Raw genomic sequence first — 72,089 nt, 5'->3', positions numbered from 1 at the left:
TCAAGTTATCCCTCTCGGGTCAAATATGGCCCTGCCTCAGAGGTCAAATGGTTCATATAGACTTATATAGGGAAAAACTTAGAATCTTCATGTCCATAACTTACATCATTCAGGTACAGGCTTCAAATTTGGACCACTTGCATATTTTTGTGTTCCGAAATAAAATTTGACCTTGATTTTGACCTAGTGACCTACTTTCACATTTCTCAAGCTACAGCCTTCAAATTTGAACCACATGCATAGTTTTGTGTACTGAAATGAACTTTGATCTTAAGATTGACCTAGTGACCTACTTTCACATTTTTGAAGGTACAGGCTTCAAATTTGGACTGCATGCATATTTTTGTGTTCTGAATTGAAATTTTACATTGATTTTTATCTATTACCTGCTTTCACATTTCTCAAGCTACAGCCTCCAAATTTGAAGCACATGCATAGTTCTGTTTACCGAAATGAACTTTACCTTGAAATTGATCTAGTGACCTGCTTTCACATTTCTCAAGCCACCGCTTTCAAATTTGGACCACATACACATTGTTTTGTACCTAAATGAAATTTGACCTTGATTTTGACCTTGAGCTAGTCTTGAAATTTGGAACATTCAAAAATGGCTCAGTGGATGGCGCCAAGATCAATCTGTAATCTCTTGTTAGGTTAATAGGTTAAAGGTCAAGGTCAGATTAAACCAGAATGGTAGTACTTTTGTTTACAGTGAGCATATAATTTCTGTTCCTTGTGCAATTACTAAATGCATCAAGGGGGGCATTTCGTGTTCGACGAGCTCTTGTTTGAATTTGACTTGGAGGTATAATATTAGTTTCTAAACCCTGAAAAAATGAATAATTATTTAACGGAATCTTAGCATTTACCTTATTACCACCCTGGATTAATAACTTTCTAGAAGCAAAAAAACAAAGAAAAATATCAAACAGGGAATGCCACGCACCAAAAGCGCAGCCTCCTCAAAACGAACCCCCAGCACGCAAACGCGTGCACCACACACACACACACACACACACGCACACACACACACACACACACACTCAAAAGCTTACACATCAGGACAAAACGAACAACACACACACACACACACACACTCAAAGCCAACACATAAGGACAAGACGAACAATAAGCATACACACACGCGCGCACACAAAGTCAACATACAAGGACAAAACGAACAAACAAAGGAACACAGTGGGGCACCGCCTTGGAATGGTCAGTGGCAAAAACACCACTGGGAAGCTTAAACCGGTTTATGGTGCGCACCCAACCTCACTCTTACCCCTACCATGTTCCAAAGACATGGGACAGTGTAAATAAAAGTAATCCCCTCCAGGTGAATCTCTAACACACGTAATGGAAACAAAAAGGCATGGCATGTAAAACACAAAAATGCTCGTGTATAAATATATAAAAAGCAAACCTTAAGAACCAAAAATGTATGTACTCAATGCCTTTTCAGAAGACAGAGCAACAAGAGAAACACTCTTAAGGGCCCGACGAAACAGGCCAGAAGACAAATATCAAAACAGTTCAGTCCTGGTAGGATTTAAAAACTGCTCATCATAGAGTCCTCCCCCTCTTCCGTCAGACGCAATCAAAGAGGGAAGCGTAGTGTCCAACTGTAAACGGGTTGAACACTAAACATGCGGTATGTCTCAAAACAGTTGGGTCGTAACCTCTTTTAATGAAACGTTTGATAATCTTTCCAAATACATTTGGAAAATTACCATGACCCAAGATCTTACGAAGTTTGTAAACCACATCCCCATAAAAAACGGGTTTAGAAATACCTTCTCGCAGAAGTGTCTTTAAATTACTATTGAATTTTAAAACTAAATCAGAATTACGATAATAAAATTTAGTAAAATATTTACGCAATTTGTAATAACGGTAGCCTTGCTGAAGAAGTTTACTTGTAATATATTGATTACGTTCATTGAAATGCTTGACATGGCTACACAGCCTTTATTATCAGCAATAACAGTAGTATCAGTAGTATCTAAATAAATAAATTCATTTGTTCCAGTTGTTTCTGCATAATCTTTAGACAATTCAACCAAACTCTTTACATTTATTACTTTGTATAAATTATTACAATCATATACAATTTTTCCATTTTGTTTAACTATTAACTGATCAATTAATGAAGCTGCATTATTAATTAAAGCAATTAGATCTCCATCAGCATAATTATTACCATTAGCAAGTTTATTAACTTTAAAACTTACTTCAAAATAACCATTAAACCAATCAAAATATGAGCTTCTATCATTAATTGTAAAATGAAATCCGTTTTTTGTTGCTTAACATTATTTCCCAAGACAGATATTAAAGCTGTATCTAATTGAATAGGAGTTTATTCATATCTTTCACAATATTGTTTTGTTCTAAACATGTATATTATATATTATTTTATTTTTTATAAATTAGTCTGTTAATACGTTTACGCGTCCCCGATCCTGACAATATTCTATTTATTCTCATATTAATATCCTCCTCCTCCTCATTATTTTTACTGTTATTCTTTTCTTGTAATTCCTTAGCAATTAAATTACCAACTGCCGGAGCAGGTTTCTTTTTAAATTTTTCAACAATTTTATTAGCAGCTAAATTTCCGACTTCAGTTCCAACCCTTTTTGTTCCACTTTCTAGTGCGGCTTTTCTTGCTGTTTCTAATGCTTTTTTCCAGCTGTGCTAATTGAAGATGCAACTCCACTTGAAAACAATTTTGTTAAAGTGTCAAAGATACCTGTACCGTGTATATTTTCTTCTCCCGTGCAAGCATCAACATAAATAAATATTCCTTTATTTTTGTCATAAACTTTCTTGTACATTATATAAAACTAAATTTTAATTAATTTCTTTTAATTTTAATGTAAAACTTGTTTCAACCTCATTAAAATTAATTATTCTACCAAACACATCTGTAATATATATTCTTATTGAATTTATAATATATTTATTAATTTCAGAATATCCAACCCTGTTTGGTTCTTTTGTAAATGGATAAGCTCTTGTTAAATCTGCAGTACTTAAAGCATAGATAATATCACTAAAATTACCATCAACAAGTGAATTATCAATAAGATCACAATGAATGTAAATTGTATCCATAGAGTTAGTTATATTTGGTGTTGTAGTTCCCCATTCAGTATTTCTCAATGTTTTTTTCTCAAATCCAAGCAATGAAAATTTGACATTCTTAAATCCAACATAAAATTATCTTTAATTGAAATCAAAACCTTAAAACTACTTAAATCAAATTCCAAACTTATTGGAGCAATGTCTGATTTATCAAATTCATAATCATCATTACTTATTAATGTTTCCCTTATGTAATTATTAATATCAGTGTAACTGTTAAACCATTTGTAAATATAATATCTTTCCATTCTTTACCATTATTATAACGAATTCTTTTATTGTCATATTCATCACTAATATTATGCCAAGAATAAGTCATAGTGTTAATACTATCCAAACCAACAACATAAGTTTTATTTTTATCTAAAATTAAAGAACGACTAAATCTGATTGTAAAATCACCCGGAGTATTTTTATTATCATCTTTAACTGTTTCAGGACTTAATACTATTTTTTGTTCCATTTATATATTCAAGAAAAATAATTTTTATATAACATTTCATGTTGTTCTAGTAACAATTTATTCATTTTTAATAATTCATCAATTATACTAATACCTTCATTTTTTAGTTCTTCATTATTATTTCCAGCATCAGTTGAACCACACATTAACTCCAAGTCATTAACCAATTCTTCTGGATTACACGGACAAACGTCATAACCCTGTCCCCTAATTACTTTTTTAAATTTCATAGATCTTTTATTGATAGGTAATCCTGACTTTTCTGTTAATTCTTTAAATATTTTTCTTGAATGAATTGAATGTTTTTTATTATTGTTATATCTTTTATTAATCAAATCAATCAAATCATTATCTACTTTAGTGTTAATTACTTCTTTTCCAGTTATTCTATCCTTAGCGATTAATTTGTTTTGACTATAAAGTTTATTTAAGTTAATAATTAAATTACCATATTGTCCATTTGGTGAAACTTTATATGAATAATGATATCTTATTCCTTGTCCATATGTAGAAGACATACCAAGAATATATTTTAACCGGTCTTTGTACTTTATTAATTCGTCTTGGGTATGTTTTAATTCTTTTGCTTCTTCTTTCTATTTTGGATTTTTTTATTTTGATTTGCTAACTATTTTAGCATTTAATTTTTTGATATTTGTAGCAACGTCATCTATTGTACCTTTAAATGTGTTTTTATTTATTTTATCGGGATCAGATTTATCTGCAGTTAAAAAGTCAAACATTTCAGACGGTTTGTAATATTTATATTCTTCTAAAACATTATTATCCAGAAAAGCATCTAAATCTACAGTAGGTATTTTCTTTTCTTTTGGTCTTGCACCCAGTTCTTCAATATATTCTTCAATTTCATCTTCATCATATGGATCCAACAAATTCGACATAGATTCTTTAGAATAGAATTGAGCAGATCCATCTTCCATTTCTTCCGCTAGAATATAGTTTTTTTTTAATTCATCAATCTCTCCTTTTGATAAATTTCTAAGCTCTTTTTTCGTCATTATTATTTCTGGTGGTAGTGGTTTTTGCAGCTATTTCCATCTTTTCTCTTCCATAATCTTCTAATCTCTTAAATTCATCTTCTCTTCTCTTAAGTTCATCTTCAGGAACCTCAACAAGTTTATCTCCCCAGTCTACTGAATGAAAATAAGGAGTCGATTCTAAAACTTGGTTTTTTCTGGATTCTTCTTGCATTCCTTTAGTTAATTTAGTAATACCTTGTGTCAGATCTTCTGATATACTTTTTGGAAGTAACGCTAATTGCTCCTTAATTCCCGGTAATCTTTTAACCGACTTGATAATTGTTCTTTTTGGCTTTCTATTCCTTCAGTAATTGGCTTATAAATCTCATTATACATATCCCGATTTGTAGCTTTTTTATTTTTTTTCTCTCATTATTTCTTTTTTTAAATTTCTCATCTTTTGTCCGAGTAAATTTTTTCTTATTCTTATTTCATTAAGTTTTGAATGCATTTATATAATAATGTAAGATAATGTATAATAATGTAAGATAATGTATAATAATGTAAGATAATGTAATATTATTATATAATGGAAATTCCAAATTATGATACAAAAAGTGATAAATCTAATAACTTTAAGCAAATTAAGCAATATCCTTTTATGCCAGATTCATGTTTTAGAATGTTAATATGTGGATCTTCTGGATCTGGCAAAACAAATACATTAATGCATATGATACGAAAACCTCTTATATATATGATAAATTACACCTATATGCTAAAAACCTAGAACAATCTAAATATCAGGATTTAATAAATGACTTAAGTCAAATTGCAAAAAGAAAAATTAAAGTAGATCCAAATGAAATACTCGAATATTCGGCTGATCCCAACCAAATTGAACCCTGTGATGATCTTGAATCAGAAAAACAAAAAGTAGTAATATTTGATGATTTTGTATGTGAAGACAAAAAGGTTCAAAATGAAATAACAAAATACTTTATTCAAGGACGTCACAAAAACTGTTGTGTTATTTATTTAAGTCAGTCTTACTAGAAAGCACCAAAAGAAATCCGGATTAACTGTTCACATTATATTTTATTTGAAAGTCCAAGTAAACGAGAAAATGATATGATTTGTAATGAACAAAATATTAACCCTAACTCTTTTGCTAATGCAACAAAACAAAAATATGATTTCTTATATATTGACAAACCAAGGAAGTTTTTAAGAAAAAACTTTACTGGTAATATATAGATGGGAGTTTTTAATGATGTAAAACAAATAAGTGAACCTGACAGTATAAGTAAAGTTAAATTTGATATTGATTTAAGCGATTATGCTATTAAAAAACAATTCAAAAAAACTTTTAAAAGAATCGGAATCATATCTTCACAGAAATAAGGAACTTGATAACACAATGAACAGAGCATTAGATATGGGAGGTAATAACCTTATTAACCTAGGAAATCCAGATAAACCCAACGATGCAGTTTCAAGACGGTTTATGTATAAAAAAGTTCAAGGTGTAATAGATGACTATAATCTTGAAGATATCAAAAGTAAAAAACAGACACTAGAAACAGAAGTAAAGAAGATTGAAGAATTAACAAAAGATTTTAAAAAGAATTCATTATTAATAGTTCAATTACAAGATAAAATTGAAAAAGAAATGAAAGCTATGGTTGATTCTATTAAAGAACTTGAAGAGAAATCTGATTTGACAGATGAAAACATAAAAGAAGTATTTCGGGTCAATTTAAACATTTTATTCACACAAAATCATGAATTAAAAGATAGTATGATTAAACATGAAGAACTAAAAGACAAGATTATTGAAGCTGAGAAAAAGTTACAAAATATGTATCAGTTAGAAATCAGAACAGAAGTAAATAAACTAAATACTGTAACTGAAAAAAAAGAATCAAGATTTACTCGATACATTTTCAAATAAATTTGCAGAATATAAATCTGAACTGGAAAAGGCAGCTTCACAAAGAGGTGATGACCATGACACTGCATTAAATAACCTTAAAAAAGAGCTTAATTCTAAAATAGAAAACTTTAAGAAACAACTTCGAATTTTGATTAGTAATGTCGACTCACGTCACAATTTAAAGTACGCAGACTTAAGTAATCTTACAGGTCTGTTACAAAAAGATATAGCGCAGCTTAATGATAAAATTAAAACAATAGAAAATAATCTAGACTTTGCAGTTGAAAAATCAGTTAAACAAGGAGAATCAATTACTGCTAATACTAAAGCAATTTCTACTAATACCGAAAAAATTACCACTAATGCCGAAGAAATTACAGAAGTAAAAAATGTTTTCTTAAAACAAGAAACACAATTAGCTAGAACAAAGGGTGTTGTTGACAATTTATCTGCTTCTGAAGTTGCTACAACAAAACGACTTGCTGGGGGGTTCGTTTTAAGGAGGCTGCGCTTTTGGTGCGTGGCATTCCCTGTTTGATATTTTTCTTTGTTTTGATGATTTAGCTGAAGTATTTCTTGAACTAAATGAAAATTATAAAGCAATAGAAGATGAACTAGAAACAGTAAGACGTGAAGTGTTTCTTTTTGAATATTACAATAGCAGACAACAACATGTAAATCATTATTATAATCCTAGTTATATTCTGGTATATGAACTTGAAGATAAACAATTACAACAAAAAGTTAAAACCACATATTTTTTTACTATGTTTGGGCTTAAAATTAATAAGATTACAGATTATAAAAGTTTTATTAAAACAAATTATAAATATGCAGAAAATAATCGTATAAATAAGGAAAAAGATGTTTTTCAAATCCAACAAGATGGATATTACATAATCGAAATGAATATTATCGTTAGCAACTCTGATAAAAAATTTGTTTCGTTTATTTTTGATTGGTGGGGCGATCACACAAACGGAAGTGAGTATATAAAACCTGAGGTTAAAAATACAACATTGGTTTTCAAGAAAAAAAAATAAAATTGAACTAAACGAAGGAATGATGTTTACAATTCATCCAAATGTTGCTATACCAATACCACCATTTAAAGGTTCTGGTAAATTTATCATAGAACCAGGAAGTTATGTCAGATTCTATTTAGTTAATTAAAGTTTTAATTTAATTACTGTGTTTTTTTATATAATGGGAATATTCAATAATATAAACGAAAAAGTAAGTAAAATAGAAAAACAAATAATAAGAAAACCTCCATTGTTCTTAACATGTTATACCGAAGATACCGATAGTGGATTATTTCAATGGAAAACTGTAAATGCTAGTCCTGGTTTAGTTCAAAATGGTAATAATGTAAGAATTAATTTTAATTGTATTTTAATTATTCTTGTTGATGCAATTAAATTAGATAAAGGAGAAGCTAAATTACAACTAAAAAATAAAGAAAATATAATTCTTCAAAGTTACAATGTAAAAAATAACAGAAAAAAATGAATCTATTTCTATTAATTATGCTAATAAATTTAAAATGAATGATGTAATTTATATTGATTCTTTAAACGTTAAAAATATTAGGTTAACAATTTATGGTTCTATAATTTAAGAATAAGCTAATGTATCAATACCATTATCAAGAATATATCTTTTATCGTCATAACATGATAAAGATGTTTTATTTATAACATAACTGGAAAGATTGTGTTTATCAGAACGAATAACTTTAAAGGTGTGATTACTTCGGGTTGAATTAAACAAAGTATCTTTGTAATTTTTATGAACTATGGTTTTCTTTACAACATGTTTTTTAATTCCTATACATTTTTTAACATTAACTTCGTTTTCTAATAAATATGAATACATTTTACTACGTAATCCAACAAATTCAACGATTGGAATACCGGCAGCTTCATCTTTAAATTTTCCAATTGCTTTTTTATTATTGTCGAAATAAAATTTTGAGTTGTTATCGTAATCAATATTATCAAATAAATCTTTGTCCTTATAAAAATCCTCATATGCATCTTTGGTTTTTATTTCATAACACAATGAATCAGTGTCAGTGAGTAAAAGCTTTGCTAAATCCTCATACTTTTCCTTAATGTAATTATAATGAAAATCATACATTAAATATTTTGATAAATCTAGAATGCACATTCCAGCATAACAAGGTTTGTTTAATAACAAACTTCCTTTTATTCTATGAGTACCAAATAAATTCTTGTTAAACATCGTTGAACTAACAAATGAAGGTTTTGCTATATACTTCAATAAAAGGTTTTCATCATGAGTTAATTTAATATTAACCCTCTTACGTAAATTCTCCATCGTCTTACCGAATACAGAGTTGTTCATTAACTTAAAAAAGTCCTTTTCAAATGAATTTTTTGCTTTAGATTTTTTTTGAGTATTAAAATCAATATATTTTTTTAACCAAGGACTTTCGTCAAAAGTTAATATTTTGTGTATTTTTGTTACTTTTAACCCTAATTGTGTATATAGTTCAAGATTTTTATAATGAACTACATAATTTTGTTTTTTTTTATTAAAGTTGGAACTAATTTTTTTACATTACTTTTTCCTATTTCAAATTCTGTTTTAATATTTTTACTATAATTTGAAAGCCATAAGCCATTTGATTTTTTCAGAAGCCAAAGGATAATCGTTGTGAACAGCATGTAATTCTTTTGGATATTCAAGATCACATTCAACTATAAAGTTAGTTTTACCTTTTGTAATTAATTTCTTGAATTGTTTTTCGGATATGAATTTAAAGTTTCCAGAGGGCAAAGGTCGACACATGGCCCAACCGTAAAGGTTATTGGCGTCAAGGTACATAATGTATTTAGATTCTAATTTAGGATCATAATCTTTCATATATTTATTGTTTGCTTTACTGTATATGTTTGAAATATATCTTATTCCTCCCCTCAGTCCCTTTTCAATAAAAAGTTACATATCAATATCAGTTATTAAATCTAACTGAATTCCAGTCATTTTTAACATTGCATCCCAAGCTAAACCAGGACTACTAAAATAATGGCAAGGCTCTAATTTGTAGTACTCTAAACACAACCTTCTAAAATTTTCGAATACATCAGGTAAAAGTAATACGTCAGTTTTTAAATATAGATCATGATATTCTCCCATTGTTTTAATTTTAAATTTATTCCAAACATTTTTAGCATGCTCATATTCTTCTTTAGATATGTGTGTTTCATTTAAAATTGAATAAAACTCTTCTTTAGGAGGTAATTCTGTTTCTTTGAATTTTTTTAATGAATCCATGTAATCATATGGATAAATACCTTTTGTTTTTAATAAATTAAGTTTACTTTCACAATTAAATTCAGTTGAAGTGTATTTAAATTCTGGAATATTTTTTACTAAGTTATTCAATGATTGAGACATAAATTGGAACGAATCAATAAAGACCAAGTCGGAAATCATAAATGCCATATATCTTTCCATATTGTTAGGAATAACATTAATTTCTTTTTTGAATTTTCCTATTTGTTGCATAATAAAATGACCATCATAACCTCTTAAATTATGAAAAATAACAGAAATTTTGTGTGTTAGTCTAAAATTAATATTACATTCTGAGTGAGCACTTCCTCTGAATTTTCCTGTTATATGACAGTGGTCACGTACTTTGATTGAATCTTCTATATATTCTTTTTCACAGATATGACAAAACTTTTGTTTTTTAAATTCAACTTCGTCTTTTTTAGACATTCTTAGTTCTTTGTTAAAGTTAACTCTAAATATTTCTTTACAATATTCCTCTTCCTCAAGCATTTTTTCAATAAACTTATAAACTGCATTAGGACCTCTGTAAACTTGTGTTGGTTTAGTATAACTGTTATCATAACAACAAACAACTTTATAACCGTAACCACAATCTATATGATTTTGATATGGTTCAGTAAATGAAGATTTAGGTGATGGTAAAGCAGTTAAAACTTTCTTAGTTATTGATTCAAAATCAGCATAAATTACAAAAGGTACTGCTAAACCTTTATGATAATTTTTAAATTGTACTTTACTTCCCTCTTTTGGCATTTTTACAGCTTGAACACCATTAATAGCTAAACAATTTGGAATATGTTCATTTAATATTCTTTCTTGAGAAAAATGCTGCAGGCAGCATTTACAGAAATACTTTTTTTCTTTATGTTTTGTTTTGTTAAGCATTAATCTATTAAAGTCTTTTATCCAAACATAATGGTTTATCTTATCTTTATTGATTAATAACATGTCGCAGTGTTCTTCGTATTGATATTTTGATATGTACAATGGATAAATTCCCGTAGGTTCTTCATAACCAAATATATTAAATGATATTTCATTTAAAACTTCTATTTTAGGTATTTGATTTAATGTAACAGGAAATTTAATTCCAGTATAATCAAGATCGTTTATATGTTCTTCATATTTTGAAATTCTATGAGGGTTTTCTTTAACAGGAAATTTGTAAGCTAAATGACACCATCTAAAACATTCATTATCATCATTCTTTATATTTATCAATCCTTTCATTGGATGTTGTAACGGTTTTGGTAACTCTAAATAACTTGAAGCAACCAACGGACTATACTTATATCTATTTATATAATGAGCGTCAACTGACTCTATTCTCCAACCACTTCCTTCTGAAATCCAGTTGCCAATTCTATTTATTATTTCATCAAAGGCTTGGCGTAAAGTGTTTTTTATTTCGTTTGTGTTAATAATTTCTAAAGCCTTTGATTGAAAATAAGCTGATTTATATATTGTATCAGTTTTATCCATTTTTACAAAAGTTATTTTTAAAACAACGTTTATTTTTATACCTTTTAAAGCTTTAAGTTCAGATTTAAGTATTTCATAAGAGTCGTTTATAGTTAAATATAATTGATTTTTTGGATCTTGTCTATATTCAATTTTAATTTCAAATTTCTTATAATATTGCTTTGTAGATCTCTCAATTTCCATCTATATATTATATTTAGAAAAAAAATCGTTAAGCAAAAAAGGATTAAAAAAATAATAAAATAAATAAAGTTTAAGAAGAAATAAAATATCTAAATTTATATCTTTTTCCATTAGTTTTTGATATTCCACTTTTTACTCTGTTTTTCCCTTCACAGCACATTTTTATTAACCCTGAATTAATATCAAGGTCTTTAAATGCTGCGTAAGTGCTTTTATATATTTTTTCTTCATTAGTGTCACAATCGGTTGCAATAACTCGTTTAGGGTTGTTTCGATGATTATTTGGTCTGGGACAATCACATAACCTTTCGACATTTTCTTCTTCAGTTAATAGACAACCACAGTCCTATTCAAATAAATTCCTTTCTAATAGATAAGGATCTATAACATTTTGTAATTTATCAATGACATGATTTTTATATTCATCGCTAACTATTTGATTAAGTTTTGATTTAATAATATTTCTTCTTTTAAGAACATTTTTATATGAATTATTGTCTGGATTCATTATTTCTCCTAAAATACTAGATAATTTTGGCATAATCATTCTATCTACCTTTCTATTAACCATCTATATATAATATACTTATAGAAAAAAATCTCTAAAAACGCACGTAAAGAAATTATATTGATTTGAGAAATTTGTTTATATTATCTATATCTTTTGAATAAGATTTTAAAGTTATTTTTTCTAAATTGTTATCAACTGTTAAAATTTTAATACCTTCTTGAGACATTCTGTTTAACCATTCTTCATGTAATTTATGTAGTTTTTCTAAATAATCTAAACCAACTCTATTTTCTTCAGTTCTGTTTCTTTTTTGAAGTCTTTGGAAACATATTTTAGGATCGGTTTTAACATAAATGAAAGCATCAATAGGGGTTTTTCCATGTATTTTAATAACATGATCAATTAAGAAAAGATTGTATACTGCCCATTCGGGATCATTTATAACTCCGGTGACGTGATATTATTTTGTAAAAACATTGCTGTTAGTTAAATAACATCGTTCAAGAAAAGAAACACCATCAAAGTTTTTAGCAGAATTTAACATTTTTATGTGACTGTTTAAAGTTGCTTATTGAAAAGGAAATGAATATTTTAGAGGTTCTTGAGCAGCAAGTTCAAAAAGGTTATATGAATTATAATCTGAGTCCATAACATTTTGCCATTCATGAATTGGTTCTGGAATTATATTAAAATTAGGATTATATTCTTTAATAATATCTAAAAACGTACTTTTTCCTGATGCAATATTACCTTCAACTGATATAATTTTTCTCATTTATATAAAATACTTATAGAAAAAATCTTTAATATAACTCTTCTTCTTTTTTACTTTTATATCCGTTAAGTTTAAATTCCTTCATATATGTTTCAAAAGGCATTGAAAAATTTTTTTCTCTCTGCATTTCTAACAGTATTGTAAAAATATCCTGAATAACTTTTGTCTCTTCTTCTTTATTTACTTTTCCGATATGTGCTTTTGTTATTAGTTGTTTTATTTTGTGGTGATGCAATTTTAAAATAGTTTTTTTTTTGTCTTCAACTTTTAGTCTATTAATAAGTATAGTAATTATTGATGGAAAAGCACCAGCAACTGCTATAAATATAGGAATGGTTGGAACAAGTGCTAATGCAGCTGAGCAACCAAAAATACCTGCTGTAATCTGTAATCCTGTATTTACTCTTCCACAAAACTTATAATTTTTTCTGTAAGCGGCAGCTAGTTTAGTTAAGTGAATAATTAATTGATCTATTGTTTCTATTCCATTATTAGAAATTAGATTTTATTACTCATTTATATAATATATTTTCAATTTAAATTTCTTCCAATTTATTAAATGGTACCCAACTATTAAATTTTTCATTGTAACCTTTCCATTTTACTAAAGCTTGTTTTTTCTTATAGTCTCGTCTAATAACTTTTTCTATTCTAAAAACTTCTTGTGTAGTAGGTAAAAGTTTTTGTTCATAAAATGAACCTTGAATTATTTCATTATTTAAATCTTTTATAGTGTATGCTCTGGGATTTGTATTATTAATTCCATGAATTATAAATATTTCTTCAGTCCAGTTTGGTGTATATCCTTTTTCAAAATGTCGTTTAAGTTTGCTTAAGCGGACTTTATCACCAATTTTAAACTTCGGTTTACTCTTTGATATCTTTAAATCACCATATAAATTAAAGTAAACAGTACCTTTATTTAAGTTTTTACTGGCTTCGGTTGGTGTCATTTTTATACTAGAGTGTTTTGTTTTGTTATATTTATCAACCATATCCTGCAAATTATCTAAATAAGTATAAGTATTATTTGCTGTAAAATATTTCCACATTATTCTTTTTAAACTTCTATTAAATCTTTCAATAACTACAGCTTTTCCTTCATTAAATGTATGGTACATGTTAATCTTATATTTATTCAAAAATGATTCAAACTTTTTATTATAAAATTCTTTTCCTTCATCTACCCATAAATTTGTTGGTGTTCTACCTTTTAAAATTATTTTTTCAAATGCTTCAGTAACAGATTCTCCAGTTTTATTCTTTAATGGAATAACCAAAGCATATTTACTGAATATATCAGTAACAGTTAACAAGTACTTTACACCTTTATTATATTTTGAAAAAGCTTGCATGTCAACTAAATCAGCAGACCAAGTATCATCAATGTCATGAACAATCGCTCTTTGCTTAGGAAATTTTCTTTTAATTGGTTTGTGTAATTCTTCTGCTAATTCATCACTCCACGTTATTTCGGGGGTCTTTTTGAGTAAATACTCTACCCCCTTTTCCCGTTTTTTTACTTTCGTTTTTGTCCGAGACCAAGTTTATATTTCGTTTTAATTACAGGTTTTACAACTAAATGTTTTGCAATCTTTTCTCTAAATGTTTTTGATTTAGTGTTATTTAAGTTGGAAAGCATTTGTTTGTCGCATTCGCTTTTATTTGTACTAGTATCATTATAGCAGAAGTCATGTGTTTTGCATACTGCATCCAGTTCATTGACAGGGGGGTCCATTATCTAAGGGATTTCCCGGCCCACAATAGTTATATCCTGGAAGTGTTAAACCTTTTTTAGGTAATAAAGGTAACATTGCTTTATGGATGTCTAAATTACCTGCTGTGATAGTACTTTTAACAAATTTTGATTTCATTCTTCCACAAGATGAACAGGTAGCCATTATCATTCTTTTCCCGTTTTTTGCTGTAGCATAATAGGGATTTATATTATCAGTAAATCTTCTTTCTTTCAAACAATATATTTTATTTTGTAAACTCATCTATATTATATGTATTTAAATTTAAATCATACAATATCAAGACAAAACAAGTACGCTCTGTGGATATTATTGTTTATTTTTCATAAAAATACTACAAAATGGTATAAACATTTATGATTTATTGTATAAAACACTGAGAGTAAACAATGTAAAACATAATGAACAAACAATCACTTCCTATTTCATGTTTCATTAACTAACATTAATATCCTGCAGAAATTGTAAAACAATCCTACGCATGATTAATTCGGTAAAACTTTTTTTTTTTATCAAAGGGACAAAACTCAACACGGCTTAACTTATATAGTAACTAAAATCAGGAACATTAATTCTCACCAGTGAGAATCATTCTGCGGTGAGAATTGCCACGTTGGCAAAAATGACAGTTAAGTTCCACGTTGGCAAAAATGACGCGGGCGGTTATTGATTTCTCACTAGAGAGAATAATTCTCGCCGGGGAGAATCGCCACGCTGGCAAAAATGACGCGGACGGTCATTGGTTTCTCACTAGAGAGAATTAATGATAGTGTGTAAAGTTAATATCGGTTTTAAGATATTTTTAAAGTTAAATATATATTTTTCAGTACTTTATTTTAATCTAAAAACTTCTGGGGACGCTTTAGTCCACTTACGTTCAATAAAAAAACAAAAGTGGTTTTTTGAATTGTCCGGCATTGGATTTTTTAAAAGAGGGGCAAGGGGTCAAGCGAGGCCAAATTGTTTCAAAAGCCCCCTTTCTTATACTACTAAGACTGTCTGTAACACGGTTCAACAAATGTTGACTTCAGTTCAGTTTTCCATAGAAAGTGTCGACTGCGCAGAAAGATGCGCATAAAAACTATCGGAATTCCCTTTAACAGTCTATATTTCGGGAATGAATCCTTGAACTCGGCTGTAGTAATTCATATGACTGGTTAGTCTATGAATAAAAAATCGTTTTGAAGCGTATTTAATCTGAAGGTCAATCCCTTCAATTGTTGGGCATAAGCCTAGAACACAAAAACAAATATCAGTCTAATTTGACAAAGTTAGATTCTGAATGGATTTTATGCACATCTGATGGGATCATTCCAGTAGCAAAATGGATAAATCCGATATAACATTCCAGAATTCGCACCATTACAGTGTCTTCGGAATCACAGATTGACTTGTGTATTGTTAAGATTTTTTTTGCTATGGCGTATTTTGATGCATTGTATTCATATCTCTAAGACTTTGAATAAAATCGTTCGTGTCGGACTTTAGAAAATGACAATAAAACCATCAGTCAAAATTGTAACTACATACAGCATAATTAATGTTTTTAACATTTTAATAAACCGTCAACAAACAGCAGATATACTTCTGGAGAGCTCGCGTACCTTGCAGTACGTTGAACCATTCTCATAACTACTAAACCTTATCGCCACCACAAAAAAACGGTGATAAGGAAAGGATTTGTCGGCATTTTCGTGATGCAGCTATCATCGGTTCCAGAATGTAAACAAGTGAGTAAAAATTACATTTTCCCTACATTTTCATTTATATAGCTTATTTTAACAAGTACTCGTAGAACACGAAATGCCCCGACCCACTTGTTGCATTCAGTAACTGCACAAGGAAATTATTTGGTCACTGCACTGGTCATTTGATGTACACACCTCATACAATAGTTAAGGATTATTTACAAGTTATATGTGACTCCGTATCAAATATGATCTTACACCAAAGCATTCTCTAGCTATTTGGCAAAACCTGTTCTACTGTTCTGGGTAAAGGTGACTTTGATGTTCGATCTACTGACCTCAAATTCAATATGGGTGGGGTGGGGGGTCATGATCAACCTCCCTATTAAGTTTCGTGATCCTAGGCCCAAGCATTCTCAAGTTATCGTCCGGAAACGGTTTAACTGTTCTAGGTCACTGTAACCTTGACATTTGACCTCAAAATCAATAGGATCATCTGCTGGTCATGATCAACTTCCCTATCAACTTTAATTATCTTAGGCCCATGCGTTCTAGAGTTATAATCCGGAAACGGTGTGACTGTTCCGGGTCACTGTGACCTCGACCTTTAACCTACTTGCCTCAAAGTCAATAGGAGTTATCTGCTGGTCGATCAACTTTCGTGTTCCTAGGCCCATGCATTTTAAAGTTATCGTCCGGAAACGGTTTAACTGTTGCGGGTGACTGTGATCTTGCTACGCTTAAGTGTTATCGAGTTATCATCCGGAAACGGATTGGTCTACGGACCGACGGACTGACAGACCTGCCGACCGACGAACGACCGACATCTGCAAAACAATAAACCCCTTCTTCTTCGAAGGGGTTCATAAATATCGAGGAATATAGTGCCGTGTTAGACCATGTTTACTACAGGATGACTGCAACTTCGATAAAATATAACGTACACTGTGGTGTCAAGAGCTTTTCCCCTGATTCGAACGTTTGTGTATTTTTACATCGGTGTGTATTCCAGCTACATTTCAATGTATAGACAAACCATAAGAACATAATTGCGCATGCAAATGTTCTATATTTGTATGATACAAATACAGACAAACATTAGAATTAATGAATATTTTCGTGCGAAAAGACTAAATTTGTTCACCGGTGAAAAGATATGTCAAAAAAACTGAACTCACCCTAGGCAAACAGACAGCAGCAGACGTGAAACTCACAGTCTGAATGGAATGTGGCTATTTAGACTACCAGTTGGTACATTTTTTTGTTTTTTAGGGTTTAACGCCATTTTACAACCGTTTTTCAGTTATGTAACGGCAAGCAGTTATTCCTGGATTCTGCACCAGTACAAACCTTTTCTCAAAACCTCACGGAGAACGTATGCCCCGCCCGGGGATCAATAGATCTGCACTCTCCCAATTGAGCTAAGAGGGCGTAATTTAACCCTGAACTATTATGCATTAACTTTCTTGATGACAAAAATGAAAAGTACAATACACGTAACGATTCGATATTTTATTCGTGTCTTTGCGAAAGTAACAATATCGGTTTTTGTTTTTAAATTTGAGCTCTCAAAGCAATAAAAGGCTAAGAATAATTGTGTTGATAAAATACAAATGGGGTGACGGTAAGTAACTCTAAAAACAATTTTTAAAGAAATAGCAAGTAAACTAGAGCTGCTTTTAGTTTAAACATATTTTATTTCAGTTATACATGAAACATTTACAAAACATTAATTAAGGAACTGGACAGAACGCTGTATCAGCTTACGGTTGTCCTCTCCTTAGACTTAGATCGCGGACAAGATTAGTGACAGACGGACACACAGACAGGGGTAAATCAAAATGTCTCGCGCCACAATGGTACGGGAGACATAGTTACCAAGACGTAAGTATCTCCTTCAAGCATCTAGTGGCAGTTTCGAGCATTAACGCGAAATTTTGCGCTAAAATATTTTCACAAAATATTATTTATTGCGCTTTTTTTTTTCAGAAAAAAGCACACATTTCCTGAAAAGTTTAGTAGTACATTATTATCGCGATAGCTACCTAGCAATCTCGTGGCAGAAATATGCCTACGGAAGCCTCAAAGGGACTCCAGATGTGAGAAAATGTTTACACTTGTTGACAAAATTAAAGCGATATAGCTAAATCTTTTTGGTATTCTCACCTTAAATGTTTCGAATTAATGTAAAAAAAAAAAAAAACAAAGCATTTTGCCCTAAGTTTTCCTGCAAAGACAGAAACATTGCACATTTCGAATACTTCTTTGTCGAAAACGTTTTATAAACCGTTTCTTGAAAAATCATTTTTTGCAATGCTTAAAAAATATTGCTATTCACGTCTAAATATACTCGCAATCATGTCATTTTTTAAACTTCGCAACTTACGCTTTTCGCAAAGACAGAAGCACAATTCGCATGTCGTATATTTTAGTCAACATATCAATTCTCAAAATAATAAATGCAAGAAATTGTTACGCACGTACGCATATTGAAGAAATTATAGAATGGATAAATCTCGTATTATATTGGTAAGAAAATCATTATTTATCTTATATGTAAAGTATTAATTGTTTACTGAAAATAATATCATACTATGTAGTTGTTTGTCAAGTTGAATTAAGTATCTTTATTAGACATCGATGAGGATTCACTCCCTTACTCGGATTCCGATTCAGACTAAAACGTTCCAATAAGTTCCACCACACTCCACCAAGATCTTTTCCAGTATAGCACCATAGTCCTACTCTTAGTTTGGACTATTCTTTTTAAATTGACATGTAAGTCTAAACTAGTTCCATCCTAGATCATGTCTTTCAAGGTTGGGGCGGAGGTGCGGGGTGGAGTGTGGTGGACTTCTCTAGTATCTGGTACCTTAAACACAGTATTCAATTAGCTGGTTTATCTTAATTCTTTTAGTTTTTGTTTTTGTTTCAGCTGCTTTTAGTGGCAGTTACTTTCAAGTGCTCCTTCTGTATGCAACCAAATGAGGAGAGGTCGTTAGACGATGTTGTCCAACACTATTTTAATCCTGGATACCAGAAATGGCTGGACTGTTATAGTTCGTACATTATATAATAATCAATAAAACGAATAATGGAACATCCTAATATGCGTAGACGAGATGAAAGCAGACTAGGAGATATAGCTCGTGCGATTTTGTAGCTACATCGAAAAGGATATTCAGGAAACAGGGCCGTATGGCGAATATTATTTTTAAAGTACTGAGTATAAGGGTTCATCAAAGGACAATAAGGATTGATTGCTCTTAGAGCCTTGGATCCTAGTGGTGTTAACAACAGAATAGCAAGAAGATTAAGACGTAGAGTTTATGTAAATAACGAGTCTAACTTTATAATTCACGTTGACGGATATGATAAGTTAAAGCCATTTATACACGGAGCTATTGGCGGCTTTTCGAGAAAAATTCTTTGGTTAAAGACTGCATCATCAAACAAATCCCCACGTTTCGTGGCATTCTATTTCATGCAGTATATTAGGAAACGTGGCCGTGTACCAAGAATGGTCAGGGTTGATGCAGGAACTGAAAACTGTACTTTAGGGAATCTTCAAATCACATTAAGGATGTTCTATACTAGTCTGTGTTCAGACCTAATGTTTTGTTCATAGGAGAGAACTCTTGAGACTATTCAAATTCTGTGTAATTATGTCCCTTTCTTCTCAAAACATTAGATAATCAGAGCCAGGACTGATGGAAGTCAGAATTATTAACAGATTTTAATAAAAAAAAAAAAAAGATTATCTAGTCGGTAGCCAGACTAGTTCTATACTGGCAGCATATCAGGATATAACCCTGTTTCTGTGGGGAGATCGACTGGAAATCAAAGAATTGAAATTTTATAGAGTTTCCTTCTGAGAAACTTCACTTCTTACTGGATAAACGTCTTTAAATATATGTTTGATAAAAACATATTCTATAACTCTGACAAGCTGCATATTGAGTGTTTAAGACTGTTTTATGCCTCTGATTCAAAACCATCTGGCAAACCCAACATGTTTTATTACCAGCCTTTGATGTCTGGTGGTACAGATTGTTCTTTTGAAATCAACTGTTCTGATGAAAATCTAGTAACTCACATGCAGGTGTACACAGAGAACCCTCTTATACATAGTTGCTATGACGAAATGGTGTAGTTAGGTTAAATGTTAACGGGATTAAGTGCGGACTTCTTTCAAGAACTGAGAACAGCAGAACAAGCAAGATTTGTCTGTCAGAAAATTCTGTTAGAGTTAGATATTTATAACCTTCTACGACACAATGGCACTTTTGCTTAATCATTGAATATTCTAATAATATTGTACACATCTTTCCTAATTTGACATTAGGAATCTTGGCCGTGTACCAAGGATGGCCAGGGTTGATGCAGGAACTGAAAACTATACTTTAGAGAATCTTCAAATCACATTAAGGATGTTCTATACTGGCCGCATATCAGGATATAACCCTGTTTCAGTTCAGTTTTCATATTATGTGTTACCCTATATGCGTATGATATACATGTAAATGTTAGACAATAATTTTATGGTTTATTACTCGTATAAGCATATATATTTGAAGAAACAATATGGATTGTTGAAATAGTTCAATAACTGGTTTTTTTTTACAAAAGCCGACATAAAATTTACGTAACATATGTTTTGATATTAAGAATAGTGTGAAGACTGAACACTATTCTTCCTTTTTGTTTTACCTACTGACATGCTAAGAACTGGAACCTAATACAATAATACACTAAAACTGTAATGGGTCATCGTATACTCGTACATACAGTTGACCAGATAAATCATTCTGTAAAATTAGTTTTAAAATTGTTAGTAAAAAATGTAGGAATTGTACGGCAAAGGTCTCTTGCAATGCATATGCGTATGGAAGGGGATATCCGCCAGTACATGCACCCTGTTATATGGGAATTGTATCTTTGCTTATTTCATTTTACAGGTGTCCTTACTGCTTTTTTCAAGTATGCTACTTGTAAGTCAGTACCTGTATAATGTTATATGACACTGCATTACGGCTTATTCCATCTTTTATGCACGCTGCCGGTGAACCTGTTTATTGCTACTGCTGTTTTGCACTTGTAATAAAATGATGTCTTAAGTTGCATTTGTCATTCGTGCTTGTATACACATGATAAGTCTGAACTGTCGTTTTAATTATTTTGTCCTTTTGTGTAATTTCCAATTGTAACAATGACAAACCAACAACAAAAGGCCATGATGGCTCTTTATCGCTCACCTGAATACCATACTAAAGGTCAAGGTGATCTTGACCATGACCTTCATTTACTGATCAAAACCATCTTCCCTATAAAGTGTGAGGGTTGTAGACCCAAGAGTTGCCAGTTACGGTTTAATGGTAATTAAGGTCACGGTGACATTGACCTTGACCTTTGCCCTCAGATCATCTACTGGTCACGACCAACCACTGTACTGTTTGAGGGTCCTAGGTACAACCAAGTAGGAATCCCGGCTGCCACAGGTGGTTAACGTACGTGTTTGAGAGGGGATATGTTTATATCTTTCTGCTAGGCAATACACAAATAAAATATGTTATAAACAATCCCAAGAACTTGTATTGCAAAATGTATTGTTAAAATGTGTTATGACTTGATTAAAGTAGACAGGGCTTAGTAATGTGTAACATTACAAATGTAAAGAGTATGTTGTTTGCCTATTATTGCGACTTCTTGCTAAAACGCGTCTATTGATGATTTTCTATCCATCATATCTTTATCAAATATACGTTCTTCTGACAATTGACTAACTTACTTTTTCGGCGAACGCCGTCTAAATTCGTTTTCGTTACCTATGCCACGTGACATCAGTTTGCAAATCAAACTACTTGATAACGCATTATAGATAATTTATCAAAATGGAAGATTTATGCAACACTCTGCCTGATTGGACGAGAGTGTCAATTTCTTTCACTCTGTTGATTGTGCTACGCTGAGTGAAATGTAGACAAAGCGTTTATCCTAAACGACGCTGTTCACAGTTTTAAAGCGAACTTTGGCTCAGTATATTTAGCAAGAATATTGATATATCTCAAAATGATAAGTAAGTTTAATAAATATGATAAAAACCTGTTAAAAGTATCAAATTAAAGAAAGAGCTGAATACGGTCTGCGTATCACATGAATAAGGGTGTGATAAGAGTCTTTTATGTAGAGAAGTGCTTTTTAAAAGATTTTCCTTGTTACAATTGTCGTCTGTATATGAAAAGGTTTCTTGCTTTTGTGACTTATTCAGATTGCATATTAAAATGAGTACTTGTTTGCTTTGATATATTTGTTATAAATTATTTAACTGATTTATTATATATGAATATTTTTCTTTAGTATGGTATGCAAATATTGAACTCAGTTGAAATCTTTTTTATTATATATATGCTATATAATGACTGAATCTCATTACACTGAAATGAAGGTACGCTGCATACAGTTTATCTATGTGATATAACTACGGTCAAACTTTGCTTATGAAACAGACATATTGAAATAATTACAATTGTATGTTTTGCTTAACCTTCAATTTTTATAGGTGTGACGTCGTTGTCCAAAGATTCATGAATAGTGAATATGCATTTGTTAAAGCGGGATCAGTTGGCCTATTTTAGAAATAAATAAAAATAATAAATAAAAAAATCCTTTAATTGATTTTTCTCATGTATTCTAATCAACCTTGATTTGTAGCATCTTTATTAGGCCCGCAGCCAACTTTGTTCAGCTGGGACATTTGACCCCTTTTAGTAAAGGTAGCAACCACACCTTAATTTTTAAAATTTCTTTATCTTTGTTGGAAATCATTCTATTGTAAAGATCTCTTGGAGAGCTTTTCAGAACTGTTTTTCTTTTTTAGATATCTCAAAAAATAAAAAAGTTATGGCAATTTATTTACCCTAATTTTACGCAAATATTAAGAATTTTTTCACTATATAATTACTATATTTCGCGCCGCGGCAATGGCACCGAATAACGGAATCAGAGTGTTAAGAATTAAGAAAAAATGCCATATCTTTTTTGTTATTTGAGATATCTTAATGAAATTTGGAACACACATAGATCTTGAAGTGTTGCATTTGACTAAGTATTCAACATTCAAATAGAACTGTAATGAAGAACAAAGAAATAATCACAAAATGCATGTTCAGTTGAATTTAATATCTTTTTTTTTTTTTAGAATATCATTTCATCGCATTACACAGCATATATATACAAGAAACTAACACATGTAAAGTAATTTGAAGATACAAATTCATACATTTCATCACAGTTTGAAGTTTAACTTGCAATAAGTAACAACTGATTCTGCCTGGTGGCACTTGTTGTAGAAATATGTACAGGCTGTCTGAAAAAATACTTCTGAAAAAAAAAAAAAAATTTTTGAAAGCTGGCCAATCTTCAGTTTTAAATTTTCAAGTTCTTGCTTAGCTTGTTTTATATCATTTGTCAGCTTTTTAAAGACCTTTTCCTTTTTACTTATTTCATACTCGTATAAATTCAGAGACCGTTCTTCACCTTTACTAAATTTTCTATCTGTCACATTCTCTGGTAAACTTAAATCTGAGTTGCATTGCTGCTAGAGCTAAAACTAGAAATGCCTTTATACAGCGTCTCATGAACAGCTTGGTGGATCTTTGTCATACTTGGTCTGGAGCATCATTATAAGGTCCTCTTCCAAATTTATTCATATAGGAACTTGGGCCCTATTAGGGACCACTATAGCTAAAAGTAGATATGCCTTTCTTCGCATTAACCACTAAAATGTAATGGATTTTTATCAAACTCGATGTGTAACAATATCGTAAGGTCTCCTGCTATTTTGTTACAAATGGGGATAGGGACCAATTTAGCTAAAAATATAAACACGTTTAATGACCTCTTCTCATGAACCGCTTCATGAATCTTCATCAAACTGCTGCTGTAATTATTCGTCTAAGGATAAACGAAACAAAATTGCAACCCTACGAAACCTTTGCGAAAAATTAAAAGAGAACCATTTAAATTGTTAAAGTGCGGTGTTAGTTTTGCAATTTGAAAAATGTTAGATGAAAAATTCATAAACTTCTTTCCTTATTACAATTCGCCGACCATCATTTTTAAAGATATTTCTTGTTTGACTTGTTTTTAAATTTGCCCATCTAGCAGAAAGGGTATAGACATATTCAAAGATTTTTATACGATAAATATTATCAAAGATGGCAAAAAGATTTTTGGTTGAATTCCACTTGCCAGATTACTTCTGCTAGCTGCTACTTGCCAATTGTTACTTGGAAGTTTCTACTTGCGAATTACTGCTTGCCAGTTAGTACTTGCGAATTGTAAATTGCTACTTGGCAGTTGCTATTTGCCAGTTTCTACTTGCCAGTTGTTACTTGCCACTTGCTACTTGCCAATTGCTACTTGCCAGTTTGAGTTGCTTTTTTGCCAGTTGCTACTTAAAATTACAAGATTAGAAAACATCTCACAGGTACAACTTGGCAACTAGCAATTTGGTAAATAGCAATTGGCATATGCAAATAAGCAATCGGCCAATAAGTACTAGCAGTTAGCAACTAGAAATTAGCAACTGACATATCCTCACCTGTATTCCATAATACACAGTTCTATGCTGGGGTGGTAAGAGAGACATAAGGGTCCCGTTTTAAACAGAACAGAACAGAACAGAACATATTCTTTATTAATTTGTACAACATGTACATCGTTAGATAACATACATTACAAAACACAGATTCAATAGGTCACGATATTCAAAAGTTACAAAACAAATATACTAAAACACATACTAGTATACACTACTTATTAGAGGATGAGCACAACAATAATTACCGTTGCAAAAGTGAAATTCTTAGATTTAAAGACAATTTGATAAATTTACATAATTTGAGGAGTTTATTTTTATCAGTGCACTTTAGCAATTCAATAAGTTTATACATATTTGGTCTGTTATAAAAATAAGATTCAATATATTTTCTTCTAAGATCAGCTAAACATGGACACTTACAGAAAAAGTGAAATTCATCATCTATATCATTTAAATTACAAAAAATACAAAAACGTTCATTTCTTGGTATTCTATTAACTCCATATCGTCCAGTTTGAATTCTTAATGAATGTGATGAAACCCGAAATCTAGTTAAATAAAATCTAAGATCAGAAGGTAAAACATCAAGATAGCTTTCGTACCCAAATGTCACCTTAACATTATCATACAATTCCAACACAGTGTTCGACGACTTACTATTACACCATTCTTGAGCAAAACATTCAAATAACCTTTGTTTAAAAATATGTAAAAAGTATGTTTCGCTAATAGACGTTGGGTTTTCAAACACATAGTTAAATCCATAGTCACATAACAATTTTTTTACACTAGAAACCCAATTTTTCTTTCCATTTATACAATCTTTATGAGACATATTGTATATAGTTTTCAGAATAATATTATCTGTTTTTATCATTTTGAACCAATATTTCACTATACGAACATACCTTTGTATATACAGTGGATATCGGCCTAATTCTCCATATACTGTAGCATTTGCTGTATTTAATTTTACATTTAGTATTTTCTTCAAAAATTTAATGTGAATTCTCTCAATTTTCTTAGATTTACTAAATCCCCATATTTCGGACGAATAACTTAGTACAGATCCTACGAATGAGTCAAATAACTGACATAGTACCTTTGGTTTCATTTTATATTTTCTACAATTTATTAATAGAACATTTAATGCTTTTAATGCTTTACCCGCTAATTGTTGCTGATTTAATACAAAACTGCCAGTATAGTTGAAAACCGTACCGAGATAATTAAAATCATTAACAACCTGTAGTATATTACCATCATATGTAAATTCTTCATTTTGAAATAAACCACCACGTTTTCGAAAAACAACTACTTTAGTCTTTTGCGTGTTAACTTCTAAACTCCATTTTTTGCAGTAATTGTTCAACAACGCAAGAGATGCATTTAATTCCTCTGGAGGCTTACCAAGAATAACCATATCGTCAGCAAATAAAAGTAAAATGATTATAATATCGTCAACAGTTAGCCCAGAGTTTATATCATTTTGGAGAAACAATTCCAAGTCTTCAATAAACAAAGAAAATAGTATTGGCGAAATTACCTCCCCTTGACGCAATCCTACTGAATATTCAAAAAAAAACAACAGAATAACAATTGGTCAAATTTGTGGTTAAAGCGAATGAACTCCAGATTCTATAATTTCTGTGATACTTCTTTAAATCAAATAGGTGATAGGTAAACTTCGTCTAATGTGTTAGTTTGTGGGATTATTCAGTGTGATTTTTACACCGTTAGTAACGGGTTAAAGCACAGTATTTAGCTTTTCATTTAATCTTGACACCGTGGCACACTATCAAGATAATTCATATTTTGTATGTAAATATCATTTGGAGCACTTTTTGGGGTAAAATCTGGAGTTCAGTTGCTTTAAAAATACAAATTTAAGGGCAGAGTTGGAGGTGGCATTTGCCCCTTCCAGGTGGTTGCCTGAACGGACAAGTGCATTTTCCCTTTTAAGTCATATACAGGTAGATTTTGTTAACTCATCGTTGAGATTTACTTCAACTTCTGTGGCACCTGCCTTGATCATTGCTTTTTCAAGTATATTTTCATTGACCCTGAAATTATGAGTAAAATAATGGATTTTATGAAGCGTAAAACAAAATTCAAGCGTTTTTGCTACTGTTATTAACATTGTAGATAATTTCCTCCAGTCTTGAACTGCCTTGCTAAACCGATTCCGTCTTCATTACACTAACTGGGGGAAAGTATGAGAACGCAACTACTGGAATAATCATATTTATTTGCAATAAAAGAAACATTCAATACTGCTAACTGCAGTTGTACAATAAAACTAAGGCTAAAATTAATTAATCAAAAATAAATAAAGTGTACTTAACTTTTATACCAATAAAACATATTACGTCACTTTGTGACGAAACCTTTGAACCAACAGATGACATCAAATTATCTTTTATGCTCACATCACCCGCCATTGTCATACCAGGTAAATAGGAACTTCAAGGGGCCGTATTCACAACTGATCTTACTTTAATCAAGAAAATGGCATATTTTAAGACAAAACTTTAAGTTAAAAGTGGTTGGGAATACCACTTGTTTTTTTATCTTAACTTTGTTAAAACTTAAGAAAAATCTTGGACTTAAGTTAAATTTTTGACTGAAGTTCAGTTGTGAAAACGGGCCCTGATGATTTACAGATAAGAAATAACAAGCAAGCCCAGACAAGCCTTATCTTCTAATCTACTTCACAACTGTTTTCTTTACATTTAAAATCCAAATCTATAACGCATTTTATTATATATATACTATATATGACTTAGTGATATCTGTAAACATTGTCATGAAAAAGCAGGTGCCATGACAAGGTCTAAGAGCTATTACAAGTAATTGAAACAGACATTTTATGCTTGAACAGGGCACACACAAAGGATAGTTCAGCAGTATTCGATAAGACAAAGGCATTTCAGCATAAATATGAAGGTTGTCAAAAACATCTTAATTCCTTCCAGCTAAACTTACAATATTGTAATGGTTAACAAAATATATAAATTATCAACTTTGAACAAAAACCAGAAACATTACATTCTTAGAACAGAAACCTGAAACAGTAACATTAGCTAACTTCATAAACGGCATGTTTTTCGGAAATAAAGTACATGTTGTAGTTATGACCAGACAAAGACTATTGATCTGAAAAATAAAAAACGACAGGTACAATCCATTCCAGCAATACTGACATTTTTACCGCAATAAGTATTATCTTTTTCAATATCAACATCTTTAACATAATGATCACTGACACTATTACGGCTCCCTGCTGAAGAGATATCAACTGAAGTACATGAACAATAATATCTAAGAAAAAAAGGCTGTCATGGTCCACAGTAATAAATTAGCATTTAACTATTACTTGTAGGTAGTCTGATATTAATACTTTAGCTGTCATTCACTGAGCACAGTTTCCGTATTGGTCCTCTGCATAAAGGACAGACGACCTGATGGTTTACTTGTAACTGAAGCCCACATGGGTAACACAAAGGGTGTCCGCATGGGATCATAACTGAATCTTTAAATCTGTCCTTGCAACTGAACCTGAAACATTGAAGAAATGTTTTTAGCATAAACATGTTAGTACAGGTTCCTTTTGTTTTATTGCGCACAGCTATGTGTTCATCCTCAACAATTAATTATCCATGAATAACATAGTTGTTTTACGGCATAATAAATGCTCATATTTCAATCCACATACGCTTTGTGTTTTTCACCACCTATACGAGTAAAGACAGGCAGGATCTTCGGACCCCATTTTGGTCGCATAAATAGCTTTTAAATGTATATAGTCTTACATTTCAAATGTTTCCTTTCTTCAAAATTTCATAATGATCACTTAGTGACAATTATTTCTGATTTAATAATTGAAGCGGTAATGTGCAAGATAGATTCTTTTCATTTCATTTTACTCTTCAAAGAAAGGATTTCTAAATTTTGAAATTGCGTTGGAATAAAACTATAGCCAGTGTTAAGGTTCACAGATATAAAATGACACAACGGTTATAACATTACTATTTTTTATCCAAAAGTTTAGCTTAAAAACTGTATCTATGATTACTTACAGTAGGCGTGCCAGCACTCTGGAAAACTGTCATGACTGAGTAGCGGTAGGGACCAATATTGGCAAACTGGCTCTGAGATGGTGTGGCAGTTTCCTGAAGTACCAAAAAGGGAACCTTTGCAAACCTATCTAGCTAATAGCTATCTTTGAAAACTAAACAAACCTTAGAAAAATTAGAACTGTCACCGAAGGTTATGAATACACCTGTGTGACCCCCGCACAGGACATGAGCATAGGTCATGTTTACCATAATCATGAAAATGACAAATCTTAGATATTCTGTTAAGTTATTTAAATGTCATCTCGTTACTATTCTAATTCAAGATGTCCCTAAATTTTTGGCCCGACCCTAAATGTTTTTATGGCCTTGGAGAATATTTTTTCAACTTTTTAACAGAAAGTTGCAAAACTGCACTTTACATGCTTTAAACATGGTCAGTGATGTTAGAAATCAAATTACTGATGCTCTAAAGGCATAACCGCCTTATTTGTATCAATATTTTTGACCAAAAAAAATAATTTCCGAAAAGTCTCCCTTCATAAAAAACATATTCCAAAAAAAAAACCTACCCTAAAATTTTTAGGGAGACCGGGACTAGTTGATACATTTTTTAAACTTTTACTAATTTAAAACGTGCTTTACATTCTAAAAAGAAACAAAAGTTAAGAATGATAACGCAAACTATACTTTATTAACAAGAATACTACTTTAGGTTATAGAACGCATTTTAAAAGAAACACTAATGGTTTAAAATGTCGGTCTGAGTGTATCAATTAGCCTCGTGCTCGCGGCTAATTGTTACATGAAACGGGGCTATTTGATACAGTTTACTATTCATTGTTGTGCAATTTTATCAGTAGCTAAAGACATCATCAATATCTGAAGCACATTAAGACAAACAAATACACAGCCTTCATCTACACTGGCACACTCGGTATGCGCCCATCCAGTACACTCAGCACAGTTAATCCAAGTTTTTTCTGGGTCTTGAGTTGGAATATGGCTCAAGGCAAAACAAACAATAATATTCTTCATCATTAGACGACTCTGCGGGTTTTTTCTTCTTCTTAGATGGCTTGCTTTGTCTTCTTCTTAGATGGCTTGTCTTCTTTTTACCACCGTTCATTTTAGGTTTCTTAGTTTTTTTTTGGTTTTCTGTTGCTGTTCCCGTTCAATGGCTTCCTTTTAAGGCGTGACAGTCAGTATTGCACAGCTACGCTTTTTACGACCCTTAGTCTGCTGTGATCTTGGTTTAGCTTTTGGTAACGGTCTGATTAATACTGGTGAGAAGCCAGTGTCTGACTTAAGAGGGGTTGATAAGCCATTTACTTGCGCTTTGCCAGTCTCCTGAGCAGTATTTGGATTTACACCAGTTTTTGACGTAGGTTCAATTGTAGGGTTTTGGGTAAAAAAAATCTGACAGTATTGTAGTGAGCACAATCATTGAGACCGTGAAGTGCCAGGTAAACTTTACCTCTTGACTCTACACCTTGGCGTCCAGGCGGGTTATTTAACACTGAAATCTTGCCGTCCTGTAGTTGATGAACCAATGCAGTAACACTAAAGCAGTTGCAGAGCATGCCTAGTTCGAGGTCTACAGTCTCAGAGTTATACTGTTTATTGTCTATGTAGTTTTGAATATCAGACTTAAGCTGTCTACCTTCTGGCAAGAAACTCTTATAGTATTCAGCATGTGCCTCTACCTCTTCGAAAATATTTTGGCAAGCGGTTTCAAATGTTACTTTATCTAATTTTCAACTCTAGACTCTTCACAAACGCATTTATCAAACAATGCCCATCTCCTCGACTATAACATAGCTCGAGACCTATGTCATTTAGCTGTGTACCAATAATATTCCATGTATCGGTTTCCTCTGAGATTTCTATGCTTTCACCTGAAGCTGAACTGTATACAGATGGGGGATTTGTATAAGTGCATTTGCCTGTTTGCTTGAATTCGTCAGATACCGAACTGTTGGTGTCTTCTTCTGGACAATCTGTCACAAACGAAGGAGCAAAATCATCATCATGAAATATCTCCTGGTTAAGTGGACAGATGTCTGAAACTTCAAAACCTTTAATGATGTTTGTTGATATTGAGGCCTTCGGCCATGCTTCTCGTACAACTGATAGAATGTTGATATTGTATATTGTGAGGCATTGTCCCGGATTGGATCTCATCCATGCACCCATAGCTGTGGCAACATTGCGCTTTAAGGGTCCAAATGCAGTTCGATCAAGCGGCTGCAATTTATGACTGCAGTGTGGAGGGAACGAGACCATAATACCATTACTTTTGGCAAAGTTTAGGGTGTCAACAGCTATATGTGAATGATGGTTGTCTAACAAAAGTAGTTCTGGGCTGTCCTTTGATGGTTTAAGTTCCACGAAGTGTCGAAGAAATAAAAGAAAAGTATTTGCAGTCATCCACCCAGATGGATGGATGAGCACTGCCAATACAACCAACTGGACCATCACGCTCAAAATGTTGCTTGAAATGAATTCTTGGGAAAACAAGCATTGGAGGAATAGTATTTCCTGAGGCACTCACAGCACAGCATAATGTTACAAGACTACCTCTCTCACCAGACGTCATAGCCCCAACCTGTTTCATACCCTTTTGTGCAATAATCAGTCATGGTTTTTGAACGGTAGTTACTCCGGTTTCATCAACATTCCAGATTTTATTTGGAGGAAAATGATACAAGTTTATCCATCATTTTCCTGAGTTTAGAGAAGAACAAGTTAACATTGTTACGACTGAAGCTAGACGATCTGGACAAGCTTGTAGCTTCCGCACTCTAACAGACAATGTAGGATTCCTTCGCATAAAGGATGAAAGCCAGTCAGGGCCTGCACTCTTGTTTGTCTTCCAATTGTCAGGCATACTGATGTCAAAGCCAGCAGCACACTCGTATGCAAGTATTCTGACCTCTTTAGGTGACAGTCTAAAGTAAATTTTTGAAGCAGTCAATATATATTTCACAAGCACTGCTTCCTGATCAGACGTGAACACTTGTTGTTTGTTGTCATAGCCAACCTTGATGTTCTCAACACCAATTTCTTTAGCTTTCTTTATATAGCGGCATAATGCCATTGGACTTACACCTGCAGCTTCAGCCTGTGAACGAATGCTCTTTTCACCTTGAATGACCATTTTCACTGCTGACATAATGGCGTCTTGTGATCTCTAACATCTGTCTGTTCTTCGCTTATATAGTCGGACCATCCCGGAAAAGATAGATAAACACTAGCTTTTGTGGATTCTTTAAACTTAAGATTAATAAGAATTCATTTTAAATTTAGTTTTTATAAAATCTTAGCATAGCGTTTTCGGCAATGCCCTTTCTAAAACTTTCATTGGTTTTCCATGAAATTAAATGTCGAAAACACAGAAAAAAAGAGCTTTATTATTTTTGAAAAATCTTATCGCTTAAGTAGATCTAACTGTCACAAAACAATTTAAGTGCATTTTTTTAAAATATATGTTTGGATGAAATATAGAAATATATGTAATATATGTAGGTAAGATGGTATAAATATATAGAGTCTACAGATAAGGTTGACTGGGGCTAGTTGATACACTGTATCAAATAGCCCCAGTGCAACTGTATCAATTAGCGCCATTTATACACCCCTATATTAAAAATTATTTCGGACACAGAGACATGCATAAAATTCAAACAAATAATATAGATCTACTGTTGATAGAATTGGTAAATACATGGATCATTAAGCTATACCAGTGCTTAGCATAAAATGAATTGTTGTCATAAATTAGTAACCTTGGTATAAAGGTAATCGTTTTTGTCTTATTATTCAAAACTGCCGCGCAAAATGGCTGCTTCGCCCCTGTGTTTATTAAAATGAACGTATATGTCGTCATTTGTGACGGAATTCATTACTACGTGCGATATAACAACTAGCCCCGTGTATCAACTAGCCCCGGTCATCCCTACCGAGAAAAAAGGAATTTTTTCTAAGGCATAATATAAATATGTTCTATGGTCGCATGGATAAACCCATTAAGCCCGAAAGCTTATTTCCAATGGGGTCCAATTTACCAGAAGGGAACAAGATGGTACCGGAGAAGTAACGGCAACTAATTTAGTAATTCATTTGCAGCCATTGCGATAACACCCCTTCTTTATTTTTTATGGGGCACTGGTGATTTTTTTTTTCAAGGGAGCTCTGCCATTTAGGTAGCGCCTAATTTCATATTAGCTAAGTGGTGGCAGTTTTATGCCACTATAATTGTCTTTCATTCATGAATTTCATGACATATTTTATTTCCATGATAAACTTCATCATAAGCTTAACACAAATGCCATGAAAACTAAGGCGTAAAAATAAATTGTTTGTTTCCGGTATCCCGACCTACCCTAAATTTTTGGCCCGACTCTAAATGTTTTTATGGCCTTGGAGGATTTTTTTCAGCTTTTTAACAAAAGGTTGCAAAACTGCATTTTTATGCTTTAAACACGGCCAGTAATGTTAGAAATCAAATTACTGATGCTTTAAAGGCATAACCCCCTTATTTGTATTCATTTTTTGACACAAAAAATAATTTCCGAAAAGTCTACCCTAACTTTTTAGCATCGTTAACGGAAACAAAGAATTTGTTGGTTTTTTTAGGCCTATAATAGCTAAGTTCACTGTGACCAGTGGCAGTTTTATACTCCAGTATAGCGCGCCAGACAGTTAACCTATTATTGTTATAGACTCTTCCACGCGTTTATTCTACATATTAACGACTCTGTATTGCTAGACAGATCAGTGTAACAGACTATTATCGTTATTATTGCGATACACGGATACTTAGTACGAAAGAAAAAAGAACGAATATGTTGTTGAATTAGCCAATCACGCTCCGTATTCTAAAACTACTTTTCACGTATAATCTGTATTTTGATTGGTTAACTTGAAAGTGCGGGCAGAACAAATTTTTTGGAAGTGCGCTGTAATAAATAAAACTTTAATTTTGGTGAAAGCAAATATGGAGAACGATAACGGGTGGGATTTCAATGCTCCACAATATGTAGACTTTTCGGGAGCACAGGTTTTAGATGATGATGACAATGCTGACGAATATTTCGGTAGGCTTAACAGTTTTTTGAAATTCATAAATATCTACCCCACCCATGCCAGATTTTGCATTTAGGATAGACCCCACCTGTAGTGCTGTCAAGGCATTCTGGTGTCTCAGAGTCAAATGAGATTTAAAAGGCGATTGTCCTTTATCATGGAAGCCATAGTACCCGAGACTGGGAAATGACAAGTGTTAAGGAAACTAATTTTAGGTAAAAATCAAAAATTGCTTTTCTAGAAAGGAAGGAAACAGGGGCTAGACTTTAGAATCTGTCCGTAGCTATTCTCGTTATTTGGGCATTCTTTTATTTATCAATATGGTAGCATGGATATATTTTCCTCGCCAGGTTTAGAAAATGCGGGGGTTGTGGGGGGCAGCAGCCCCCCAATTATGAAATATACAAACTAAAAAAGCCTTACCTTTATTTAAACCATACAGGTACTGGATATTGCAAATTATGCAGATTTTACCTACGGACAGATTCTAAAAGTGCTCCGAAACAGGCTTCTTGATCTTGATATTTTACGGTGATACATCTCATCGACATTTTCTCACCGCGCCTGCGCCAAGTGTTGGGAACTTAAAATTAGTCCAACTTTTTGATACAACTAATAAATAAATCCACTGGTTTTTCTGAGGTTCTGTAGCTCTGAATGAGTTGGCGTGGTAGAGAATTCCAATCGCGTAGTGTATTAGGTATGAAACTATACTTATAAACGTCTGTCCTGGCATATATAAGGTTAAAATGTTCCTCGTGTTTGTTTTTAGTGACACGTATAGGTTTAACTAGATGGTCCACTGGTACTGACGCGGTGATTCGGACCATGGCTTTATTTACTTTTTAGAAAATAATGTTGATTATAGCTTATATAGAGGTTTAACTTGAAGAAAGGACATAAAATATACACCGTACAAGCAGGTAAGAAGTTTTGACAAACTAAAATGCATCATTTATGCATTTAAATAAGGACTTTAATTATTCTTTGCCTCAGACATTAAACTTAATACTCATAAATTTTATTTTTACTCATGACATCAGTGTCAGGAAAACTTAAACCGAATAAGCCAAGTAAATTTGGTCCGAGTCAGCCTGTATTCGAAAGGAAGTGTCTAGGGGTTTTTCTAGAGATTAAGGGTCATTTACATTTCAAATTTTGTTAAAAATGAAATAACAACAAACACTTCATCAAAATTCACCTTAAACAGGCTGGTAACATTGCCCAATCGGGCTTTCGGCATAAAAACTAATATTTTTTGAAAAATAATTATGATATTTCCTTCAAACTTGGTCCATTTATTAAGAATAACATATGATACAAATTAAAATAAAAATAACTTGGTTGCTTCAGTTTTGGTAGAATTATTTCCCCTTTTCATATTTTTATGACGTATAATTTTTGAAGTCCAAAAAAAATATGTTCTAATGCTAAGTTTAAGACAAAAAAGTGTTCAATGGCTAGTGTTTTTCCCAGGACCAGAATGGGGCGTGGTGCTGCTGGGGCATAAGGGCACTTTTCCGCGGTTCGCTATGCAAAAAGGGCATTTTATCAGTCATTTTAGATCATTGAACTTTGATGAACAAAAAGTAACAACAATGTCTTAAACACACAATTTAATTCACTCTTTTACAAAAAGAACATTATTTCATATAGTACACATAAGACCTATCAAATAAAGCATGTCAGTTAATACTATTGGTTGACTTTCTTAACATAGGCCTACTTTATATTCTTAAACACACAATTTCTTTTTCCATTTTACAAACAGATCATTAATTATATCAAAGTTAATACAATTGATCGTTAATTGTAAATACTTCATCATATCAAATGAAACATATGAGTTAATACAATTTGCTGACTTTCTGACCTTTGGCCAACTATAGTTTATTAAACAGCCATTTTTTAAACAGTTATAATTAATTTTATTGAAGTTAATACAATTTGCTGACTTTGTTTAGTTAATTTCCTAAACTTTCTTCAACACACAATTGAATGCAAATATTTCCAGTTTAAATATGTATCTAGCAGATTCTGGTCAAGAATCACCACTTGCTACACACAGAACAGTACATTGCCTCAAATTTATGCCCATCTGGGCTCATCTCTTTAACACACTAGCAAAGGGTGACCATCTTGCCATTTCGTGTTGAACTGGGTACCATGGCCAGAATTTTTCTTTCTTTGATCAAGGTCTGGATATTCTGTGCCTTGACTCGGCTGCACAGTGGTCGGGACAGACGCATTGTCGTTTGTTGTGTCTGCACTGGCTCTGGAGAGAGAAAAAAAAAACACACAAAAATAAACATTAATTGCATAGACCGAATAACAGATTTTATAATTCTAGGAAGTATACAAAAATCATAAAAATGGCCTTGAATTGTTCCCGTTTCTTTTTCTTCTTACGCACGACGTATATTCTACTTCTAATAATCAGTCTTATGCATTTTTTCTCAATATTAAAAACAACCACATGAGAAGAATTTAAAAAACAACAACAACAAAAAATACGACTATGCACATACAGGCACACGTTCCGTAAGAGGCAATCATTTGCGGGTTTCGATGCCGAAATTTACATTTTACGGCGTTCATTTTATATTGTACATCTTTCTACTATTTTCACCCATTTGCTTAGTTTAATATTCTTAATTTATGTTGATACGTTAACTAAAAGAATAAAAATTCGTTTGTATGTGCGTCCCTGTAAATATCTTGTAGGAATGATAGTTTTCCCATATTTTACGAAAGAAAATGCTAATAATCATTTGCGGTTTCGATGCCGACATTTACATTTCACGGCGTTCATTTCTTTTCTATTGTTTGACATATTTGCTTAATTTAATATTCATAATTTATAATACTAGTAATACGTTTACTAAAAGAAAAGAAAAACGTGTGTATGTGCGTCTCTGTAGATATCATGTATCAATAACAGTTTTCCAGAATTTTACGAAAGACAATACAAACAACAATTCATAAATCGTTTTACGAGAAATTTACGAGAAAAAAAAATGGTTTTAAAAGATACTTACTCGGAATCATTCCGTGACAAAAATCCAAACACTGACATGTTGTTTTTGGCAATTTTTGCGTTTCCTTTTTCCAATTGCGAGAGCCTACGTTTAGCAGACGGCATGTTTGAATCTTAACAGAACTAATTATTACAATTAATATTGCAATATCGCATTAAACTTCCAAACAGCGAAGTGTGAAAAAATAACGCTTGAATCATTAGATTTCAACTTCGAATTTGATAATTGTTATCAATATTGATCAAAGATAAAGTGACCGAAAAGCGAGCACACGCTGTCATGATTACGTCACTCGATTCATGTCACCCGCTATGCGAATCGTGAAATACACGAGCCGGCTTCCTGTGTCGTGTGTCATTCATTAATTACGGGTAAGAAATTATTAACACAATGACATTTTTATGATAATTAGTTGTAAGTGGGCAATTCAAAAGGCACGTGGCGCATACGGACCTCTTGGAGGGCAGCGTGGCGCGCGGGAAAAGGGGCATGGCGCGGCGCCACGCTGAAAATGCCTAGGAAAAACACTAATGGCTTTATAATACTCTAAATTACTGCGCTAGTACATAAATGTATACATTTTACTGTGCTCTCGCTTACAACATTAAAGAGAAATGTAAGTTGTAAAAAAAAATGTTCATATATCTGCACTAGAAACACAGTATTAACCCTAAATATATAGAAGAAAGGTATTGGCGCACAAGTTTGGGGCAATAGAAAGCCATTGAACCCTTTTCTGTTTTAAACATTGCATTAAAACATTTTATTTTTGTTTTACTTCAAAAATTATGCATCATAAAAATCTGAAAAAGGGAAGTAAGTCTAACAAAACTGAAGGCGACAAAGTTTTTTCTATCTTAATATGCATCATATGTTATGATTAATAAATGGACTAGGTTTGAAAGAAATATCTTGATTATTTTTCAAGAAACATTAGTTTTTATGTCAAAAGCCCGATCGGGCAATGTTACCAGCCTGTTAAACTTGGATCTAAATGGTTTACAGATTAACAACAATGATCCTATTTGTTACATTTTCTTTCAGAATGTAAATAACCGAGGAACACCAAATAAATCACGAGGATTCGGACTGGCAGAAAAAAAGATATAAAGATTAAACAATATATTGTTACATATCGCGGGCTTAGCGCAAAACGGTTGTAACTGCAATTTTGAAAATTTTACAGGAAGACAATAAAACTTAATAATTTTTTAAACTTTCATCATTCAAACCAAGTTTTATTGCATGGAAACCTATTTTTGCATTTTGTTTAACATATTATCAGCACTAGCTCTGTTCTTGCATTAAAAAAGAGATATTTGTTAAAATGTCAGTTACAACCGTTTTGCACTTAAATTGCAGAGATTTGGGAAAAATGTTTCAGTGCAAAACGGTTGTATCTGTCAGTTACAACTGTTTTGCACTTAAAATGCAGAGATTTTGGGAAAATATTTAAATGCAAAACGGTTGTATCTGAAATGAAAATGATTTTTTTTTTCAATAATTTATGTGAATTTTTTTATTTCAGATTTACTTACCTAACTACCAATTAGTGCTGTTTTTGTTGACTAAACAATATGAATATGAAACACACCATATTGTAACTTTAGTATTTTTATGCTGTGAAACAACCTTTGCAACAGAAATAAACATTAATTTCACAGCTATATTTAATTTAACTTAATTATATTAGCATAATTACGGTTAATATGATAGCTGATTAAAATTATATTTATCCAGAACCCATTTTTGCCTAGCATCAATCAAAAAGGGCATCTGCAAAGAGTGTACAATCTGATCAGATGACAAAGAATGTGGTGTACACGTGTAATCAGGAACTACACTGTTCCTATAGAAAAAGCTGCATTTGACAGATAAAAATAACTTTAATATATGTCAAATGGACTTATTAAATATATAAGGATGGAAGGGTCCAATAATCACATTAATAAGTCAGTGCACTTTGATATTGAATCAACTGTTTTAAATTAATGCAATGATTTGTTTTTTATTCAATATTTGAAACAACAACATGCAAGTAGATCATCTTTAAGAGTAAGACTGTAGGGATTTTTTTCTGTTGAAAAGCTTCATCTGCAATATAACATTTCAAAATCGAAAGTCTGCACCCTTTAAATAAATCCTGGCTGTATTTCCAGAAATTTCTGGAAGTGGGTGTGAGTAGGAGGTGTGAAACAATGTGTGGGGTAGGTCTTGGGGTATTGGGGGCCTCCCTCAGAAAAATTGTTAAATCAAGAAGTTATTTCCTGCTATTTGGAGTTTATTTGAAAAGGTACTGATCCTTGGGGCACACTGTACTTCATCATTAAAGGTGTCAACAACTCAGAATCAACCACACAGTTTGATAGTGTCTCTTAGATATGATGACATCCATTCATGTGCTTTGTCTGTGACTCAAAATTGATATTCAAGTCTGTGTAACAGTGTGTGATGGTCATTCGTATACTGTGTTGGTGCGCCATAAAACCCAAATAGATAAATAAATAAATAGTCATTCGTGTCGAAAGCTGTAGACAGATAAGTAGCGCAAAGACTTTTTAGATTTTTTGTCAAGAGATGCGAAGATACCATTCTGACACAGGTGAATGAAATTTTATATACACAGACTGCAGTCCCTCATATTGCTTAATTTCACTCAAGTGCCCCTGAAGATGCACATCTACTACCTTTTCTAAGATTTTTTTAAATGAAAGGGAGCTTAGACACAGGCTTTTGAGAATACTTGGTTCAAGACATGGTTTCTTAAGCTGAGGTCTTATCCTTGCACTCTTAAATTCTTTTGGTATATAACCTAATTCCATTGATGTATTTATGATGTTTGTTATCAATGGCAAGAGCTCATTAAAACATTTTTTTTTCAAAAGCCATTATGGTAAAGGGTCGAGTTCACGGGATTTGTTTGTAGATTTTTGCATGATTTGTTTTACCTCTTCTGTTGTTGCAGCAGTTAAATCTATAAGACATTTTTCTACTTCCTGATGCTCTGAACATGTAAAGTCTGCTAAATCGGAATCAGTCTGACTACAGGAAATAATGTCACTCCAAATGTTTTCAATTTATCAATGAAAGTCACTAAACTTCTGCGCAAGTTCCTTTGACGATGTGTTGGGGGCACAGGCAGCATCCTGGCGTTTGGTTATCTTGGCAAAACCTTTGTGGACAGTGCCACATGACTTTACCTTATCAGAGAAGTTAAGTCTGGCCTGAATAAGGAATGTATTTATAGTAGCACATGGATGGTTGATTGTTAATGTTACATTTATTCCATTTCGGCTCAAGCTTGCCTTTTTAATGTATCCCATGAAGCTTGTCTGTAAACCACAAACAGCTAGGTCTGTGCCTTCTGGAAATGTATTTAGTACAAGGGACGCTGAGATACCTTGTCTAAAAGAACATACTTCAACAGAGCATTATAAGTTTCATAAAAAGAAACCATCTTCCAACCAGTGCTGGTTTTATGGCACAGGCATTGAAATGAATAAATCTAGTATAATAATAATAATAATAATAATAATGCCATAATGGTCTTGTGACGTATTACCAGTATCGCCACAAAGACCTGGATCGATGACCTTGACACCCAGTATTATTCTGCTGCTATCCCTTGTTATAACAACATTTAATGTATGGCCATGGGCATGGGTAGGCCCAATCACATGTTGATGCATACCACATGACTGAAGTACACTGGTAAATCTGACATCATCTCTATCGATATCTGATAGAATATCAAGATGGATATTCATGTGTCCCACAATGATGACATCATTAGGCCTAAAATAAAATATTGTTTGTTTCCCCATCCCCTACCTACCCAGTGAAAATGGGCCCTACCCAAAAGATTTTATTGCTAAAACCAAACAAAAAATATTTTTTTAACTTTTGGCAATTGTTTAAAGAATAAGTATGAAATCAATCTTATGATCTTTTTAAAGAATACTGCATAACTGATATTTATATATGTATGTCAGATTGTTGGTATTTTTTGAAGTTTTTCTTCTACAATTTTTTGTGTGGATCAATAGTGACGAATTTAAAAAAAAATATATATATATTCTGCCTACCTACCTACCCGAACTTCGTCAACTAGGGTCGGGATGGGGAAACAAAGAATATTTTAAGTTCGGCCTTATTAACTGTAGCATATCTGCCTAGAAAAGCAGGCCTTTCTTCCTAGAAACATACTAGTTTGTAAACCATTTTGTTTCATTGGTGGTGACCTATATATCACTGTCACTTGTGCAGAAAATCCACTGATACTCAAATTACAATTCATGAGATCAAATTGCTTAAAATCTTTGTCACAAGTAAATGCAATAACAGGAAAAGTATATTCAGATTTATGTATGAGAGCCGCAGCTCCTCCACGGCTGCCACTGCACCGTACAACATTTTAAACGAATAACCATTTAGTACAGTTTGAAATGTTTGTAAAAATATCTGAACCTTAATTGTGATTGTTTCAGTCAGTACTTGTAAATTATTCAAATGGTCTCCTAAATTGATATCCCATACTGAGTTAACTCTATATGTATCCCCTCTTGTACTTCTGTATTTTAGTTTATAATAATTTGTTTTAGCTCAGTTGTGATGAAAGCTTCAAGCTTATTTGAACCACTCTCGAGTCCGCTTCCTGGAAAAACCAGTACAGGTGTCATATGAGAAGTCATGGTCGTGACCCATGACCCTTGGATTGAGCAGACGGCAACTTATCCACTAGACCACCACCCTGTATTTTGTAATATCTAACTGTTTTATTGTACAGAAATGCAGGTAGATGGGCCTAGCATGCCGAAAAACCTCAAAGAATGGACATTCAAAGTGAAAAATGCAAACTTTGCTGAAAAAAAATAGTGTGTGTGATCTAATTCTCACTGATACGCCCTTGTATTTACTATGATGCTACCACATCTTGAATATAAATATATGGAGTAGGAGATATCTTTACAGTAGAGAGCTATGTGCAATTGTGTTTCCAATGTCATATTATGTTTACTTTTGTTCTGCATCAATATTTCGCTAAAATGTTAACAACTAAATAGGAACATAACTAATAAGGTGCAATGAACCCAGCTAGAATAGTTACATTGTAATATTTCCATTATTATATATTACATATTGCATTAATTGGGCCCTCTCTAACACCCACCAGACAAACAAAACAAATGATGTCACTGGTGATGTCATCAACATAATTTAGTTCCCTTTTAACTTGTTTGTTTATAATACATTTTTGTGCAAAACAGTTGTAAGTGGCAGTTACAACCGTTTCGCACAAAAACAAAACCGCACTTGAAGATACAACCTTTTGGCAAAAAAATAAAATAACACATAAATCTTCAGCATTCAAACCTAATATTTTACAGGATTATGTAGACATGCAAAATAGGCTGAAATATGTAAAAAAAAAGTGAGTGTGGAAAATGTCAGTTACAACCATTTTGCGCTAAGCCCGCGATATGTTGGGATAAAACTTTTTTTTAATTTCTAATTAACCCTTAGTGTATTTATGTTTTTCACACATTTGGTAGCCATTACGAGATGTGTTTTCACAAACAGTTTCTTTTACTTAATGAAGCTTAATTGATTATTAAACAATCAGTTCCGTGCCGATTATCATTATACCTTGTTAAACAACAAAATAAATAGCCTTAGGTGCATATTATTATGCCTAATTTATTTATTTTTTTGCTAAATTTCAAATAGAATTCATTTAAGAGATAGAGTCATTCATTTGGAAAACCTCGGTTATTTAGGTTTTGAAAGAGAAGGTAAACAATCGGGTGAACGCTGGTATCTGTAAACCAATAGACCATTTCACGGCAAGCGTCTAAGTATTGGAAAAGTCTTGATCGGTAGACGCATTCTAAGCGAGAATTCTCGAGACCCAACGAGATTTGAAAAACTGGGGGCACTTCAGTTATTTATCGATTTTTGCAACAAAGTTTCCTGATGCATAAATCGGTGAAAAAGGTTTTTCACTTCAGTGGTTTATTGATTCGGCTGATATTGACATAGGAAAACTGAAGTCCTATCTGACTGTTTAGAGTAAAACTATGGTTATGATTTTGTCAGCATTTGACCGTATTCATATCGAACACTCAGATAAAACCTTCCACCGTTTTTATCAGTATGTGTATTTCTTTTTTTATCAAATTTGAATAACGTGAATATTATGCAAAAATTTAGAACATGTGTCACCGCTAAGAGTCTGTTTTAAAGAAGCACTAACAAAAGGCAAAACAAAAAGGAAAAAAAAAACAAACAAAAAACAATGGACTTTTGCGTTTAAACAATTACATGCTTACTTCATTTTCTTATTTTAATCATTATATTTGATTGCTTTTTGTTTCAAATCATCGGTATATAAGTCCTTCCCATAATTTAACATTTATCTTTTTAAATGAACATTTTAAACCATTGTTAACAAATACGTGCAATTCAGATTTTAAAATAATTCCAGTTTTGAAACTTCAGATACAAATGACTCTTAAAACTAGTCTTTGTAAAGTTGGTCGAAATATGCACAATCAAAACGACATGAAGTTAATGTCAGACGTAAAAATTTACGGACATGAAATAGAAATTGTACTTATCCATTTGATGTCCATTATTTGTGTTGGGTTTACGCCGTTTCTCGACAACCTTGTTACGGCGGTTTGCTTACACAACCTTTCTAACCAGTAGGTACTCTCCGTTAGAAACTTACATCTTTCCCACTATTTAATAACGCTACAAGCCGTAAAATAAAGGCTGCAAATAAATTAATAAATTCCACAAACAGACAATATGAACTTGGTTGGAAAATGCGGGAAAAATACATGTTTAATGTTCCTTAAACTTCCTAATTTTCTTAGCACTGTAGCGTGAAAATGAACCCGGTAGTCAAGGAGTTTTGTTATCTTATTCTATTCAAAAACATCTCGGGATCATTTTCAGAAAATTTCTAAACATCTATGGAGGAGAGAACGAGCAAGTAAAATGTTTAATAAAAAGTATCATTTTTTCATTACGCTTTTTTGTGTGTGTAACATGCATTCAGGCATACCAGGGCTTTCGGTAGGTTCTGAAACTCAAGAGTCATTGACTCTTCAGCCTAAATTTTCAAGGGTCAAAATCAGATTTTCAAGAGTCAAGATCAGCTTTTCAGGGGTCAAGCTACATGTATACTGTTATTAATGCAACTCCCACAGACATTATCTAAAACTAGTACATTAGTCTTAACAGATTTTCTTAATTAAGCAATTCATATTTTAGTTGTCTTATTTTGCACATTGCCTAAAAGTGGGTGGGGTTTAGTGCTTTGCATGCTTTTATTATCAGCAAATTCTTCTAAATAAGAGCTACTTTGGCAACAGTGATCATATTTTTCGTAAATGGAGACGTTTTATTGGCTTTTTATTCAGATGGTACTCGAAAAATCTTGTAAGAAATGATAAAAATGTCCGAAAATGGCGGTCTCGAAAACGCGTGACAAATACGGAAAACGAAAGTAACATTTGAAATTCTTGAAAATATAACTGTTTTAATTTCATTTTCTCATCATACCACGTATAATTTCTGCTTATTTAATTTGTTTTGGCCCAAACAAAGCCTCGGCAATGATAATAAATTTGCTATAGACTGTGACGGCCGACCGGCTCATGTAATCGTATCGAGCGCACAAAATAATTAACAAGTGGTACAAACACGATAATCTAAGGCTGCATTGGTTATCAATTAATTTTTACACATTGATCAATAAACACCTTTGATAATGACAAGGCATATTGTACTAAATACAAACCGCGAGATAATCACGTGTCATTTGGCGCGTGGCGTGACTGACATCTGTCGGTAGCTAATTAACATACGACGCTCCGCCTACTGCCAAATTTCCACTTGTGCCGACGAACAATATTGAAATACTGGAATTTTGATTGACAGGGGGCAGAACTATCGAACTTGAGACGCATCAAAGTAAATTTCCGCGAGTCAAGCCGACGCACGTGGCGTAATTTATGCGGGTCAAATACGAGTTTTTCTCGATTTTCGCGGGTCAAAACCCGGGACCTCGGGTCAACCGAACGCCCTGCATACAAGTGTGACAATAAAAATCGGAAAGAAATCGAAGAATTGCTAACAAAATTGAAGTACGCTTAAAATGAAATTTTTGTTGTTAGTATTTTTCCCTTAATCTCGTGTGAAAAGGATGGTAGGGGAAAATTGAAGACAATACAGCAAAAAAAGTCGGAGACCCCGCATTTTATCTCTCATTTTACAGTAAAATAAATTTGTATTATGAGTTTACTTTTTTTTAATTCTATGGAATGGTTTTTACACATTACTTAGTCATTCCGTTCGAAAAAAATAATTTCGTAGAATGATTTTGGCATGGTCTTTGCATAAAGTAAGAATTCCTTCGACGAATAGTCAGAGTACATATTTGAAAATTACATTACCATATAGGTTTCAACGGTCCTGTTATAATAAATGAAATAAATTTCTTTTTGATTGAAATGGGCGCCCGAAACTAAATTAATCGCTGTAAAAACAGCAACGTCAAAACTATTTAGGCTAAAACGTGATTTTTCGACGCCATTTGCGTAAAAAGTTTGTATTTGATTAATTAAACAAGTTATCAAGGACGCAACTTGTGTTTGAAATTCCCGCTCATTACACCTGTCAATAAACTACAGAACCTAACAAACTTAACACGCTGTACATAACCTATCTATCTATCTATCTATCTCTTAGCCCCCAGTTTTTGTCTTATCGTTTAATCACGTTAATTCACGGATTAACGGTAATCAGTTTGCGCATGCGCATATACTTCGTGAAATGGTCTATTAGATCCAAGTTTTAAGTGAAGACTGGTTAAGTCTTGTTATTTCATTTTCAACAAAATTTAAGATATAAATAACCCAAAATCTCTAGAAAAAGGAGGTCCGTACCCCTAGAAAACCCCTAACAGGCTTGTCTAAAGGTACGGATCCGTACCTCTAGAATCAGATTCTAGAGTTATGAACTGTACCCCTAGACACTTCCTTCTAGAAAATATCCACCTATACTCCTATTATTTGTGTGGGGGTAGTCCAGCTGATTGTGATAATTTTTGCATAGGTCAATATCTTTCCTCCACGTACAACAGGAAGGACCTTTTCTGTGGTGAACATTCCGCGACGATACTAGGTGGTGAGGCGGCGATTTTTAAATAGCATTTTAACTATTAAAAACAAAGATATTAGTGAAATTTTAAGACCTGGAAAGGATATCCATTTTTTCCTTCCATTCAACTGATGTTTATGTGAATAAACGGCAAAACGCGAGTTTGTCACTGTTTTAAACAACACACCGTAAAGTTTACACAAATTTTACATGGCTCCGATTCATGTCACGTGATCGATAACGACCAACTGCACTGTCAGCGTGTACTGAGTGTAATGGCGGACGTGTAAATACAGCAAGGTAGCCATAGTGAAACATACAGTGTTTACGCTTTATTAACATGTTTTACTGTTACCATATGTTAAAACCTTAAAATGATTCAATTTCATTTTGTTTTACCATTTCATCGTTTAAGTATATTGCCTGATCGTGTTTTTACCTAAATCTATTTTTACCACAGAAAAGGTCTTTACTGGTTTTGACGTAAAGAGAGGGATTTGCCCAATCACGAAAATATCTCAGAATCAGTTCTGACGTCAAATTATTCGGACTATGTGGGGGGTAAATTTACAGATCAAGGGAATAGAGATATATTTATTAGGTCACTTCACAAACCCACTGGTGAGTGCACATCTTGAAGCACAGTAGTCAATTTGACGCAATTCTAGGAAATATCAAGATAATTTTTTCATATGTGCAATATCCCCACTCATGTCAAACACTCGAAAGACCAAAATAGTTGAAGCAATTTCCAATGAAATTTTCATCGCTGCAGATGCTTTACATGCTATTCGCGATATCGACCTAATAGGATAAATCCCGTTTTCCGGTATTAGCCACTAATAAACGCCCGTTCCCGGTTTTGCGGGGAGGTGGGTATCGTCCTTTTTTCAAGTTTTTAACAAAGAAAATGAATAAAAAAGTAATGCAGATTATCATAGAATATTTTGTAATCAAAATGTAGCAAAATTATCCTCAAAGTTTACTTAATTTTTGAAATTTTATCTTTTATTCTACTCTGCCGCTTCCATGGCTCGATACCCATGGTGTGAAGTTATTCGCATTTTTCAAGGTTAACAAATTATTTTTGCAAAGATATTGTTGCCAAGGTGGTAAAATAGTATTTTCATTGTGAGAAAGTAAGAACTTTCCTAAATCCTTATCTTCTGGCAAAAATAATCGCTAATATTGTAAACGGTCTTTATATCGGTTAATCTCGCCAGCCCCCCTGGCCCTATTTATGGAAATATCGGAAGACGGATTTATCCTATAATGTCGATATGGTCAATGAGTAAATTAAATGCTGATTATTTCACAAAAATGCCATAAATAGGTGAGATCGCCGTGATTTCACGCATAAATTAAAAGTTACAATAAATTGCTTGTTTTATAAACTTTCTGTGATCAAAAAAGATATTGATATAATTTGCGTTTTAAGAAAGTTTAGACCGTTAGAAAAAACATCACTGTTTTAATACAAAAACATGGATGTTCGGCATCTGCCCACCCAATCGCTGTCTTATCAGTTCTAAAAATAGAAAATACAAAGGATTTGTATGCAAACACGATCTTTCCTACTCAAATGAAACTTTAGTTGGTTCAAAAGCACCTTGAGTGCTTATGTTGTATCGTTACTTGTTTTGCCGACTCAAAATAAAATTAATCTTATCTTACATGTATTGAAAAGGAATTCAGTTCCTCATTGATTTATGTAAAAATTACCAAATAATATCCAAAATTATGAATTTTCTGGTGTACTCAGTAACTGTACACAATTAACGTCAACCGACTGTCTACATGCCAATATGCACAATCGATAAAACCAATCAGTGTTCTTACTTGCATTTGAAGTTTAAAGTGATATATAACAGCTGTCTCCAAAACTGGGGGTATCTGGGAACACTGCCAATGACTTTACATCATACATGACTGTGTACTGTGCTTTATCTTTCATTATTTTGGTCCTTCAAAGTTTTGACGTTTAGATTGCCCGTCACAAATATAAGACAATCTGAACATCGAATTATCTTTGACTAGAAGCACAGAGCATTGACGGAACTAAAGGTCATATATGATTATATTGGCCCTTTCCTGCAGGGATCACTTTTGGCAGGGACCTTTATGAGATTAATTCCCATTTGCCTTGAATCAATGAGATTTTGACAAAATGAAATGGGATTTTTTCTTTTTATAATGAGATTTTACATCGGCGGACAGCCTTTATTACACTGAAAAGCAAACATCTGTTTATTTGTAGGAACAGTTTAGCTTTGTAAATAAACAAAACAGTTCCTTTCAGAGACACTTTTAACATAACTCAAAATTCTGTGCCTGAAAAGGTTGATGAAAGCACTGGCGCCAGATCAGAAAGAAAATGCCTCTGTACATGTTATACCCTACCCCTAGGTATTCTATAAGAACCATGGTCATGAACGGGAAAATATACTAACCCATTTCAATTGCGTATTTCATACCTAAAACACGCAGTTCAGTAAATGTGTACTATTGATATTAAACAAGCGATAATTTATCTTCCATCGTGCACCAGTCACATTGTCTCAATATTCCATATTGCAGAGATGCTCCATATATTTTACGCTTTAGTCAACGTTACAGAAAAAACTTGCGTGAACTCCCCTAATGAACATCCGGTCTAGAGGTCACGGCAGTGTACACATGTTAAGCGAAATGTAAACAAACAAAAACAGAATGCAATATATTCACAGTTTTACGATAAGACTCGAAATGATGAATGAAATTCATCTTGCATATGATTTTGAATTTGAAATCATACATTGGTATACATCTATTCTGTTTATTTAATTCATTTTGCACATTTATGCTGCATATAAACATTTTAGCGTGCACGTGTAGTAAAATGACGACTGACATACATTTTCACATCAACCAGTCGGAGTGTGTCTGTAATCTAGACCGGAACTTCACCAGGGAGGTTCAAGCAAGTTTTTTGTGTACCTTTGAAAAAACTGTAAACTACACGTTGTTTTTCTAAGATAAGAAGTATTGAAGAAATGTGACCGGCACACAACGGAAGATAAATTACCACTTGTTTAATATCAATAGTACACATTTACTGAACTGCGTGTTTTAGGTATGAAATACGCGATTGAAATGGGTAAGTATATTTTCCCGTTCACGACCATGGTTCTTATAGAATACCTAGGGGTAGGGTATAACATGTACAGGGGCATTTTCTTTCTGATCTGGCGCCAGTGGATGAAAGTTGTAGCCGAGTGCAGGGTCCACATGTATTTTTCCAAAGAGCTAACTTTGAGCTTTTACTTCAAAGCTGTTCTGTCCAAGTGGAAGTTCAGTTACATTTTAATCGTTCTGTATTCCATTAGGCCAGGACAGCTTTGAAGTCAAACTCATTAATGACCCTACCCTCAATTACAACCATTTCGTTTGGAATTTCGGGCGTTCAGCATTTTTTCCCATGAAGAGACTTCACCGGTGGTTTCTCCACCTTTTTGTAATTCTTATCGCTACTCTTCCGCGCAAATGGATGCAAAGTTTGGCCTTAAAAATGCTTCAATTTCTTCTTCGGTGGCATTTTGACACTTCGCGAAATCGGGTGATTTTTGCCTGGTAATCATTATCACCGGACGCTCTATGGAGATAAAAGCGAAATACAAGCGCCTAATAAACTTCATACAATAATCAAAAAAGTCCGCATTGAAGCGAAAAGTCGCAATTTCGGCAAAAGATCCACAGCCATGCGGATGCGATTTTTAATCGCATTTGAGCAAAATTTATGCGATTTTCGCCAAAATAACGCGAGGATATCGCGAAATCGCGGCCAAAAGTGATCCCTGTTCCTGTCAATGTACTGACTGAAGCGGCAGTAGCTAAAGAAATTCAGCTCGGAGATGTTTATACATGTATGCTGTTATGGATCTCTGAGCTGAAAAGAATCTGGTACTGACCAGACTGATGACTTTGTGCATGTTTCTGGAAAAATTATGGTCCGAAATATAAAGTCACTCAGACCTTCTTGACTAAGCCTAATCTTGCATGCACCTTGATCTTTTTCTTTGTCACTTTTCAATATGATAAACAGTTTTTGAATAAACACTGTTGTCTAGCAGGAAGCCATCAACTGCACTAGGGTCTAAAAACTGATTCTATGTTTTTGCTGATCAGTTTCAACATATGAATGTCACGTTTGCAACATGCTACACACTTAAATATAAGTGTCAAAGACGTAGCTGCACCATCCCTCAACGCACAGACATATCCATATGTGTGACTGTAGCTTAAAGGAAGCTTTTTGAATATCATGTACTAGTTCTGGCTACCATAACTTAACTACACTAATTGGTGGAATACAAACACCTCTGATGTAACGGCTAATTTGATTGATCAAGTACCTGAAGCTTCTCACAAGTACATGTACCTGAAGTAGGTGGAGTTTAAATTATGCCATAACTCAATGTGTATTCAAGTCAATGTTGCCTCACCTGCAAATTGTCAACAGGCCAATGATTAGTAATTAGTGGAGTGTGGATATTAAAAAATTGGGCGACTTGAATGCAGCTTTGATATTAGAATGACCTCCATTTATAGCAACTAATTTGCTCAGATTAAGAACAAGGATTAAATTTTTTTGGCTCATTTTGTCATTTTCAATTAGATTCCAGTCATTTTTTGCGAGATCTCGTGGTTTTCACGCCCCGAAATGATCCCTGAACAATCCCTATAACCTGACCGAGATAATCTCCGCTATGCCCCTTTTTAACATGATTGAATATTTTGGTAAAAGTTTTATAAAGTTTTTACTAGTAAAGCTCTACTCAAACACTGAAGAAAGTCAAGTGCTCTGTCTTACGGACAGCACTTGTTTAATTATGGCCTTTCTGAACAAGTGAACAAAAGAAGAAAGACGAAGACCCCTTGAATCTGAGAAGTAAAAGCTTATTGAAAATGTGAAGAGTATGATATTAATGTGAAATTCAGATAGGATATTCTTATTTCAGACTATGACCATGAAAATGGCGTTCCTGTTAATATAGAAAATGACACAAATAATGGAACCATTGATGGTGCCCTGTTCAATGATGTTTTCTCTACACCACAGAGTGAGATGAGACAGACACGAGCATCAGCTAACGCAAAAAATCAAGCAGTGTCAGGTACATGCTGCTTTATACTTCCATTATAAACGTATATGTTTATGTAATAAATGTAAGCCCCCCATCCCTGCTTAGCTCAAGATGTAGAGCGTTGGTCTACGGATCGGGGGGGGGGGGGGGGGTCGTGAATACGATCCTTGGGCAGGGCGTATGTTCTTCATGACTATCATGAAAATCATTAGTCCTCAGGGCTCTCATTTGCTTTTTAGGACTGGGGCCAGGGTCCACGCAAGGGGGGGGACTTTGCATGATTTTTCAAAAAAAAATCTTTTGAGGGGGAATTTCAAACGCGAAAAGAAATGCAAATAAGTATAAACATTCTTTTCAACTTTACTGACCCAAACCTGGATTATGTTAATTATAAACTCTGCTGTATGAATTCTGCCAATTATAAACATTAAACATGTTGAACAACCTTATTCAGGCATCACACTTTGTATTTTTTTCTCTGAGCTGGTGAATTTTTGGAAACAAATTTTAAGGCCAACAAGTCAACTGCAAAGTGCTTAGCACTGATGTTCTTAAACTCAAGGGGGTATATTTTTTTTATGAAATTGTGGTGGGGGGGGGGGGAACATACTATTTTGAGTGGGAATTGGGTCAATATTCAGCCCCAAATTTTGCCAGACGAGAGCCCTGGTCCTCCACCTCTGATTCATGTGGGGAAGTTGGCAGTTACTTGCGGAGAACAGGTTTGTACTGGTACAGAATCCAGGAACACTGCTTAGGTCAACTGCCCGCTGTTATGACTGAAATACTGTTGAAAACGGTGTTTAACCCAAACAAACATGTAATAAATGTATGTATAATTTAATGGGTGGCAGTGATGTACATCAGTGTCACTGCAACTTGACTTGCAATTTTGTTTTCATAAATGAGTCTGACTTACAATGCAAGACTTTATTTCTTAACAATTAAATATAAGTGTCAAAGACATAGCTGCACCATCAAGTGTAAGTTTCGGGCTTCAGTGTCTTCTATCAGTTTCTTTTAATTCGCAATAATAGCCTGTGCTTCTCAGACTAGTTTTCTATTCTTAGCAGCAAGGGCATCTCACTTTGTTACGTTTCAGGTAGAAAAATGTCCTTTGTCGACTTCAACTGCCCAAGCTGTTCACGTTCAGAACTTTGAAGACTTGGCCCTCTTGTTTAAAAATGAACTCAAGATCCTTGAATTGGAGGACTGACAAGTCGCTTGCATAGAAAGATTCATTGCTATTGAAGAAAATATGTGTTGTTAACAGTTATGTAATAGTTAAATGGACTTTTTAGAAAAATTATTTCAGGGACCCCAAAAGCTGGTACACCCAAGAGAGTTGTGAAGTCATCAGGTAACTGTTCAGATCAATCACTGGATAATTAAGATCTTTAATTGATAAGACAGTGACTTCAGAAGGTATTATGTTAACAAAAACACAAGTATATACATGTATACATTTTATTGCTGCCTGAGTCTACTTACAAATGTTTTGTCGGAAAATTATATATAAATATGACAACACTTACTTGATACTGAGATACTGTGGTAATGTTTGTTCTGAGCATTTCTCATCCTTGTACTGAGACAGCAGCAAAGTTTTATTTTATGTCCTGAGCATCTCGATGCAAAGGAGAGAAACATGTTAACAATTAGATATTTTCAATACATCGATAGATGTCGACTGAAATATAATTGAGTTGAATGTCTACAGTTTAAAAATTTTGATGACAATCTGGCATAGTATCAACATGACTGTGGGTCTCACCGTCTGACTGCATCTGTTAATCAAGACTAGAGGCAGTAGAAAAAAGTGAATAAAATGTTTCATAAAAAGTTTCTTTGAATATTTAATTATATTAATTCATACCAATGTCTCTTTATCCCAAAATTCTCTAACTGTATATATCATTGACTTATCTAGTCAACAATATTGTGATTAAATGTTGGTATCGTATATTTTTGTACAAGTATTAAAGTACAAATTTTATGTATTATTCTTTTGATAGGATCAGGAACACCAAATGTTGGCACACCACAGAGGGTGGCACGTTCCAAATCAACTACAGGTACAAAATATTAAAGTGTTCTAATTCCTGCTGGTATCTTCATCACTTCTTACTTCTCTAAAGATTGTTGTCAAATGCAGAAAGTAGTCTGCTTTGTAGAATTCAAATTGCCTGATGTAACAGATAAAATTTCCTCTAGTCTTGCAAAAAAAGGCAGAAAATTACAATAGACAAAGACAGAAATCATTTTTAGGGTCCTGTCTTTAATGAACAGTGGTTCTTCACACATGCAACACTATCCATATATCTACAGTCCATTTAACGTTTACTTGATATATGAATGTATCACTTGACTGATAGATGTCTAAAACAACCTGTTCTTTTTACAGGTACACCCCAGAGAGTTCCAAGGTCAAAAACACCATCTGGTATGTATTGAAATAATAAGTGGAACATTTTCCAGTTGGGTTCTTACACTATACCAGTGCTTTTTGTTTGCAATTGATTTATAGTAAAATGACATTATTATATAAAAGATCTTTGAAGCAAGTTTACCTAGTCTTTATAGCAGGCAGGCATTACAACAGAAGAGGCGCAACCTGTGTCTGTATTAATACTTGCAGGTCACAAGGTGGAGTCGTGAACTTTGAGTATGAATGGGTGATTGTATATGTAAAACAATAGAAATCTTATTAAAGTTTTGCTAATTTGCTAATTTCCCTTCAAAGGTGTAGTTAACAATGTGGAAGATAGTGCAACACCTGAACTACGAAGGAAACCGGAACAGACTGCTCGAGTTACTAAAGGTAATAATGGTTTCAAACAGTTTCATTGTTTAGCATCTACACACTTTTCAGTTACATTTTTGTGCCCCCCTCTCCAAGAGTGGTGGGGGCATATAGATTTGGTCTTGTCCGTGGGTGCGTCCGTTGGAAGTTTGTGACACGCCTAGCTCAAAAAGTATTTGATATAAATTGATAAAACCTTGCATGAGTCTTTATCATGATATGAACTTGCGCATCTGTTATTTTTCGTCTGGCTCTGCCCCCTATTTCCAGAGTTATGGCCCCAGAAATAGTCAGAAATGCACATTTTCACCTTGTGACATGCCTAGTTCAAAAAGTGATGTAGATTCATGAAACCTTGCATGAGTCTTAATCATGATACAAACTTGTGCACTTCCTATTTTTAATCTGGGTCTGCCCCCTATTTTCAGAGTCAGGCCCATGAAATAGTCGAAAATGCACATTTTCACCTTGTGATGCGCCTAACTCGAAAAGTATTTACCGTAATAATTCTATTTATAGCCCGGGCGTTTATTAGAAACCCGGTCGTCTCAAAAGTTAGGGATGGGCAAATAATAGAGACAAATCACCAGCAAACATTCAAAATCTTGATGTAATATTGATTTTCGAATATACCGGTGACTATAAGAAAGTAATGATGTGATAGTCGCAGGGCTCCAGATAATTTTTTTGATCTATGAGTATTTACTCAGCATATTTTTGGTGAATGAGTAAAATACTAAAATCTGAAATTGACTAGGAGTAATTTTACTCTGAAAATTTATGAATGTGAAGAAAACAGTTTTATAACATATCTATTGGGTACATAATACCCATGAATTTGTTTGCAGTTCAGTTTCAATTAAATATTCAAGTTTTTGCTTCTTTTTTCTCCCTTGGCTTGCTTTGGCTTCACCAGGAATAATGTATTACTTTCTATCTATTTATGACTTCACACTCGCTACTGAATCCGATATTCAATATATACACCTTAAGCTATGTTTTAGGGATCATTTTTGTTGTTTTAAAAATGCATAGTGTTTGTTCACTTTTACATTCATAGAAAGAGACATTCTTGTTGTTTACTCCGCACTGGAAGTTGATATTTTAAATCAACACCGCTTTAAAATACACTACCGTACCTCCAGTATTAATTCCCAACTATTTGATTTACGCACACATTGAGTGTATCATATAGTTGAGCCGCACCATGAGAAAACCAACATAGTGCATTGGCGACCAGCATGGATCCAGACCAGCCTGCACATCCGCGCACTCTGGTCTGAATCCAAGCTGGCCGCAAATGCAATATGTTGGTTTTCTCATGGTGTGGCTCAGTTTAACCTAGGTTTATTGAGTACCATTCAAAGCATGTGTACATTCGATGTGGAAGAATTAATGCCTACCGTGCTCTGTTACATAACACATCCAGACGATTCAGATTTTAGATTCAGAGTTTACGCTAGTAAAAAGTCATAGCGTGTTTTTGTAATTTCATATACGTTTTTATACGCTTAAAAATTATCAGACATGCGTATATGCATTATTTCAAAGCGTAATTTACGCTAATACGCATTTTATCTGGAGCCCTGAGTCGTACAAAAATCGATAACGGCCGTACTAGATCGGTACTATAACCGGCCAAGCTAAACTCACAAAATACATGATTAAATTTAATTTATTCTGTCATTATAGTATTAAGTATTTTTGTTCGTGATTCTGTCATTTTCAAGCAAATTTAAACAACACCCTATTGTTTTAGATCAAAGCGCCTTGAATCAAATATTGATTAAATTTCCCTTGCGGGACCCCCCTGTCTCAAAATGCCAGACTAGTGACGTGACATATTACGAAAAGCGCGCCTTTGCATTAGCACATGTTTACCTGGGTCAATACACATTACATGTATATTTGATATTGCGGCTTGTGTGTTAGTTTCAGTTAAAGCAGCCATAAAAGGTTATCATGTTCATAAAAAATAAAAATAATCATTCTTTCCGAACTATACTGACATGCATATAAGAACCTGAAAACGAACACAGTGATAGTGCTATTGTTCGTGCAAGGAGTGGGCATTAAAATACTGTGTTCATATAAAATATTTGGAATTAAAGACAAGAAAAGTGATGTACGATCTTACATCAGAAGGGAAATAAGAAAACTCGCTGTTTAACTGATAAAAGGTAGGATTATTTTCTAAGATTCATAGGATGGGCGCTTATTAGATAACATCGTATTTTTGAAATTTTTCTTTAAAAAGGCCGTGTTTTTTTTTTTTACAAAAAGTCGGGACTGGGCGTTTATTAGAGCATGGGCTATAAATAGAATTATTACGGTAATATAAATTAGTTAAACCTTGCATGAGTCTGTATCATGATATGAACTTGCACACCTATTTTTCATCTGTGCACATTTTCACCTTGTGATGCACCTAGCTCAAAAGTATATGATATAAATGGATGAAAACTTGCATGAGTCTTTATCATGATATAAACTTGCACACCTCTTATTATTTGGCTGGCTCCTTTTCCTATTTTTAAAGTTATGGCCCCTGAAATAGTAAAAAAATGCACATTTTCACCTAATTATGTGCCTAGCTGAAAAAGTATTTGATGTAAATTCATGAAACCTTGCCACAGTCTTTATCATAATGTTACCTTGCACACTTGGCATTCTTCTTGAAAATCTTAGCGCTTATTACAGAGTTACGGCCTTTGAAGTAGCCAAAATAGTGGATTTTTTGTTTGTGATGCTCATAGCCCAAAAATATATGTCCTAGAATAATGAATCCTTTCATAAAATGTTTGTTTAGGCTATACCCCATTAAGACTGCAAACATTTGAATTATTTCCCCTTATTTGTGACAAATGTACCAGTGGGGGGCACACTCTTTGTCCTACAGACACTATTAGTTACACTGCTTGTTGGTGACAGGATACAGGATATATGCTGTCGAGGAAATCCATATCAGGCGAGAGCTGTGCTCTCGCCTGATATGGATTTTCAAGACAGCGTATATCCCGTATCTTGTCACCAACAAGCTGTGTAATGATTTTATCTTGCCGACTACCCTTTACTTACATACTATAATCAACACATTTTGTATATTAACAAAGCTATTTACAGTGCAGACTGGAATCCTACAGTCATTTGTTTGGTCATCATGTTTTGTTTATAGTTGATTTACACCAGCCATAAAATGCACAATGACCTGTGTTTTGGTTAAAACACAAAAGCTCATTTACACAGGTTATGAACTGGTTTAGACCAGAAACACTAACAGACTTCTTGTTCCATCCCTTCGAAAGTCACCAGATTTCACGATGTCAGAAATGTCTTGATACTTCGGCTTTCATCCCGTTTCCTGTTAAATCATTTATCTTCCACGTAGATTAAATGATCCTACAACAAACTGCTGAGTAACAAATACAATTATATGTAGAAATGCCCTTATTGCATTGAACCCTCGATATGTCAATTCCTTTATTTTACGATGATTTAACTTAAAACAAGATTTCAATGGCCATGTATCCCATACAGAGTTATTCCACTTTTAGGCTAACTTTTGTCAAACTTCATGAGCCTCAACTTAAGTAGAATGAAATGGGCAAGAAAACACTAAATTTACTCTCAGAAACGATACTATCGCTGGAGCCAAATTATAAATAATCTGACTTGATTCAATTACGCCAACAGTGAGGCAGCCATTTTGTTTTAATCAAAATTCATATCTGAAATATACTAGCAGGATATGGAATATCCTGTCTCCACATGACGTCTATTGACCAATAGAAATGCAAGAAACTTGTAGGAGGCAAAATAAATTCTAGTTACATGTTAAAATTTTCTGTGCATGTCAGCAGATATAATTTTCATCTCTTCTGAAGAAAGCTGAGTTCAATTTAGATTTGTTTGCATGGAAAAATAGAGAAAAAAATATCGAAGCTCTCAAAACTGAAATATGGCAGACTCAACTTGGCTTGAAATGTAGGTGAGGCTTAAAATAAAATTAAGTTTGTTTGACCTTTACCGACCGACCCGAAAAAATTGCCCCCACTCAAATAATTTTATTGCATTCCAGAGAAAAAAAATATTTTTATTTTCTTATCAAAGGGAAAAACTTATTTTGGTGCTTGCAACTGGCGATTATTTTATTTAACAAATGCGTACATAATTATGGCAAGTGAGAAAGCAACCCGCGGTCGGCTAGTAGAACTCGATAAAGCGGACTGTTTATCATCTCGTGTATTCCGAAAACGTGTCAACTATGCCGATAACGTTGCCTAAGGCCATAGGATGCAGACGACAATCAAACCGCTTATAACCGGAAGGCAAACTGACGAAAGAATCTAGTATCTAATTTACCCGCTAAACGTAAAGAAACCAAAACGTCAGGCCGGTACTTTTCCATTCCACGAGCACGTGCGAGCTATCGTAATATCTAATTTCCATCACTCGACGTTACTTTTGTTTACGCATACACAAAAAAAAAAAAAAAACGCGCATAGTGCATTCATTTTTTTTGTTATTATCGCATCAATATTTTTTTAGCACCGCTTAAGAAGTAATATAGTTTGAATTCTATAACGATTTTAATAAGATATCGACAGGAATGTAGGCAAAATTTTGTAAAAACGGTCAAATTTAAATTTAGTTCTTTGTAAAATTTCAAACAGTGCAGTCTTAAAATTACTTATTTCTTTCTAAAAGTAAATAAATGATAAATTCTATGGGCATAAAGTTCAGACTTTTGACCAGAAGGTACAAAAAAAAAAAACAAAAAAAAAAAAACAGAATAAAAAAATCTTAAATTATGAAAAAGCGTTAGCAATTTAAATACATGGCGTAAAACGACTTTTGGCAAACAGATTTATGTTAGTGCGGCAAAATAGCTCACAGAGGTAGGATATCCACAATTATCGTTTGACACATTTACTGTCAGTTTATACAGGCTATTAAATTCGCTTTAAGAAATTAAAGAAGAAACTTTTTTATTGATTAATTCAAAGAACCGAGGCGGTACGATCAAACAGTGATGTGTTATATGCGCGAAAACATGACGTAATTCCATGACAATCTCGGGCAACTGTAACGCTTTGATCTCCGCTTCAGATGCCGTGATACCTACACACTTCTTTTAGCTCTTTGAGGCGGGTGTTACTTGATGATGAAAACAAGGACAAGGACTAAGTTTATCAACAGATTAATTACCGATAATCGTTTACGCTTTTTATTACGCTTTCAACATTGGGTGGATTATGATTATTGTGTCCATATTTTTGGGACACTTTACAAAATAATCATTTTTCGGGAAATAAGTCTTGAGAAAGTGAAAATAACTAGTCGTAACATTTTTGGAAAATACGGTAAGGGCTAGACTGTGATTATTTTTACTACCGATGCAGTTATTATGGAGAGCAACTAGGTGGTGGTGATTACTAAAATTCCCTGAAAGAAAAATGTCTGCTGTGAAAACGAAATTTAAGAAGAACAAATATGATTGATTACAAAGGAAACGTAATGTACATGAGATTATTATTTGTCTACTATGTGTTATATCTGAAAATTGCTTGTACATAATACTGCTTTCATAACAGTGACAGTATTACGGCAATTGACAGGCGAATGGTGGGAAATTTGATTATCTGTGAAAATATATTATGAACTGACTTAATTGTTGATTTCAAAATGTCTTTAATCAGAGATCGTTTTGAAATGCATTTGTTCGAAGTGAGAAAATCTCAGTTTCCGAATTTCAAGAATTTGACACGAACGTAAATGTTTTGAAATATGACAAGCTAGATAGTTTTAATATTTTAATTTTGTAATGCCAGAACAAAGAGGTATAAAAATCTTATACTTCTTTTGCCAGGACAGTGGCATAATAAATGTCTGATGTCGGGGAAACCCAATCTTGTTTCTGTTCTTAGTAACATGACCAATACGTGCAAGTAGCTTAAAGCTAAAAAATCATCACTTTTGCTTGCATACTGCCATAACCGTTGTAAAAACCTTCTGAAACTCATAAAAAAGCTATTGAATTAAGCATCAAACACTTGTTGAAAATAAGCTGTAATTCAGTAGTGTGTTTAGATGCCAAATATTTTCCCGACTATATCGTTTTGTACTTTTAAGCGCAGATGTAGTGAAAACATTTTTGATATATATATAAAGAAAAAGTATAGACATGAAAGATACTACTTTGCCTTATGTGCAAATTAAGTCTGTGCCCATATTGTGTGTGCATGAATAGGGCTAGGGGTTTATTACAAGCATACATTTAACAGAGCATCTTCCAAGATTATCTACAAGCAATAGGTATTAATAAATATACTTTAATTTTTATTATTACTGAGACAACAAACATTAAAAAAAACTAAAATATAATAAAATTATTTACCTACCTACCTACCCACTGTAAAAATACTGGGTCGGTAAAGGTCAAACAAACTTAATTTTAATTTAGGCCTGAACAAATTAGATGGATCCCTTAACAAGGAAGTTGCAAATATTTTACTTTTTTTTTTTTTTCTTTTCTTTTTTTTTTTTCAGATGAAGAAAAAATGCAGACACCAAGCCCAAGAGTGACTCGCTCAGGAAAAATGATCACACCTAATACTGTTGGTATGTGAAAATTGAAATTGTTTGTTATTCAATATTGGCACAACATGAAAAGTACCAACATTTGGGGTTTTGAAAAATGTGATGGTGTATGTATCCTTATTCATAACACATGTCTGGAGCAGAACTTTATAATAATTGCAGGCATTGACTTTAAAGGTCCATTACTAAAACCCGAACGAGTATTATATGAAAACCAGAGTTTGTAGCTGAGACTTCCTATTTACTGAAAATATGGCTCACTGCATCAGATCTGACCAAATAGTCATGAATATGTTCAAGAATAACTAACAAATAAACAAAAAATGTTGCCTATGTCAAACCGAAAGTATGTTTTCCGACTGCTTACGAACCCGTCGAGCATCTTCGGATTTTTTCGAAAGAATCCTCCGAAACGAGGCTATAATTTATAAATAGATGCAAAATATATTATATGCCCAAGAGATAACGTGATTTTTACAAACTTAGCACATGGAATTCAACAATTTTGTAACTCACAAAACCTTCATGAATATCATTCTTCTAATACAGGTAATAAACATCTATACTACAAGTTTGCGGGAGGACAATTCAGGCCCTTCCCGAATAAAAGTGTTTTTACAACTTCGTCTGCAAACTTTTTCAGTTAATCTCTTTTCAGTATAGTTTTAAGAATATAAATGAATAACTGTCTTACACTGCCGAAACAAAATGTCATTGAAATTTACCTAAATACACTGATTTATGTACATATGGCTACATTAATTTAATAAGATTTTAGACATTAAACACATTGTCTTGGCCTAATATATGTCACTGTCAATTTTAAACCTAAATTTTGTACATTTCATATTTTTGTGCAAGTCGTGTATACTTACCATCATGGAAATACAGTTATTTTGTCGCGCATCTTTAAAAGGATATTAGTTCGGAACAATTTTAAAATCACGTGATCCCGAAGAATTTCCGACCGATTACGGAAAAACGATAAACATGAAAGTAGGACAAAATGACCACCCATGTCAGTCTAAGAAAATACAGAAACAATCATTTGTTTCTCTGTTCTTGTGTTGATTTCAAGGGAATATTGCACGGCTATCATAATGTTTAGTACTATATTACAAAATGTGTAGTCTTTTTTAGCTCATCTGATTTTTTGAAAAAAAATGATGAGTTATTGTCATCACTTGAGCGGTTGTCGGCGTCGGCGTTGCCTGGTTAAGTTTTATGTTTAGGTCAGCTTTTCTCCTAAACTATCAAAGCTATTGCTTTGAAACTTGGAATACTTGTTCACCATCATAAGCTGACCCTGTATAGCAAGAAACATAACTCCATCTTGCTTTTTGCAAGATTTATGGCCCCTTTTGTACTTAGAAAATATCAGATTTTTTGGGTTAAGTTTTATGTTTAGGTCAACTTTTCTCCTAAACTATCAAAGCTATTGCTTTGAAACTTGGAATACTTGTTCACCATCATAAGCAGACCCTGTACATCAAGAAACATAACTCCATCTTGCTTTTTGCAAGAATTATTGCCCCTTTTGGACTTAGAAAATCAGTTTTCCTTGGTTAAGTTTTATGTTTAGGTCAGCTTTTATCCTAAACTATCAAAGCTATTGCTTTAAAACTTGCAACACTTGTTCACCATCATAGGCTGACCCTGTACAGCAAGAAACATAACTCCATCCTGCTTTTTGCAAGATTTATGGCCCCTTTTGGACTTAGAAAATATCAGATTTCTTGGTTAAGTTTTATGTTTAGGTAAACTTTTTCTCTTAAACTATCAAAGCTATTGCTTTGAAACTTGCAACACTTGTTCACCATCATAAGCTGACCCTGTACAGCAAGCAACATAACTCCATCCTGCTTTTTGCAATAATTATTGCCCCTTTTGGACTTAGAAAAATCATTTTCTTGGTTGAATATTATGTTTAAGTCAACTTTTCTCATAAACTATCAAAGCTATTGCTTTAAAACTTGCAACAGTTTTTCACCATCATAAGTGGACACTGTACATCAAGAAACATAACTCTATCCTGCTTTTTGCAAGAATGATGGCCCTTTTTAGACTTAGAAAATCATGGGTAGGACAATATTTCTATTATACAAAAAAAATCAGATGAGCGTCAGCACCCGCAAGGCGGTGCTCTTGTTTAAGATTTATGTCTATTGATTTGTCTTTATTTTGCACCTTTAATCATAGTGACTTTTAAATTGGCATATGAGACAATGTGCAGAGCACTTAACCCACTCTGTATGCTCAATACACTCTGAGGCCTAAAAAAAATCCTTGTTTCCGGTAACATGCTGAAAAAAATTAAGGTAGATAGGATTTTTTTTTTATTGAGACTTTTCGGAAATTATTTTTATGTCAAAAGATGAATACAAATAAGGGGGTTATGCCTTTAGAGCATCAGTAAGTTGATTTCTAACATCAATGACCATGTTTAAAGCATAAAAAGTGAAGTTTTGCAACTTTTTATAGGAAAGTAGAAAAAAAAAATAAGGCCATAAAAACATTTAGGGTCAGGCCAAAAATTTAGGGTAGGTAGGGATACAGGAAACACAATTGTTTCACGCCCAACTAGCTAAATACACTCTCAAAGTCTGACTACTCCCCGACTAGCTAAATGCACTCTCAGTCTGACAACCCCCGACTTGCTCAATACACTCTCAGTCTGACTACCCCCCGACTAGCTCAATACACTCTCAGTCTGACCCCCCCCCCTAGCTCAATACACTCTGACTACCCCCCGACTAGCTCAATGCACTCTCAGTCTGACTACCCCCGACTAGCTCAATGCACTCTCAGCCTGACTACCCCCGACTAGCTCAATGCACTCTCAGTCTGACTACCCCCGACTAGCTCAATGCACTCTCAAAGTCTGACTACTTCAATACACTCTCTGACTAGCACAGTACACTCGCACAGTTTGATCAGCTCAATACACTCTAACAATCAGACTAAATCAGTATACTATTTTAGCAGGCTTAATATACTCCCAAGCTAATTCTATATACTCTTCATCTAGTTCAGTATACTCTCTGACTAGCTCTTTATACTCTTTGACTAGGTCGATAGATAAAGATACACACTAGTAGATTTAGGAACACTGTAAATGAAATTACTATTATGAAATGTAGATATTGTTTGTTTTATCCTATATCAAGTATGAAGGAGTGGTATGAACAGATTATGTATTCTAGAGGCTTTTTTATAGGTGATTTCCCTAACATTTCTTTCAGTAAAAACAAAATCTTTGAAATTATGCAATTTTCCACTATTTAAAGGTTGGCTACTGTACACCTGGCAGGTCTTTTTATTTCCACTTTGCCAAAAACTGAGTATATATTTCCAACCCGCATAACAGGTCCAGGCTCTTTCCATATGGTAATAACATTTCACAAAATAACATGGTCAGTGTTACTGCTATGAGTATGTACTAGTAATACTTTGATTTCTATTCACAGAAAAACACTATGAAGCAATACAGAAGAAAAAACTACCACCAAATAACATATGTACAAACTTGGAGGAATGGAAAAAGAAAACCACTGCTGCCAAAACATCACAAAATCAGTAAGCATTTATTTCCTCAAGGAACTCTGTCTTTACTTCGATTCCATATGGTATTTGTGCCAATGATTTTATATGTAATACCTCAATTTTACAACCTAAAATTGTCAAATTTTGTATATCACTTGTTTGTAGATGTAGAATTCATGTTTAAGACTAGAATGGCAGCAAACTGAGGCTTACTGGAATACGACACATTGTTTCTCAATTTTGCAAATAATAACTGAATTGAATTTGCTCTGTATAACACAGTGTGGTTAATTTGATTGCTGATTATGTAATGGTTCCTACAGAAAGACAATCAGATATTAATTTTTTATAGCAAAGAAAAACAGGTAGTTAAACCAGGAGTGAAACGACAGCACAGATCACTTGAAAGGTAGTTTATAATTCTTAACACATATATTTTATTTTTAGCTCAGGGTGAGCTATTCCGATCACTCACCGTCCGGCGTCCGTAAACTTTTAAAAAATTTCAAAGAATTGAATTCCATGCAGAACTCTGGTTGCCATGGCAGCCGAAAGGAAAAACTTTAAAAATCTTCTTCTCAAAAACCAGAAGCCCTAGAGCTTAGATATTTGGTGTGACGCATTGCCTAGTGTACCAAATTTGTTCAAATTGACCCCGCCCCAGGGGTCACTTGATTTTACATAGGAAAATCTTTAAAAAATCTTCTCAAAAACCAGAAGCCCTAGAGCTTAGATATTTGACATGTAGCATTGCCTGGTGGACCTCTACTAAAGTTGTTCAAATCATGACCCCCCTGGGATCAAAATTGACCCCACCCCAGGAGTCACTTGACTTTACATAGGAAAATCTTCAAAAAAATTCTAAAAATAAACCAGAAGGCCTAGAGCTTAGATATTTGACATGTAGCATTGCCTAGTGGACCTCTACAAATTTGTTCAAATCTTGACCCCCAGGGTCAAATTGACCCAGCCCCAGGGGTTACTTGATTGTTCACTTGATTTTACATAGATTTCTATAGGAAAATCTTCAAAAAAAATTTTAAAAAATAAACCAGATGGCCTAGAGCGTAGATATTTGACCTGTAATATTACCTATTGGACCTCTACAAAATTTGTTCAGTCATGACCCCAGGGTCAAAATTGACCCTGCCCCAGGGGTCACTTGATTTTACATAGGAAAATCTTCAATAATTTTCTAAAAATGAACTAGAAGTCCTAGAGCTTAGATATTTGACATGTAGCATTGCCTAGTGGACCTCTACATAATTTGTTTAAATCTTGACCCCCCAGGGTCAAATTGGCCTCGCCCCAGGGGTTACTTGATTGTACATAGGGAAATCTTTATAAATTTGCTAAAAATAAACCAGAATGCCTAGATCTTAGATATTTGATATGTAACCTTGCCTAGTAGACTTCTACAAACTTCGTTCAAATCATGACCCCGCCCCAGGGGTCACTTGATTTTACATAGGAAAATCTTCAAAAAATTTCTAAAAATAAACCAGAAGGCCTAATCTTAGATATTTGACATGTTGTTGTTGTTGGAATTAACGTCGCACCGACACATGATAGGTCATATGGCAACTTTCCAGCTTTAATGGTGGAGGAAGACCCCAGGTGCCCCTCCGTGAATTATTTCATCACGAGCGGGCACCTGGGTAGAACCACCGACCTTCTGTAAGCCAGCTGGATGGCTTCCTCACATGAAGAATTCAACGCCCCGAGTAATACATTTGAAATGTAGCAATGCCTATTGGACCTCTACAAAATTTGTTCAAATCTTGACCCCCCAGGGTCAAATTGACCCAGGCCCAGGGGTTACTTGATTGTACATAGAAAAATCTTCATAAATTTGCCAAATATAAACCAGAAGGCCTAGATCTTAGATATTTGATATGTTACATTGCCTAGTAGACTTCTACAAACTTTGTTCAAATCATGACCCCCGGGGTAAAAGTGGCCCCGCCCCAGGGGTTACTTGATTGTACATCGGAAAATCTTCCAAAAAATTTCGGAAAATCATCAGTTTGACATTTGAAACATGTAGCTCATATTACTCAGGTGTGCGATCCAGGGTCATCATGACCCTCTTGTTTTATATATCTGAATATCTTATTTTTAAAGTTCATTTGAAATTGTTTGAATTATGTTGAAAACTACTGCTTGGAACCAGTGATTTTAAAATCGCATATCTGTAGGTATTTAACATTACAGCAATGCTAGAGAGTTCTCACAGTTTGTTTAACTAGTACTCACTGTCTTGTAAAGGTATTAAAGATGACAGATCTAAATGTTATTGATTGATCTGAAGCAGAGAAAATATTTCGATTTGTTGACATGATATGTTAAAACTTCATTTTGTACCTTTACTTCAGGTCAGATTCATTACCAAGGAGACAGAAGCCAGTTGTTCCAGAGCGAGGTCGAACACCGAACAAACAGGCCAGTGGTCTTGCACGAAGCAGCTCTTTCTCAACAATAAATAAACAGTCCAGTAATGATAGTGCAAGGCGCAAGAATCATACACGCGGCCTGTCTGGAGAACGTCCATCCCAGAGAACCAGATCTGGATCCAACAGCTCTGAAACTGACAGAGGCATAACTATACCAACCACTCCAACTTTGTTAAAGTCAGTATAACAGATACATTAATGGTTTTTAACATTTTTTGTCATTCTAAACATAACAAATGAAACATTTTAACTCGTTATACAATGCTAAATCCTATCTTAATGTCGGCTTGAAATTTGCAAATCTAAAAGCATGGGCAATTATCTTAGTAGCAAGCACATGGATATAAACATTAGATTTCATCATATTATACAACTGAAAAGTTTCATTAAAAGCTACAAAATTTGTAAAAAAAAAAAAAAAAAAAAAAAAAATGATACAAGAAAATGTCAGTAGAATTATGATATATGCTAAGTAACTACCATAAATTATATGAAAACACATTGGATGAAATAAAATTGAAATTGTTGCATAGAACCATAGAAACAATGCTATCTTTTCATTGGCCAAACTGATTGAGCATATTTTGATGTTTTGAAAATCAGACTAATCAAGCTCTACATTTTAGAAAAGATTTGATTGCAACATGCGGTCCTATCTTTAATGCACAAAGAAATTGTTGACACATTTTAATACAAATAAATGATGGCCTAGTTGTCATATTGTGTTTTAAAATTACATATTAAAGACACCTGACATGAGATCATTGAGTCAGTTGTAACCATGTTTAAAACATTGCTGCTGTCATTTAGCACTTCTAATTCGGAAATCTGCATTTTGTTTTGTTCATATAGTTTCAGTTCAGTTTGAGGTCTTGAAATAACTTGCTCACATTAAGAAATAGTAACTAAGTCTCACATATTTGAGATTAAGTAGGCTTGAAAATACTAAAAGTGTTCCTGTCCATTTCGACAGACGTAAACCCATCAAGATGCAGGCACAGGGAGCTGTGAAGAATTCAGAACAACTTGAGATTGAGAAAATCTCCTACTTCAGACAGGAACTAGCAAAGAAACGTAAACTTGCGCAAGAGTCTTGTAAAGTAGCTTTAAGTGCAAAAGCACCAGCTTGTGTAGTGCAAACAAAAGAGTTAACCAAGCCTGAAGGATTTAAGTTTGAAACTGACTCTAGAATAAAAACTCACAATATGGAGACGAGACACGATAGTGATGTCAAGGATTTTGCTACTTCCCTGAGATCTGACAAAGGAAAACAGGTATGTCTGCATGCACTTGGTGGCATTCCAACATTATCACTAAAATGTTTTTGGACTTTGGTTGGGAAAACAATGCCATGTTCACAAATTTTGGTAAAAATTCTTTCCCAGACTGATGACAAAAGACAAGTTTTATTTTGAATATACACTACAGTCTTTTAATTTTCAGTCATTATTAAAATGTTAATGCTTTTGATATTTACAAAAGGACATGTGTACAGGGTTCATACGCGTCAGGGAAAAGTCAGGGGAAAAAAAAATTTTTCAAGGTCAGGGAATTTTACAAAATGTCAGGGAAATTTTGAAATTTGGAAAATGTCAGGAAAATGTCAGGGAATTTTCTGATCTGGTTAGGCAACAATTTGTAAAGGTTAAGGCAGTTTCTTCAAATATTTCCTTTTTCATGAAAGCTATCACACTTACAACAATTAAAGCATAATTTTAAATTATATGCATATATCTATATTCTACATATTTTTCAAATTCCATATAAAAGGAACTGAAAGGGATTTGCACCCCTTACCTCCTGAGCAAATCTGGTGATGGCTATATCTAATGATTCGATCCCCTTCTCTCCTGTATAGTGTCCATTACACATAGCCATTACTATATATACATATAGTAAATAATAGTATGCAATACTGTCACTTAATTATGCAGGGCTTATTTTATGTGCGATATATAAAATTGAACATAATATTATCTACAATACCTTAAAGACATGCTTTTGCTACCAAGGTGTTTTGCATGGTATATATCCTATAGATGTTACTCTTTTTAATTGGTAATCAGAATGACAATTCCATTTTAATGTAATTTAGTAAAGCTATGTTCAGACAAACAGTTTGATTTGGCTAATATGTTCAGGTTTCCAAAAGTAATTGCTTTATTGTCTATTGGTCATAACATAAAAACATTTGTTTGTTTGAAACAGTGTATTTGATTACTTTTTAATGCATGATAATTCATGTCATTTTGCTTGCCAATGTGTTTTGTATAATCACCAGCTCCATATCCAGTTGATTTGGAATAAACAAACAAAATATTAAACAATGTAAATGTTTGTCAAAAAAGGAGGTACGGGTTGGCTGTAGGGGTGGTGGAGGCCAACATTCTATTTTTCATTTAAAATTGAACCACTAAATGTGCACATTTTAAGATAACAAAAATCATACTAGGTGACTTGGTTTGTATCGTACCAAACCAAAAAGTCAGGGAAAAATGCTTTCATGTCAGGGAAAAGTCAGGGAAATGTCAGGGAATTTTGTCTGAAAGAATGTGTATGAACCATGGTGTATTATTTCATCATGGAAGGGCACCAGGGTAGAACCATCGACCCTCCGTAAGGCAGCTGGATGGTTTCTTCCAGCTGGCTTCCTCACATGAAGAATTCAACGTGCAAAGTGAGGTTCGAACCCACATTGGTGAGGGGCAAGTGATTCAAAGTCAGCAACCTTAACAAAGCTGCCATGGAGCCCCCTTAGTTGAGTTGGAATGCTTGCAGATTTAGTAAAGCTTCCTGTCGTACCTGTAATGTGATAGGCACAAAGATGATCTCTAAATTTCACTGCATCTGACAGGATAAATCACATTTTTACAACTCCTATTTTTATCAGTTCAAGATGCTTTTAGCTCACCTGTCACATAGTGACAAGGTGAGCTTTTGTGATCACCCTTCGTCTGTCGTCAGTCCGTGCGTGCGTGAGTGCATCAACAATTTCTTGTCAGCACGATAGTGGTTTCATTTATGATTTTATTTTAACCAAACTTGCACACAACTTGTATCACCATAAGATCTCGGTTCCTTTCTTGAACTGGCCAGATCCCATCATGGGTTCCAGAGTTATGGCCCCTGAAAGGGCCAAAATTAGCTGTTTTGACCTTGTCTGCACAATAGCAGCTTTATTTATGATTTGATTTTTACCAAACTGGCACACAACTTGTATCACCATAAGATCTTGGTTCCTTTCTTGAACTGGCCAGATTCCATTATGGGTTCCAGAGTTATGGCCCCTGAAAGGGCCAGAATTAGCTATTTTGACCTTGTTTGCACAATAGCAGCTTCATTTCTGATTTGATTTTAACCAAACTTGCACACAACTTGTATCACCACAAGATCTCGGTTCCTTTCTTGAACTGGCCAGATTCCATCATAGGTTCCAGAGTTATGTCCCCTTAAAGGTCCAAAATTGGCTATTTTGGCTTTTGCAGCCATATAGAGACATCATTTATGGTTTTATTTGAAACAAACTTCCAAAATATCTTCAACAACAATAAATCTTGGATTCCATTACAAATCAGATCCAATCGTAGGTTCCAGAGTTATTTTATATCTGATTACCTCCCCTGATTGTAATCAAAATGGATTTATATCAGTAAGTACTTATAGGACTTATTTGAAATTTCATTATTGTCAATAGTTGCACTGAGCCAATCAGGGTAGATAACTATGGACTGATTTTATGTCAAATTACCTCCCTTTATTTCAAATTAAAATGGGTATATCTCCGTAACTAATGAAGATACTGATCTGAAATTTCATTTATGTCAACAGATTTATTTGGCAGATCCTTCTTTTGTTCACTTACAATAATTTCTTTTTAATTACTTCCCTTTTATGTTACTATAAAAAGCTTATTTTTAGTAACTTTTTTATTATTGGCCGTAGGGAAAACTTGTATCACCATAAGATCTTGATTCCTTTCTTGAACTGGTGAGATTCCATTATGGGTTCCAGAGTGATGGCCCTTGAAAGGGCCAGAATTAGCTATTTTGACCTTGTCTGCACAATAGCAGCTTCATTTATGATTTGATTTTAATCAAACTTGCACACAACTTGTATCACCACAAGATCTTGCTTCCTTTCTTCAACCTGCCAGATCCCATAATGGGTTCCAGAGTTATGGCCCCTTAAAGGGCCAAAATTAACTATTTTGGCTTTTGCAGCGATATAGAAACTTCATTTATGGTTTTATTTGATACAAACTTCCAAAATATCTTCAACAACAATAAATCTTGGATTCCATGACAAATCAGATCCAATCGTAGGTTCCAGAGTTATTTTATATCTGATTACCTCCCCTGATTGTAATCAAAATGGATTTATATCAGTAAGTACTTATAGGACTTATTTGAAATTTCATTATTGTCAATAGTTGCACTGAGCCAATCAGGGTAGATAACTAAACTATGGACTGATTTTATGTCAAATTACCTCCCTTTATTTCAATTATTTATTTCATTTCAAATTAAAATGGGTATATCTCCGTAACTAATGAAGATACTGATCTGAAATTTCATTTATGTCAACAGATTTATTTGGCAGATCCTTCTTTTGTTCACTTACAATAATTTTTTTTTAATTACTTCCCTTTTATGTTACTATAAAAAGCTTATTTTAGTAACTTTTTTATTATTGGCCGTAGGGAAAATCCGAGACCACTTTTCTGTGGTACAACATGGATGGTACCTCCAATTTTTATGTGTATTTTGACATATCTGTACTGTAAGAATTTTTTTTTCTTTTTGGTTAAATTTCTTCCCTTTGTTGTTCCTGTTCTTTGGACTTAGATATTTTTTCTGAGGACCTTCTTGTCCTCAAGTGCAATGATAACAGGTGAGCGATATAGGGCCATCATGGCCCTCTGTTTATTTTTCTAGCCAAACAGCTCATCAAAGCATACTATAACGAAGCCTGAACCTTTCAAACTGTCTGCACAACGGAAGAGGAAGTTACCTGACCTTGATGAAAAACAAGCCGAGAAATATGAGTCTATGGCAGAGAGACTCGCTCAGTTTACCAAAACGCCTGACAGGTTCAGGTCCAAATCAAAGGGTAAGAAATGGAAGAAAATGTCTTTGGATCAGTGTGTTGATAAAGACTTTGAAGTTGGTGACAGTCTTTTTGTGTAAAATTAAGATTAGTCATAGCTTTAATTTTTACTTGGTCGGTTGATGGCTATTATAATTATGTAGTACTCAGATAGGGAAAATGAAAAGAAAATCTAAGATGGCTTCCTGATCTGTTCACAAGCGTAGAGACCATACTGCCAGATGCTGATATTTGATT

General features: G+C 33.4%; 1 protein-coding gene across 1 annotated transcript; it reads left to right on the top strand.

Annotated features, from left to right (window-relative positions):
- Positions 1–33,871: 33,871 nt before the first annotated feature.
- LOC128554289 (targeting protein for Xklp2 homolog) lies at positions 33,872–71,928 on the top strand (the record flags this gene model as incomplete). The annotated part of the gene is made up of 12 exons (XM_053535546.1): positions 33,872–34,029; positions 51,222–51,377; positions 52,663–52,707; positions 53,363–53,422; positions 53,752–53,790; positions 54,091–54,168; positions 60,700–60,771; positions 64,218–64,326; positions 64,646–64,702; positions 66,669–66,923; positions 67,720–68,020; positions 71,681–71,928. Coding segments are annotated over exons 1-12 (1,520 nt in total), but the record flags the coding sequence as incomplete, so codon positions are not given.
- Between the last annotated feature and the right edge of the window lie 161 nt (positions 71,929–72,089).

This window comes from Mercenaria mercenaria, unplaced genomic scaffold (genome assembly GCF_021730395.1).
Source record: "Mercenaria mercenaria strain notata unplaced genomic scaffold, MADL_Memer_1 contig_4908, whole genome shotgun sequence".
Classification (NCBI taxonomy): Eukaryota; Metazoa; Mollusca; class Bivalvia; order Venerida; family Veneridae; genus Mercenaria; species Mercenaria mercenaria.
This window is presented reverse-complemented; position numbering and strand designations above follow the sequence as displayed.